General features: G+C 43.6%; 1 protein-coding gene and 1 non-coding gene across 5 annotated transcripts; both read right to left on the reverse strand.

Moving 5' to 3' along the window:
• Positions 1-1,869: 1,869 nt before the first annotated feature.
• Positions 1,870-50,842, reverse strand: Smap2 (small ArfGAP 2). 4 transcript variants are annotated; one of them, NM_133716.3, is made up of 10 exons: positions 50,302-50,800; positions 18,748-18,881; positions 16,660-16,745; positions 15,680-15,758; positions 10,504-10,590; positions 8,925-9,006; positions 7,939-8,045; positions 6,646-6,811; positions 5,443-5,759; positions 1,870-3,217 (listed from the first exon to the last, which is right to left on the reverse strand). In NM_133716.3, the coding sequence occupies exons 1-10, from the start codon at positions 50,402-50,404 to the stop codon at positions 3,092-3,094; spliced, it is 1,287 nt and encodes a 428-aa protein (NP_598477.2). In that variant the 5' UTR covers positions 50,405-50,800; the 3' UTR covers positions 1,870-3,091. The 4 variants fall into 4 exon arrangements, with proteins under 4 accessions (NP_598477.2, XP_006503442.1, XP_006503441.1 ...); XM_006503379.4 differs by lacking the exon at positions 15,680-15,758 and having other exon boundaries at positions 1,873-3,217; positions 16,208-16,745; positions 50,302-50,622; XM_006503378.3 differs by lacking the exon at positions 18,748-18,881 and having other exon boundaries at positions 1,873-3,217; positions 50,302-50,380.
• Mir7015 (microRNA 7015) lies at positions 6,812-6,875 on the reverse strand. The gene has a single exon (NR_105982.1). It is a non-coding gene; the product is annotated as a microRNA 7015 (primary transcript).
• Positions 50,843-51,690: the final 848 nt, after the last annotated feature.

Consider the following 51,690-nt stretch of genomic DNA (forward strand, 5'->3'; position numbering starts at 1 on the left):
CAAGCTTATTTTAGGATTTCTAAGGGACACCGAATAGCATCTCAAGTGACTCATCAGGCATAAAACTGCTAACTAGAATCAGCCCATTCTTCCCTAGTCCTATTCCAGGACTGTCTTTCTGGCCCTGTGGCTTTCGTCTTGCTTCCTTAGACATGTTATTTACAGTGGTACAAGAGCAAGTTATCTAGAACTCAAGTAGGAACATGAAATCTATTGTTCACACTTTAGGGTAAACTCCTTCCTGGGATCTGGGGAGCTCTCCTGTGACCTGGCCAACCCCAGCTGTCTCATTTCACACCATAGACCCACTTATACCTTAGGACTCTCCACTTGCTTTCACTTCTTCAAATGATCTGTTTACACAGTGCTATCTGGGAAATTCCTCCCCTTTCCTCTACTACAGGCTAACTGCCACCTCTCTAAGACTCAGCTCGGATGCCAGTATTCTTTGGAGGAATTCCTGACGGCACCCTGATGCCAGCTCATATCTATTGTATCAGCAATTATAAATGTGTTATTCAAAGCTTAAGGTCAGGGCCAATATCACCCCACCACCACCAAGTCCTAAAATCTAGTGGGTCCCAAGACTCAGCTCTCCTCTCTTGATGCCATCCCAGGATGAACTCATCCATACTGACACCTCCCAACCTCATGACTCCAGCCAGCTCATTTCCAGTACACAATTACAATTGCTTTACTCTATATTTTTCACATCTCTGCTACACTGGCTGCTTCTTCAGGCCTGTTAAAATATAACCGCCTCTGATATACTTCCCCCAGATCCCCATGCCCACTATCTTACCTTAATACTCTCTGAAATTCATTTGTTAATTGTCCCTCTTTCCTACCAAATTAGCCCACACCACTAAAGTAGTTACTTACTGTGCTGTCTCTGCCGCCTCAGACAGTTTCTGGGATGATGTTTACAACATTAAATATGTGCTGGATGAAATAATGTCTAACACAGTCTGGCACATAATTCTTACTGACACTTGAATGCTTGCTAATTGCCCTATATTGTGTTAAATGTGCCACAGGAATTACTTTGTCTTAAGACTACAATTGGTTCTGTTTTATACTGAGACCTCTAGGGATCATAATTTGTTGGAATCCCAGTTAACAAGGATACGGGTACCAGTGGCCTTGCTGTGAGTGGCTACTGTACTATCCTTCCATTTACACCGTATACTCAGCCTCGTGCTCTAATGAAAGGACAGTGAAGGTGGACGATGGGGAAGGGAGGAAGCATGGTACTCTGTGAGAGCAGCAAGGGAGCACAGTACCCTCTGGGAGAGCAGGAGGGGAGTCAACTGGAGGAAGGAATGCACTGCAGACCTTGTCCTTGGCATTTACCCTCCCCACCCAGCCAAGCAGAGCACCATCCCTGCTTCCTGATGGAGAAGTCCACCTCTTCCTAGGGTTCACTGCTTAGGGAGGGCTGGGCAACCCTTAATCAAAGGGAGCTACTGTGACCTTGTTAGTGAGGAGTTTAAACTATTTGCTCTGGGTACAGGGAAAGCACAAAGTGCTCTCAGATCAGTCTTGGAGTCTACTATTGTCTCTGCCAAGGAAGGGTGTATGCTTGGTAACTGTGTTCTTTCTCTGGGTCTCAGCTTTTCCATCTATAGGGAAAGCACTCCAGATCCTAATGTTCTATGACCCTTACAGTGCAGAGCTCCAGGCCCCTCAGCTCATGGCTCCCACTGTCACTGAAGAAAGGTCTTTCTGTGTTCTGGACTGGCCTGCCCTTGGTACTAAAAACAGAATTCTTTAAGATGCAAAGGTGAAGGCAGCAGCTGCTCTTGGAAAGCAGAAATCCTGTGTATGTCTCACTGTCTTCCAAGAGTAACACAGTGACAGCCGAGCAAAAAGGGTCTTTCCCTGCAATATTTATTAAGGAATTTACACATACACAGGAGAAAGGCAACCAGGCGCTGTGGTTCCCACACATGAGATCTTTGAAGCAAAGTTTTCTTGTTTGAATTTTCAAGTGGGGTGAACAATGGCTGAGAGAGAAAGCTGTCCAGGCTCTCTGCCTCTTACACCTGGAAAAGGTGGGCAAACAGCACTCAGACACGAGGGCACAGAGAGACTGGCAGATGGGAGAGGGAAAAGAGCAGGGACTACCGATGAGATGGCATGTTTTAAACTGTAAGATGACCTGGCAACAGTTTTAGGCTGTTGATAAATTAACTCCTCTCTGTTGTAAACCTAGAACTATAAAAAACAAAAATACACCCAGAGCAGATGGGGAGGCGGCAGGTGGGATCCACACATCCACACGCATACAAGCAGTGCACACGTTGAGCTCCACATTTCCTCGTAGGGGTTGGTCTTCTAGTCACAGGCCAGATCCGGCTCAAAGTAGGCAGAAGGTGCGCAAGGGGTATGTTTGTGTGGGGGACGACCTTCATGGAGTCTTTGGTGCTAATGAAGGCTGACTGAAGCAGTGAGTCTTGAAGCCCCAGATCCTGAAAGCACTCAGAGTGAAGTGGAATAATATTTTTGCTCATCTTCATAGGAAGGGCTTGCCTCACTCTAGGGCCAGGGCCAAACTGACCCAAGACACAAGGATTATCTGACTGCTGAACTTCTTTCATTCCTGAAAAGCTGGGAACTTGATGGCTCGCTCCCTCTTCAAGCAAAACTCTCAGCACTTAGAAACAGCTTATAGCCAATAAAGACCCTTTCTACTTTCCCCTCTGCCAAGCACTTGTCCTTTATAGACCTTTCTGTGGGTCTGCGAGGAAGCTCAGCCTCAAGGGAGGTACTGATCAGTGTATACACTCTCCCGCAGCTCATGTGCCCTCTTCTGCCAATAGTTTCTAAGGTGCTGGTGCTGGGAGAGGGTGGGGTGGGGTGGGAGGAAATCTGGACAGTCAGGGACATGACCAACATAAAGCAACAGAGAGGTCCATGACTCTGGGAAGGGAGACTGGGTTAGGCAGAATGCCAAACAACATATGACTTATGATCAGTTTCTAAACCGAACAGAGAGAGGTAGGAAAAAGGAAAGGGGAAGGCTGGGGGAAAAAGAGGAGGGAGGAAAGCAAGGGTCAAAAAGAGTGGCAGCCATACAGGTGCTTTGCTTTTATTTCCACATCTGAGGACTGAGAGTCTGATTGGCTGCCTGGCCATTTCCACCGCCCATTGACTGTCCATAGTTCATCATGCCGTTGGCTCCGTAGAAGTTCATCCCAGCCATTTGCTGGGTCATCTGAAAAGGACAGAGATTTTTCAGATCAGGCCATGGGCACTGCACAGAGCAGGGGAAGGGTCCTTCTGTTGTGGGAGGTAAGAAGGACTCCTGAGTCTGGTCAGCAGAAATGCCTCCAGTGAACGTCTCTTCTTTTCCAGGACTCTCCTCATATCCTCACTGAAGGGACTATTGTCAGCTGGCCACAGCTTGCCCTGCAGAGTCCAGAGACAGACTCCTGCTAGTGCTCCACCTCATCACCAGCAGAGGGCATCACTGCCAGTGTCAGTGCTTAGGCATGCTTGCTTGGGAATGTGGGGTGATGGGGCTTCCTACTGAATAAACAAAGGAAGAATGGGAAACAACCTGCAAGTCTTCCATCTCCAACCAGGAGAGTGCAGATGGGTGGGACAGAGTCTCCTTTTTGCTGTTTGGTTAAGACAGGGTCTCACTGTGTATTACTGACTAGCCAGGAACTCACCTTGTATATCAGGCTGGGCTCAGACTTGCAGTGATTATCTAGCCTCTGCCACATAAGTGGCACTAGGAGTGGCACATGAGTCCACTAGGATTAGGGACTTGTGCTACTATGCTGGCCAGTAGGGACTTCCTTGTAATTAGATTGAAACACAAACTGACAATCTGTTAGATAAATAATTATAAGTCCCCTGAGTCCAGTATGTTTGCTGTATAAATAAACTCTTCTTTTTCCATAAACTTTTCAAAAAATTTTCAGTTTTCCTTAAAATTGAAAATTAGGTAAAAACTGGAAAAATAATATAACAAAAATCCACGTTTCATCTTTAAATTTACTAGCTGTTAAAAATTTTCCGTGTGTGTGTGTGTGTGTGTGAATCATCCATACATGTATATGTATACAAAACCTTTAAAATAATTTTGAGGGAAACCACAAGCTGCAGGCATCGTACCATTCACCTCTTGGAGGTCAGGAGGCACCTCATGAGGATGAACGCGCTCCCAGAATCACTCTGTAGCACACCCAAGGAATGTCACGGTGCCACAACAGTCCACACGTCACTGTTTCAGCCCTTTCCTCTGATCTAAAGCCTATTGTCAGCCTGGGTGTTGACTCCTTGTTTAATGTATGGCTGATAGACTTGTGTAGGGAGACATGTACAGAGGTGGCCTCAGTTCATGGAATTTTCTTGTTCTTTAAGTCATAAAAGCTTCCTGATATTTGAAAGTTGACTGCTGGGCTGGACAGATGGCTCAACGGTTAAGAGCCCTGACTCCTCTTCCAGAGATCCTGAGTTCAAATCCCTGCAATCACATGGTGGCTCACAACCATCTGTAATGGGATCCGATGCCCTCTTCTGGTATGTCTGAAGACGGCTACAGTGTACTCATATACGTAAAATAAGTAAAATCTTAGACACAGAGAGAGAGAGAGAGAGAGAGAGAGAGAGAGAGAGAGAGAAACAAACAGACAAACAAACAAACAAACAAACAAACAAACAAAGTTGACTGCTGTGCATCAGTTTCTCCAAATATATAAGATGGATCTTCCTGTTGGGCGGGGATAGAGCATGTCTTGAATCCCACCACTGGGGAGGCAGAGGCAGAGGCAGACAGATCTCTGTGACTTTGAGGCCAGCCTGGACAGCTAGGGCTACACAGAGAAACCCTGTCTTGAAAAAGAAAAAAAAAAAAAAAAGAAAAGAAAGCAGTAAGACTTTCCTCCTCCTACCTCCTGCTGGCCTCCCGCTACACAATGCCTTCCCAAGTAACCAACCTAGACACCTGTGTGTCTCTTGTTAACTGCAAAGCCCAGTTAATGAGAGGTTTACTCTCCATGCCTTCAGTCTGCCCCACGTAGGCCTACACCAGGATGGGACTTTCTCTTCCTGGCTCAGTCACCTCTAGGCCTTTACTCCCTCTCTTCTTTTTGCACAGTTTCCTTTGAGGTGCTGGCTCAGTGAGATAGGATGCTCTTGTGCCAAGTATCACGTCACTGAAGCCCGCAACAGTGGTTTTATTTGTACTCCTTGCTTGTCTGTAGAGGTTTGATTTCGTTTTGGAGAAGTTGTGGAGAGACTCAGACTTAGTTCCTACAGAAACTCAGGAATCTCTAACTTCTGCCAGGCCTTCCAGGGAAATAAAAACAAGGTATATCTTTGGCATTAGCTTGTCTATATAAGGAAGATTTGGGGGATCCAGGAGTGGCACCAGGTCAGACACTGAGGAAGGCTCTGAAGTCTTGTCCCAGGCACAGTGAGGCTGCTTACCTGAGTAAGGTTCCATTGCAGTTGCTGAGCTGGCTGAACTCCATACACAGTCTGCGGCATAGCTGCCATGCTTGCCATGTAGCCGGCCTGCTGAGTGGTCATCATCCCGTTCGGCACACCCATCATGGACGCCTGCATGCCCCCCATATAGCCTGCAGGCATGGCCATAGGGGTTAGCATTCCAGAGGCTCCCGGTTGAGCTACCATGCCTACTGGCGGAGGCACCATGCCCCCCATGATGCTGTTAGGTGGTGTAACCCCGGGGAAACTGGGGTAAGCTGTGGGGTATGCCATCTGAGCAGGAGCCATGAACATTGCTGCCAAGAAAACACACATATGGGTCTGTCAGAGGAGAAGACACAGTCGGCCCACATACTCACCGGCCGTTCCTTTCCAGGAAGATGGTCTCCACAGAAAGCAGCAGGATGAATCCTGTACAAGCCTTTCTATGGTTCTCATCAGGCCACGCTCTGATCTAGTTATTCCCTTTCGGAGGCAGACCCTGACTTTGAGTCAGACTTCACAGAAGAGTGACACTAGACCCTATAGAAGTATAGCTCTGGTGACATTATATCTATCTGCAGATACTCACTCTGAAGCCTCCTCTGCAAAGCCATATTCAAGTTTGTTTTATATGTAATGTCGCTGACCTCAGAGTTAACTAGTCCTTGTCATAACAAAACAATTCCTTTTATAAATTAGTATACAATGGAACATGTTTCTTTATGGCATTTTTCATACACACTTACTTTTGGATGATTCCCGCCAACCCATACACTCCTATCCCCAGACCCCTGGATCTCCCTGGACCCCTGGATCCCTGCTTTACTCTGTGCCTCCATTACTCCTCCTTCCATATTACACGTGCTAACAGCCTTCCCATCTTTTTCTCTTAAAGCCTCTTTCCCCCTCTCCTGGGCCCCTTTCTATTTTACTGGGCTCTAGCCACAAGTACTCTTATATGTGGATTCTAACACATAATTTTTTGCACAAGCTTACTTATGTGAGAGTAAAATTATATACGTGGTATGTATATTTCTTAGCCTGGGTTATCTCATTCAACAAAATATTTTCCACTTCTATCCATTGTTTTCAAATTTCATTTTTCTGTATGGCTGAGTAAAATTCCAACACAATAAATAATTCTTGCATGTTTGTTCTCAGTCTTTCCCCGGAGCACATCTGAGACCTTATAGACTCTACCTTGGGCAGGCATTTGAGGCGTCTGGGATCCATACAGTGATAGGATGGAGTCCTTGGAGAGCTGTTTCTTGCCTGTTTCTTCTGATTTGCTCCCTGGCTCTGGAAATAGGTTCAGGTTTTCAGGGACAGAACCAGCACTCCCTGCAGTTGGCATGGAACCTACAGCCTAGTGCAGAGGACAGTGAGAAAGTCAGTCAGCATGGAACCCACAGCCTACTGCACAGAGGGCAACAGGAGAACCAGTCAGCATGGAACCTACAGCCTAGCTCACAAAGGGCAGCAGGACAATCAGACCGGTCCTCTGTGGAAGAACTTTTACACTTTCTGCTGCTTTTAATACTTCTGATAAGAATTCATGGCTCACAAGCCAGGTGTGGTAGCTCAGAACCTAGGAGGCTGAGGCAAGAGGCCAGCTGAGAGGCTGAGCTATCTGGGCTATACAAGTGAGTTCTAGGTCAGCCTGGACAAAACTGGTAAAGTGTGAAACACTGATGGATAGGGGAGTAGAGAAAGAAAGAAAAGAATTTATGGCTTATGTTAAGTCAGCATCTTCTGAAAAGTAGCTGATAAGCCTTGAGAATTAAGCTCTGGTACAAGCCTTTGTTCTCTAACAAAACAATGAAACAATGTGACTTGATAAGAAAAAAATAAAAATAACCCCAAAATGATGCAGCACAGAAAACTGAGTTTAGTCAGTGTACAGACTGGAGATAGCTCACCAGCAAAGTATTTGCCTAAGATAAATATGGTCCCGGTTATATAACTCCCAGTGTCTGTCTGTCTGTCTGCCTGCCTGTCTGTCTCATACATACAAAGATCTCAGAGTAGCTATTTATCATAGTACAGCCAGAAACAACTTCCATAGCTAAGTGTTCCTCATTTACAAAATATCCATTTGGGAGAATGCTTATGGAAATATGAAAGTATGAACAAAATATACAAAATGACACAGACACTATTTCTGGGACATCCCACAAATAAAAGCAAGTGATATTCAAGTCTTTCATACCCACAACAATTTGGTAGGGCTTCAGACCAAGCAGTTCACCTCAAGTATCAGCCTTTATAATATGTCACCCTGTGACACAGGCCTATTCAAATAGTCACTCTTTGAGGGCAAAAGACAAAATGGTATGAAGCAGTAATCTTGGGCTAGAAGAAGATAACAACACCAAAGAGAAAATCAAGAGAAATGAGAGTTCAGCCCTACCAAGGAAGCATGACCTGGTTCCATGATTAAGCTATCAATTTTTCTGGAATGCTCTTTCATCCTGAGACACGCAGAAGACTCACCTTTCTGGAAACTGAAGAAGGGGACGGAACAGAGGCCAAAAGATCTAGATCCTTTTCTAGGGCATTGCTGGTCTTACTGTTTGCAATTGAGCAGGCCACAGGAGCATCTAGGAAGAAAAACAGAATTACAGACCTGTCCTCTATGTGAGAGAAGAAGACCACAGGTTCTATCTGCTCAGGGCCCAGGGAGCCTGGACAGGGTGTTTCAAAAGAAGCCTCACTCACATTCCCACTAGGGCTCTGGAGTAGGTTACAGACTGCTGTCAGAGGGCAGCAGAAACTCAGGCTTGAGGGTCACATCAGTGCCTCAGCTGAGTGGCTGTTTCCTCCCGGCTACTGGAAGGGCAAGGTGTGCAGGACTCATTTGCAGAGAGAAATGGAAACTGGAGCTGTGGGAGTCAACAACCTGAATCAGCAGCAGAGACCAGATGGTACAACCTCACCGGTGCTGTGAGACAGAACGGCTTTCTCTTTAAAAGAGGCAAAAATTAGAACTGCCAAAATGGAACTGCATAGTAACCACCACCTCAGAAAATGGCTACACCGGAGCCTCGGCTGGCAGCTGAGCAGAGGAAAGCGGCAAAAGACTCAGAGGTGTTGTTTCATGAAATTGCCAACTTCTACTGAGGGCTTGGTGTGAAACAAGGCCAGAAACCACAGAGGTGACCTTTCCAGCAGCACCTCAAGCAGACACTGACTAAGCACAGCACGTGGTTAGGCATGGAACATTCAAAGGTTAAGTAAACTGAATGGGATCTCTGACTGCACTGTGGGGACTCTGCTCTCTCAGCCACTACACTGAGCTGTTGCTGTGAAAAAGGCCCAGCAAACACTTTGAGTAACTCTTCAGAAGTAAACAGGAAGAACAAGAGAAAGCGCCTTTTGTAAAGGAAACACAAACAGGAGCCTGACTCCCAGTCTCCCTAGAGAGGCTGCGAAGTCACTGAATCTGCAAGAATATAAGAGCTGGAAAGCCCAGTTCTTACCAAGGCCCAACAAGTCCATGACAGGGGCTGCAGATTTCGGAGAGCTTTTCCGAGGTAGCTGTGCGTCTTCTTTTTTCTGTGGCTAAGATGAAAAAAATGTTATAAAAAAGAGCAAGCAGTTGTTTTTGACACACGCGTACCCCCATCACTGTGAAGCCACAGGTATTCTTGTGGTATGGCTGTTTGTCAAAGACAGTTACCAAAGAAACAAGGCTCAGGAAGTGCCAGGAAGCATGAGTGCATGAACGGAACTGGAAGTGAGAGAGAGCCCTGGTAAACAGTGCCCTGGTTGGCCTGTTTGGAGAGGCTTAGCCTCAGTATGTGGGAACACAAAGCCTTTTAGTTTATTCTAAAGATCACTTTAAAGAGTTCAGATCTACTCTGCCATAATCAAAATGGACTGATTCCACAGATGAGATTCATAGTGATAGGAAAGGGTTTTTCCTTAAGCAATAGTATAAAACTCTTGAGGATGAAGAGATGGCTCAATGGTTAAACACAGGCTGATCTTGAAGAGGACCCACGTTTACTTTCCAACACCCACATGTTGACTCTAGACTAGACTCTAGTGTCTAGGGGGACACAATACCTTCTTCTGGTCTCTGCAGGCACTAGGCACACATGTGGTGCACATATACACACACGCAGGTAAACATTCACATACATCAGACAAAGATAAACAAGCCTTTAGAAAAAAATTGAAAATCTTTTCTCTTATGATTATAAGCCCCTAGAGAATCTACTACACAGCCATAGTGTGTGCCAGGGGAAGAAGGGAGCATGACCTGACTTCTGCACTACTCCAAGGTGCAACAGGGAGATGAGGCAAGAAGTCTGACAAGGACTAACACAGAGGGAACGAACATCTGCTTCGAAGGTATCACATTGACCCTGCACACTGGCAGGGAGCAGGCATCATGCTCAGAAGGGAAAGAGAGTCCCTAAGCGTCCATCTGGCTTCCTGTCATAGAGAAGAGCTATAAGCTAGGTGTAGTGTGGCACCTTATTAACCTCAGTATGTGGGAAGGTCTCTGCGAGCTCAAGGCTAGCATGACCTATAGAATGAGTTCCAGGGCTACATAGTGAAATCCTCTCTCATTATAAAAAAAGAGGAAGAAAGAAAGAAAGAAAGAAAGAAAGAAAGAAAGAAAGAGAGAGAGAGAGAGAGAGAGAGAGAGAGAGAGAGAGAGAGAAGGAAGGAAGGAAGGAAGGAAGGAAAGAAAGAAAGAAAGAAAGAAAGAAAGAAAGAAAGAAAGAAAGAAAGAAAGAAAGAAAGAAAGGAAGGAAGAAAATTTTTAAAAAAAGGATAGAAGGAGAAGAGAGGAGAGATGGGGTAGGGAGGGAAAGAGAAGGGAGCAGGGGGTGCTAGATAATAAGAGAGCAAGAAAAGCTATAGAGCACATTAGACAGCAACTGGCAATGGGCAAGCAGCAGGTGCTCTATGGGCCTTTAGTCCCAGTGCAACAGTGCAGTATGGTTTCAAACCCGCGCACCGCTGAGCCTCCCGCCCGCCACTCTCCTCCTGCAGGTTCGTGTGTGGACATGGGACCACCCACATGGTGAGAAGCTCCCCACTTACCATTTTTACTTTCTCAAAAACAACAGGTTCCATCTTTTTCTCCGGAGCGGGTTCATTCCCTCGTTTCCACTTATCATCCTTCTCTTTCTAAAGTGATGTAACAGGACAATGATAGCTTAGCCTTAGCACAATTAGTGTTTCAGAGCTACAATCCAAATGCAGGCAGGGCATCAAAGTTCACTAAAGATTCTGATGCAGAAATGCAACCAATTTGGTGTGGGGTGTGAGTACTGATCTTCCTCATTAGCCTCCTTACTGAATGAGGCAGACCCCACATTTTAAGGACTCAACCCTTTTTGAAATCTGTAATACAGACAGACAATCTATGGAAGTTTAAAAGTTGCCACACATTTGTGCCCTTTATCTCCTATGTGTTATACATAACTATAAACAGCCAAAAAGGTCTCAAGAAATAAATACTAAAGGCAGGCAAGGTGGTAAATGCTTGTAATCTCATCATTTAGAACATTGTGGCAGGAGAATTTTGAGTTTGAGACCAGTCTAGGATATACAACAAAGATACTCAAAACAACAATCCCCATACAAGAAAATCTCTCTCAGTTTTTGTTGCTCTTTTGAACTCTGGTCCTCTGTAAATGCATCAAGTGCTCTTAACCACTGGGCCACGTCTCCAGCCTTTTCTTAACCGCTGGGCCACGTCTCCAGCCTTTTCACCTCTATTTTTAAAATTAGGAAACAAAGCTAGAGGCTGGGCATAGTGACACAAACTTGCCTGCACTTAAAAAGTTCACAGGCAGGCTGGAGAAATGGCTCAGAGGTTAAGAACACTGGCTGCTCATCCAGAGGGCCTGAGTTCAATTTCCAGCAACCACATGGTGGCTCACAACCATCTGTAATTGGGTCTGATTCCCTCTCCTGGTATATGTGAAGACAGATCACTCATATACATAAAAATAAGAAAATATACATTTAAAAAAGAAAGAAAGAAACAAACAAACAGAGAGAAAAAGGAAGGAAGAAAAAGACAGACAGACAGACAGAGAAAGAAAGAAAGAAAGAAAGAAAGAAAGAAAGAAAGAAAGAAAGAAAGAAAGAAAGAAAGGAAGAAAGAAAGGAAGAAAGAGAGAGAGAGATGGAAACAATCTGGCAGGGCTTGGTGGTATAGAATCCCAACACTCGGATATAAAGGCAGTGGATCTCCAGTTCAAGGACAACCTGGGCTACAGAGTCAGTTCCAGACCAGTCTGGGATATTTAGCAAGACCCTATCTCAAGCCTTCCAAAAGACTCTATAGTAAAAAGTCAAATGTACCACTAAGCTGTCCATCCCAGAAATGCTAACAAAAACCTTAAGTGACAACAGTCCTGCTAATGGAGGGGAAAGAAACTGTTTCATCTGCTCAGCAGGAGATGCAACAATGACCACAGAAATATAGATGGAGCATGTACACCATGTGAGATGTTTGCGAGGAGACATCCTTTATAACTAGATTCTGGTTATGCCTCTGAGGAAGGCACACACCCAGATGAGTCATTAGGGGACAACGAGAACAAGCATGGGTTCTTCCTCTTAATTTTCATATTTCCTGTAAAAATAACTTTATCATAATACTCTGTCTTTTTGTGTAGAATTGGCACTGGAATACAGAACACTATTTCCTTTTTGTCTCTGTTTTTGGAAATAAAGACGAAAGTAGTCAAGGCTGGCCTGAAATTTACTAGTAGCCGAGGTTGACCTTAAACTCCTGATTCTTCTGCGTTTATACCCAAAGCCACTAGGATGATAGATGGGCAGGCACCATTATGCCCAGCAGACCACTACTACATACTGAAGTTAAACAAAGTTTTGTCTTTTTTTTTTTTTTTTAAAATCTGACCTTTGAAGGGAGCACTGTGCACCTGTAATCCCAGCTCTCGGAAAGCAGAGGCAGGAGGAGCTCTGTGAGCTTGGGATTAGCCTGGTCTACATAGTAACAGGCTAGCCAGGGCTATATAGTGAGACTCTGTCTCAAATCAACAACAAAGCAAACAAAACAAAACCCAAACAAATAAAAATGAAAAGCAGACATTTAGATGGGGTTGGGCGGGGGGCAATACCTCAGCAGAACGCTACCAATGTACACAACACTTTGAAGTTACATCTCTCCCACTGCACACTAACCACGTGATCTCTTTAGCAAAGCCAGTTACTTTTTGTTTAAAACTAGTTGTCTTTGGGCTGGAGAGATGGCTCAGCGGGTAAGAGCACTAACTGCTCTTCTGATAGGTCCTGAGTTCAAATCCCAGCAACCATTTGGTGGCTCACAACCATCTGTAATGAGATCTGATGCCCCCTTCTGGTGTGTCTGAAGACAGGTACAGTGTACTTACATATAATAAATAAATCTTAAAAAAAAAAAAGAAACAACTAGTTGTTTTTATTTAATGAATGTTCTTTCCTTCTTTTTTTTCTTTCTATGTGTGTAGGGGTAAGAGAGGATGAGAGAAGGTAAGAAAGAGAGAGAGAGACAGAGACAGAGAGAGAGAGACAGAGACAGACACTATGTAGATCTCAAACTTGTGGCAATTCTCCTGCTTCAGTCTCCAGAGGCTGGTATTATAGGTATGTGCTACCATCCTGACTGCTAAAAATATTCTTTTTATTTATGGTGCTGGAGACTTAAATAACTATCAATTCTTGTTATAACAAGAATGAAAGAACATCTAAGCATAGCAAAAAAACTAAAAGTCTCAGTCTTTCTTTCCCACCTGAACACTTGTGGGTGAGGCTACAGCAATGCCAAGACCATCGCTGGAGTGTCCTCCTGCCACAGCCTCCCCATATCTACCTTCTGGGTCTCTCTACATACCCTCTGACATCATTTGATCTTATACTTCATATACTTCAGCACAGTGAACATAGCTTTTACTTTTCCACAAATAAAATGAAATGCGTGTGCACTTTGGTTCTAAACTCTTTTTAAAAGATTTATTTTACTTTAGAATGATGTGTGTGTGTGTGTGTGTGTGTGTGTGTGTGTGTGTGGAGGGGTTACGTTGTGCGTGTGCACTTTGGTTCTAAACTCTTTTTAAAAGATTTATTTTACTTTAGAATGATGTGTGTGTGTGTGTGTGTGTGTGTGTGTGTGTGTGTGTGTGTGTGTGTGTGTGTGGAGGGGTTACGTTGTGCATGTGAGTGCGAAGTGCCTACAAAGGCTAAAACTTAGGTGTTGGATCCCAGGGAAGCAGAGACTGTCACAGGCAGCCGCGTGCTGTCTCGTGGATGTTAGGGACTGAGCTCTCATCCTCCTCTACAGAGCACATGCTACTGACTACTGAGCTATTTCTCCAGGCCTGCAAAATTCGTTTGGATGGTGCTCTCTGGGGTGTATAAGGGGCTAATTCTTTCTCGGAACACTTATGCTAACTGACAAGCCTTTTTCCCCCCAGACGATGGTGAGTTGTTCATATTAAGTTGGCAAGGAATTCCTTTTCCCTAATACATGTACTGCCTTGCCTATAGAGACTCACCAGGTAACGTCCTTCTCATTCCCTGCCGAATATCCATCTACAGATGGTTCCAGTTAGCTTAACTTTTCATTGTCTGGGAAGGCTTTTCTGGCTTTTTGGGACACAGTTTCCTTATGCCCAGCTGTCCTGGAACTTGCTCTGTAGACAAGGTTGGCCTTGAACTTATGAAGATCTGCCTGCCTCTACCTCCTGAGTGCTGAGATCAAAGGCCCATGCCACCTGACCTGGGAAGGCTTTTTACATGAAATAGCTTAGGGAGCCCCATGCAAATACAGTGATTTCACTGGTTGTCTCATCCATTAGAATAAACACCTAAAGGGAAGATAGCTCAGTGGTAGAGTGCTTGCCTAGCATGCATGAGCCTGGGTTCAGTCCTCACAGGGCAAACCAGAAAGTGACTAAAGTAACAGTAGAATAAAAACTAGAAGACGGATGGCAGGTGGATTCGAAGTGCATTAGGGCTAGCGCCATCTCTGCTGCTTTTCCTGTCATCATTATCTAAAATTATCTTGCATTCCCCACTGTGTGGTGTAATTGTCCCAGCTATACACTTGGCAACTGCAACTCATATACCTCTGAAACTCTTCCCAGTAAAAACGAAATGTCCCACTGTCAATTAGTCCAATGAGAGGCCATCAGTATATCAGAGTGGAAGGATATGCTGGTCAGACTGAAGGAAACAGTGATGATTTAACTAGACAGACCTGCTCCTTTTAGCATCATTTATAAACAAAAAGTATATGTGCATATATATTAAAGCATACATATACATACATATGATATCATTCTACTTGACCTATTATATTCAAAATGTCCATCTTGAGAAATAATTTGGGACCAGCTAGATAACTCAGTGGGTAAGAACCTGGCTGGTGATCTGAGCACACTTTCTGGAATCCACATGGTGGAAGGAGAGATGTGACTCCAGTAAGTTATCCTCTGACTTCCACATGTAAAGCATGACATTCATGCACACGTATGTGTGCGTTGGTGCGTGCACACACAGACACACAGATACAACTAAATAGTTTTTTTTTTAAGGAAGGAATGTGGAGTCAGATGTGGGAGAGACCTATATTCCCAGGACTTGGAAAGTAGAGGCAGGAGTTTGAGGCCAGGCATGGTTAGACCCTGTCCCAAAAACTCAAAAAAGGAGGAGGGAGGGAAGAAAGAATTTGGTACTGAGAAATAGTAGCACTTCTCAATGTAGATCAAGGCAAAGGATCCTCTGATGGTTGTTGTGCCTGTCCATGAGCAGCCTGTCCCTGAGCAAGGCTCAAAGCATGTTCCACATCATAGGCTTGACTCAACACCTGGCTTTTTCCTACTTTTACATGTATGTATGTATGTATGTATGTATGTATGTATGTATGTATGTATGTGTTTGTTTCTTTGTTTTTTTGTTGTAAACTTTAGTTTGCTTATTTATTTAAGACAGGGCCTGACTTATGTAACCTTGGCTGGCCTGAAATTGCTATATAGACCAGGCTGGTCTCAAATTCACAGAGCTTGCCTGTCTTGGATGTGATTAAAATGTGCACTGCCATGACAGGCTACTTTCACATTTATTAACTGGCCATTTGGGACCATTTTGCTACTTCCATTTGTGTTTTGTTTATTAAGTGGAAGCCTTTCAAATTCTTCTCTGGCCTGATTAAAAAGTAAATTATTAGTAATAAACAAAACTTGAAAGATTTACAACCAACCCTAAGGACATTGATGTCCAGACTTCGGTCCATATATTTCTTCTTCTCATATTTATCTCGAATAAATCCTTCAACAGCTCTACAAACACTTATTAAGGATGAATCAAAAACCGTGTCTCCATCACTAGGAATGTAAAAGATCAATTTGTCCCCCATGCCAATGCTCTCCCCTTTCCTTTCTGCCTGGTTTCCCCCCACAGGACGCCTGCTTCTTCATATACAGTTTCCCTGACCAAAACCTTGAAATCACTCCTTCAAGCTTACTGCAGGCAATCACCACTTCCTGGTTTCCCTTTAGAGTAATGACAACAGCAAGTGGGATTAACCTCTGTGGCTGATGCAGGGAAAGAAATCAATGATCTGTTTTAAGGCCCTTGATCAACAGACTTCAAAGGCACCTAAAAGTCTCTCAAAAATAAACTTAGGCTCTGCTGCCAGACTCTGACTGACACATCTCTTTCTCATAACAGGTCCCACCAACATCAAACCCTAAAAAGGTAGTCTGCAAAGTTCCTTGAGAAACACTACCTTCAAATGGGCTTGCTCTGTGTCTGTCAGCCCGGGCTGAGGGAATGGAGGAAGAGCAATATTGATAAACCAGTCAAAGTCAATACTTTTATACAAGATATTTACAAAGCAGTGCCACTTTTGCCAATTGCCAGGGTTCAATAGAGCACAGTAAGCCATTCTTCTTGTCAAACAATAGTGTCAGAGATTCAAACTATTGGAGCTGTCACTCTTTGGAAGGACTCACAGTAAAGTCACTGCAGCCCTAATTCCCTAGCTTTTCCTACTTGATGCTAGGTGCTAGTCCCAATGTCAGCACATAAGCACGTTTTTGTTTTGGTTGCAGTAGAGAGAAAAACCAAAGTCTTGGGCTAATTCATACAGAGATGGCACAGTCTTATCTCAGGCCTTGAAGGTCTCCTGGCTCTTCCCAAACATCAAAACTGCACTCAGCTATCACTCCAAAAAGATACGGGTCTATCTGAGGTCGCCGAAAGGTCTCGGGAAGGTAGGCTTCATAGAGTCGGTTTGCTTTTCCATTCCCCATCTCTTGCATGCACTGCAATGAAAGACAACGAAGAGACAGGAGGTGAGTCCAGGAGGTGCCCTCATCCAGCCCAGTCCTCCCACTGTGCAGATGAAGAGTCAGCTTCAGAGAGTGACACAAGCAAGGCTTAAACTTGTGGGTTCTGTTTCCCAACATTTGGTCCCCCCCACAGCTTTTTCCTCTCCACAGGTCTGTGCAGCCAGAAAAGGACATCTAATTCCCTGGGACTTGATAGCCTCTGATTCCCTCAGGTTTGGTTTGGTTTTGTTTCTAATTGAAAGCTGTGTCTAAAAGACACAAATAATTCAGGAATAATTCATTTGAAAACCCAAGCTACATTGCTATCCATCAGATTTCTACAAGACCAGCACTAACAGGTAGTATAAATTCTAAGTTAATACAAGTTTTTTCTTTTGGCAGTGCTGATACTAGAACTCGGGGCCTTGTACCTGGTAAACAACTGTTATACCACTGAGCTATACCCTCAGCCCTTCTAAACTTATACTTTTATCTAACTTACTTAGTTGTGTTATGAATAAGTGTATTTTCCATTTAGCATTTAAATAGTCCTCCATGCAGGTTAGTTTTAGTTGTCAGCTTGATACAATGCAGAATCACCCGGGAAAGGAGTGGCAGCTGAGGCGTTATGTAGACCTGACTGACCTGTGGGCATGACTGTGGAGAAGGGTCCTGATTGTTAATTGATGTAGGAAGACCCAGCCCGTTGTGGGCAGTACCATTCCCTAGGCAGAAGTCTCTGAACAGCACTAAGATAGGCGAAAGCCAGCAGAGAGCAGCATGGATTTGCTTCTCCCTCCTCTGCATGTTGTGTGATGGGACAAACTACTCAGATTCCTGCCTGGACTCACCCAGAATAGTAACCTATTGTAACCTAGAGCCTTCCTCATTTGTGTTGCTTTTGGTCAAGGTATTTTATCACAGCAATAGAAATGAAACTAGGAAAAAAATATGTCACTCACCATTTTAGAGCTATAATGGTCTGTAAGTACAGTCTGAGATCATTTCTAACACAATAAGACCTCTTCCAACACAAATGAAACAAAACCTCCTATTCCCACCATTAACTTTAGCAAGTGGTTTTCTTTATATCCTCCTTCCTTAATACCCCTCCCCCTCTCCCATACACACACACCAAAAAAAGGGAGGAAAAAAACCCTTCAAAAAAGGGTTTCAACATAGGAAAGAAAATAAAGAACAATTAGTTACACTAAAAGGCTCTTGGGTAGCATCAGTTTATGTATCACCACCAGGCCACCAAGCTGACAGGAAGCTAGATTTACACATGCATTTTAGCAACATAACATTATGCTAAAGCTGGAATCATAGCTCAGGGGCACAGCTTAGAGTTTCTGCCTAGTGTATGTGAGGCCCTCGCTCAATCTCTAAACAAGGAAGAAAATGAGTAGTCTATGGTTTGAAAGTTGGTTTGTTCTTTTTAATACTGGGGATCAAAACCAGCAAGCTTCCTACAGGTTAGGTGAACGCTCCCTCACTGGGCTATACCCTTAGCTCAGAAAGTGTTTTTTGTGGTTTTGTGTTTTAAATGGCTGCCTACATACATCTAAAACTACAAGTGTTGTATCGGTAACTGCCAAAGGTCCCACCATCTTAAAAGAATAATAATTTTACTAATAGAAAAACACACCTATAATCTCAGTTCTTGGGAGGCTAAGGTAAGTACAGAAAGAGTTAGAGGCTTGCTTGTCACAAAACAACAAGAAAAATAAAATTTTGCTGGGTACAGTGGCACATGCTCTTAATTCTAGCTCTCAGAGGGTAAAGCAAGGAGATCTCTATGAGTTCCAGGCCACCCAGTGAGACCCTGTCCCAAATAAGTAAATAAATACAATAAAAATTAGAATTTGACAAACGTGTTTGACAACTATTAAGTTTTCCTTCTCCTTTTTCTTCACCTTCATGATCAATTTAGCATTCAACCTGAAACTGCTCTTACATGGGTACAAGAGAAGCTGGCTAAAGGCTGTGCTGGTACCTGAATCTGTTCTTGAGTCCACTGGTCGAGGTTCACTGATTTTACCCTGGATATATGCACCCCCAAATTCCTGTGGATCCCAGCACACCGAATGCAGATGAACACCCCGATGTTCCAGGAGGCCCATCTCGGCCCTGTGGAGAGCGAGACAGGACAGATTATGAGAATGCTCGTCTGTGCTACTTAGATTATCAAGCAGCATTTTGGCTAAAACCAAATGAGATTTTACTGCAATTACCCTTTTTACTGACTTTATTCATTCCTGTAGATCAACATTTATTTGACTTTCAGCTTAAACTCTGAGTATACAGTACAGAGGTTCCCAGGGCAGTCACACCGCTGCATGGTGATCACCACTCTAAATCCAGAAGTTTTATCACTCAAATCCCAAACCTACTAGTAGGTACTCTGTATCCCTGCTCCCCACCGGCCCTTAGCGCCCAGTCCCTGGCAATCACAGGTCTACTTTCTGCCTAGGACTTGCCAGTTTCAGACATCTAATATACATGGAACTATGTAACGTGAAGGCACAAGACATGCTTTTAGTGTCTAATCAGTGCTAAAATACATGTCATAGTACTTTGTCACTTGTATGAAGAAAACTCCCAGGAGAGTGGTGGAAAGCCACATCTAAGTCTCTCTAACCTGGCACCTTACACCAACAGTGGAAGATGCTGTAAAGGTGAGGGGCCTGGATTCAGCTTTCTTCCTAGGAAAAAGGATACATGCATTGCAGGCCAGCCAGGCTCATGCTGAAACTGAAAACGCTGGTATCCTCTCCTTCCTCCAGCCTATAAAATATGCATCCACATTAACCTAACAAGATCCCTAAGCCGGGCTGATGTCCCTACTTTACCCAACTACAGAATTATCTAGATTCAGAATTGCCAGATAATGTAGTTACCTGAAAGCTTATTAGTACAAAGAGAAATCTCACACATGAGTTTAAAAAAAGGTATAGAATCTCCTATCCCCTGACAGTTCTCTTTACCCTAATAATACCTCCGCAAAATCTCCAAACTGTTTCTCATAATTTTATATGGGGGGAAAAAGACTTATATGACAGTTACCAAGACTGACTGAAAAATCTGACGTGGTTCCTTCTCCACCGTTCCTCAGAAACTAATGACATGGATTCAGCACAGTATCACAATTAGAGGTTGAAGTGATGCCAATGCTGCTGGCTTTCTACAGAGATTAGCAGGCCTGTGCTTGGAATAAGAAAGTTGCCCAGCCTGAGATATTTGACAGCAGTATTGATAAACAAATGCTAGAGTCTCGTGGGAACTCTTAGAAATCTGAATCCATAATTATTATTAGAAAGAGACTATTTTGATTCAGGTAAAGTCCATTATGGCAAAATACAGAATGACAGGAGGTGCAAGTCTTCCTCGTCACCACCAGGGGGTGCTCTCTGCTTGGAAGTTTATTGCTATTTTCACTGGTTCAGGTTTTTATCTTCTGAAAGATCTTCAATCTCTCTAGTCCCTAGCTGACTGCGCAGTCTCCCACAGACTCCGAGACACACAACGCCTCACATACTTGTTCCTGGTAGTGGGGTGTCATACAGCTGCAAAAGGAAAGAGCCAAACCAACGTGAAGGAGGTTTCTCATGGTGTGAATTTCTGGTTTTGTTTCTACCCTATGATCTTTACATTTTTTAATGGGATCAACCAAATAAATATCAATTATTTCATACTTCTTTGGCATTTTTTCTGTGTTCTAGATTCGAGAGTCTTGAAATCGAGATAGCTAAGATGAGGCCAGTGAGATAGCTCCACAGGTCATGGCACTTGCCACCGAGGCTGGTGACCTGAATACAATCCTAGAATCTACACAGAAGGACAGAATGAATTCTCACAAGCTGTCCTCTGGTCTCCACACATGCAATAGGACCCCACCACACAAACAACACAACACACACACAATGAATAAATATAAATAAGCAAGCAAACAAACTTAATAAAATTTTTGGAAAGAAGTTAGCTATGGAAGATTAGGCTATCTACATTCTGGGTCTAAGTCAAGAGAAAGCAGTCTACAGTCACCTAAGATACCAGCATCACTGTGGGATCTCCAGACACTTACAGTCTTAAAAGTCTTCCTGCCCTGAGTCTACACACTTGCAAAGACCCCAGAGTAGAAATACAGGCAACTACCTTTTCATAAGCAGCCAGGTGACAGCCTCCCTTCCTCTCCCACCCCCACAGTCTTCCCTCCCAGCATCCCTCCCACACTTCGCCAGTGAGATGGTGACACTTCTCATTTCTACCTTACTCGGTCTCTCTCCCTCACCTGACCTCCCTGAACCTGAGTCTAAACCAATGACCTCATGCATTCCAGGCTAAAGCTCAACCACAGCCCTTCAACCTGAGTTCTCTTTCAGTTTTGAGCAACTAGACTTATAACAGTCACCAACTACACAACCCATAAGAGTCCGTGAAACCAAGGAAGAAAAAAAAAGTTACTTATGGGCTAGGAGTGGAGCTCAGTAGTAAAGCCCTTGCCTAATACGCTAGACTTTGGGCCTCAAGCTTCAACACGTTCCCCTAGTTTATATGGCTGAAAATGTGGGGAAATGGTATAGTTATTAAAAGTATAGTCTGTGAAGTCAGAAAAGACTGCGGCTCCATCAGTGATTACCAATATGACCTTGAGAAACTTGTACTTCCCAGGCTTCAGTTTCTCCATCTATAAAATGTGTTTTATAACACCTACGTCAAATTGCCTAAACAGAGAGAACAACAATAAGTAGCGCCTGCACATAAGAACACGATACAGGAGGATTCCAGGACACACTTCCCATCAATCTCCACCGAAGGACCAGTAAACAGACTCACGCATGTCGCCCCAACGCTGTCCAATACTTCAGGATGTTGGGGGTGCTGTTTGTTGTGCTTTTTCCCATTTTGAGACAAGATCTCACTATGTAGCCGTCATTAACCTCTAACCTGTAGCAATTCCTCCTCCTCTGCTTCTGCAGGTGTGGGATTATAGGCCTGTACCAAGTCCTGGCTTTCTCCACTCCCTTTATTTTAAAATAAAATTTATTATATGTGTTTTATGAGATGCATGGTAAAATACACAAAAATGGTTACTACAGTAGAATGGAACCATTCAGTGATGCAAGAAACACAAAATTTTAAACAACTTTATTTCCTCCAAAATAGTCCAAAGCATATAACTTAACCGCCCTGGCTGCGATCCTCTGCACGCAATCCTTGTCCTTGTGCCAGCATGTGCTAGCACTCATACACAGATGTCCAAGCTGCCAGCTTGGATGGGGGATGCTCAGATTCCACAGTGCTTGACATCACTGCTGCAAGGCCTTGCAGCATCTGCTTACACCTGGTGATCCTGCAACTCTCCCAGAGACATCATCCTGAAACTAAGCCTGGAAAGAGGTGATGCAAAGTAATGTTCTCAACGGTTCTGGACGCAAAAGGAGTCTGCGGAGCACACGCCACAGGAGCTACAGCACAGGTTCTGGAGGTACTGCCTACTTCACACTGACAGGAGTCGTTCTGCGATGAAGAACTCATGAAAACAAAGAAAGCAGGTAGATTTGGTTGATCAATTTTAAAAAATCAAGTGTAAAATATATCCACCTAGTAAGGAAAAATCTGGGCTTATACACACTGCACACACACACTCTGATGCCTGAGAGCTGGTGGAAAGCATGCAAGCAATGTCCAGCTTGTACTCCACTCTGGACAGCACTAAACCCTGAATACCTGCTGCAGCCACTGCAGCTTGTCACTGACCCCATGCCCACCAGAGCTACCAGGGTTAACAGGGACGTGCGAAGCAAGAATCTCTTCATTTTCTGTCTAGCCCTATTCGGTGTACCCAGAAACTTCCTGAATCTATCCATTTCCTTTCTTTAAAAAAAGATTTATTTAGCCGGGCGGTGGTGGCGCACGCCTTTAATCCCAGCACTTGGGAGGCAGAGGCAGGTGGATTTCTGAGTTTGAGGCCAGCCTAGTCTACAGAGTGAGTTCCAGGACAGCCAGGGCTACACAGAGAAACCCTGTCTTCAAACAAACAAGCAAACAAACAAACAAACAAAAAGATTTATTTATTTTCATTTTATGTGTATGAGCGTTTTGCCTACATGTATTTAGGGATACTGTATGTGTGCCTGGTACCTGTGAAGGCCAGAAGAGGGTGCCCTTTTCCCTGGGACCCATCTTAGGGATGGTTGTAATCTACCATGTGGGTGCTGGGAACTAAACCTCAGTCCTCTACAAAAGCAGTAAGTGCTCCTAACCACTAAGTCATCTCTCCAGTCCCCCTCTGTTTTTTAAAGACAGGGTGTCTTTGTCACCCCAAACAGCTTTAAATTCACTGTGTAGTTAACGATGCTTCCCAAGTGCTGGTATCACATGTGTATACTACCACCCTAGGTTTTATGTGGTGGTATGCACCACACCCAGGCCTCTGTGACTGCTAGGCAAGCACTCCATCAAATGAACTACCCTCTGCTCCAGAAGCTACGTCTACCTAGACCGTCTCATCTCTCACCTGCAAGCACTCATTCTCCTAGCAATATTATGCACTACCTAGGTAGGCCTAGGTACTAAGGATACAAAGGCAGAGCTTCTATCAGTCCTGGGCATTGAACCTAGCACCCCAGACAGACTGGACAAGTATTCTATCTCTAAGCTACACTACCAGACCAATAACAAATCGGCCCCCAGAATAATCTCTAAAATCCAAGTCTGTACAGGTCAGACTTCTGACTATCGTCTTCCATGGAGTTTCCTACATTGAGGTAAAAATGTAAACTGGTGTGAATGTCACGCATATGTGTTGTACATGTCTCCAAGGGCCTTTTAATTTATTATTACTCTTTTATTGTTTTGTTATTTTTGAGACAGATCTTGTTATATAGCCCTTGGTGGACTGGTACTTGCTGTGTAACACAAGCCTCTTGCCTTGGCTTCTTGAGTCCTGAGATTAGAGGTGTGTACCAACTACCTATCCTCCAAGGTCCTGTGTATCTTCCCATGGCTAGACTCAACCCAGCTTTCTCTCATGCCCTCAAGGCACCAGTCTGTCCTGTCTGAAGGCTTTGTACCTGCTGTTGCCAAAGCCCAAAGGCTTTCCCTGACCACCAGTCACCACTGTTCACATATCACACTGTTTCACATAACATGTTTTCTGCCTGTTGTGCTGGGTACAGCTCAGCAGCAGTGTCTGCCTCAGAGCTGGGAGGCCCGGGTTCCTTGGTTATAAATCTGCACTAGTTCATAGTCCTCCTGTCTCTTCCTTTTCATCTTACATCTTATTTTAGGAAATGTCAACTACACAAAAGCAGAGCATTATTAACCACCAGCTTCAGCGATTCCAGCCCACATCTCCATCCACAAACCTCATATCAAATAGATCAACTGAAAGAAGTATATAAACCCCAACACCTTTCTACCTGAGCATATCTCAGCCTACATCTTTAAAACAGTAGTGTTTTGGGCTTTTTTTTTTTAAGTGCTATGAGCTTGATCCTTTGTGTTTTCTAACTTATACTGTGCTTGTTGTTATGTACTTATGATTGTGATTGTTCCACATTTCTTCCTGCCAAACTATAAGTGTCACAAGAGTTGAAGTCACTCACTGTCATCCTTAGGGCATAGCATAGCTCCCTGCACATAGTATAGAAGCAGAATTTTTTTTAAAGCACATTTAAAGGTAAATAAATCCAGGGCTGAAGAGATAGCTCAGTGGTTAAGGTCACTGGCTGCTCTTCCAGAGGTCCTGAGTTCAATTCCCAGCATCCACATGGTGGCTCACAACCATGTGTAATGTAATGTGACCTGATGTCCTCTTCTGGTATGCTGGTATACATGCAGATAGAATACTCATATTCTAAAATATTCTAAAATAAATAAATGTATCAAGGGAAAAGCAGGTAGGATACAATTGTTAAACTGTTCATTACTGTTAGGCGTGCTGGCACATACCTGTATCCCAGTACCTGAATTCAGGGCCAGCCTGGGTTACATAGTGAGACCAGGCTCCCTCCCCCACTCCTCAAAAAAGTTTATTATTACATTTTCTATTTCTTTATTTAGGATTAAGAAACAAAACAAAACAAAACAAAAAACTAGGGTCTCAAACTTTAGCCCAACTGGCCGAGACCTCACAGGGCACTGCTGTGTCGGCCCCTCAGGTACTGACACTATGAGTCACTTTACCTGACTTAGTGTTGCTTTCTAAAAACTACAAACTATATTGGTAGACTACATAAAGGAATTATCAAATGTTTAGCTCTCTGCTTGATACAGAAATAGTTCTGTTCTGTTGAGTGTGGTAGTGCACACTTCTAATCCCAGTGTTGAGGCAGTGGATTTCTGGAAGTTCAAGGCCAGCCTGGTCTACTTAGTTCAAGATCAGAGCTACATTTGACCTTACTCAAAAAACAAAAAGGAAAGAAAAAAAATAAAGATGAGAACTACTTCTATGATACATTGAATTTTAAAATTCAGTATTAAAACCGTGTAAGAATCTATTCTAATATTGCTATCCAGGAAAAGTATCCAAAGTACACACTAAATAGCTCTGAGAAGTGGGATCAAATGTTTTCTTTTAACTCAGCCTATCAGTAAAAGGACACAGTAGTTTCAACATGCAGAGCAGTCACAGGAGAGGGATGGGCTAACTCTGATGAGGCGCCAGAGAACTGCACCCGTGAGGAGATGGTGGTTGTAGCACGCTCTGGAAAGAACTTTCTAACAATCAAGTTGTATGAAAACAAATGCAGCGTATTCAGAAACGGTTAAGTCCCACCAGGGGCAGAGGCTAGGATCAGCTCTCGGGAATGGCAGAGAATGAGCCTGTGTGGTAAAGTCAGTGACCAGGCGAACAGTGAAGCTTCCATCCTGTCCACTGTTAAAACTCTAGCAGATAATTTGGAGGTGATCTCTTTTCCTGTGATGAGAACTGCAGCTTGAGCCTCACACATGCTAGGCCAGGGCTCTACCACTGAGCTACCCTCCCCGCACTGTAGGTGAATTTGGGGAGGGGTGGAGGTGAGGGGCTCCTTTCCTATGTTAGTCCCTTTCTTGTCACTATGACATTGTCATTGTTTGTCAAGAACGTAACAATTTAGGGAGGAATGATTTATTCTGACTCACAGGTTCAGATTTTAGCCACCATGGTGAAAAGAAAACAGCACACTTCACCACAATGGTTAGGAAGGATAGAGGGAATGCTTGCACTAGACAGCCTCCATTCTATCTGGGCCCACAGCCTCTGGGACAGTGCTACACACATGCAGCGTCTCCCTTCTTTAGTTAATCTTCTCTAAGCTTTACTAATACCCTAGCTACTCCATTCAGACTGAGAAGATTAACTTCATGCTTCTTGACTATCATTCAATGGCTTTTAAAAATGCCAGATGTGGCTGTAAAATGGCTCAGCAGGTAAAGGCACTTGTTGCTAAGTCTGATGAGAAACCCACATAGTGGAAGGAGAGCTAACTTCTTCTAGTTGTCTTCTATCTTGATATGTGTGCCATGGCTTGTATGCACATGCATGTACATTGTGAATGTGTGTGTGAACAAGATTATAAATGCCAAGCAAAATTATCAAATTATAGACATATTAATTATTAATGGAACTAAAACAGTCAAATTCAGTTCATGAGCCTGGAACTAGCACTGAAAACTAATTTAAATGTGATAATGACCTGGTTGGGTTTCGTCACCTTGACACAAATCTAGACATATCTGGGAAGAGAGCATCTTAATTGAGAAAATGCCCCAATAAGACTGACCTGTAAGTAAGTTTATGAGACATTTTCCTGATTAATCGTTGATGTGGGAAATTAAATACAAGAGGCATATTTCCCAGCCTGCTTTTATTTATTCAAAAAAGTATCCATCCAATTCCCTATTCCAAAATAAACAGTAAGCAGTAACTTCTGTAAATGTCAGTTTAAGGAACCATGAGACTGAAATAGGGCTTGCTCAATCAAGCTCTGCTCTCAGAATGTTCTACAAGAGAAGCCCTGTTCCCTCTGCTTGCAAGAATGTTTCTGTCTGTCAGAGAGGCACATGATCCACATGCACAAAGTCAAGAAAAGAGTAGAAGTGAAACTTCTTAAATGTCTAAGACAAAGAAAACGGAAACATTTCTCAGGTCACTTTAGGGATGAGGGAGATTCTACTCTAAGAAGTTAAAAAGTCAGAGGTACAGGGCTGCAGAGATGGCTCAGCAGTTAAGAGCACTGGTTGTTCTTCCAGAGGACACAGGATAAAGTCCCAATGCCTACATGGCAGCTCACAATTGTCTCTTAACTCCAGCTCCGGGGGAATTGACACCCTCATACATGTATACATGAAAGCATGCATGATACCCTCATACATGCATACATGCATATGTATAGTAAAAAATAATAAATCATTAAAAGAAAAAAAGGTTCAGAATTACAAAGAATCTTGGATTTCACTAAGCCCAGCCATTCCACTGGATATAGGGGACCCTTCAGGTCAGTAGTTTTCAACTTGTCAGTCCCCCTTTGTGTCCCTCTTTCACAGAGGTTTCATGACCCTTTCATAGCATATATCCTGCATACCATCAGTATTTACATTACAATATATAACAGTAGCAAAATTACAGTAGCAATGTAATTTGGGGTGGGGTGGGGGGGTCGCTACAGCATGAGGACCTGTATTAAAGGGCCTCAGCTTTAGGAAGATTGTGAACCACTGCTTCAGGTGATCACCTGGCTCTGAAGTGACAAGTAAATTAGGGACCATCTCAAAAGATAGCTGGTTCTATTGTTAGACGGCACAGACTCTTACAGAGAGAGGGCTTGCTCTGGGTGGGTTCCATTCATCTACCTGGACCACTTCCATCTCCCAGAGCTTGCTCTTCACTCCTCTTAGTTTTACATGAAATATGCAAGACAATGGTAGAGGCTAGCGATTCTAGCAGAGGAGAGCTCCATTTCTTATATTTGACCAAAATACAAGCCAGCTGAGTCAACTTAATCAAGGTGATCAGTCATTGGGAACAGATGCAGCAGTTGAGTGCTGTGACTTCAGTGGAGGTGCAAAGCAACCTCACATCTCCCAGGTAACTAGGAAAAGCAGGTTAATGAAACAGAACACCACTGAGCACTCACTGACGAAATGATAGCCAATGTAGACCTATATCTATTTCAGCAGCCGACAGGGCTTTTCTCAAAACACCCGAAACCTCTTAACATCAAGCAATCAACTGAGGTCTTGGAGAAGAAAAGAAGGATTCTTAGTCTTTCTCAAAAGTGGTAGCCTTGCTTACAAACTGTGACGCTCCCTTGGCTTTCCTCAGCTCTAGGCCAGGGAGGGCCACAAAAGAAAATACCACTGAAAAACATACAAGGATTTCAGAAAGGAATACAAGTCCAAAGCAATCTAATAGCCAACGTTCCAGGAAGTATCAGCAAGAATTTTCTGCTAACCCTAGGAAACCTCATACTTGCTCTAAACTAGCCAGTAACATGTTTGTACATATCTGGGTTCATCTGCCCGATTCTTGCAATCCACAGAGCTAAAGATAAGTGTTATCTGAACTATGCTACCTGACTTTAAGTCAGTTCAATTCTTTGAGAGTCAATTTCCTTGCCTAGATTAGATTATCTCTAAAATCTAGCTCTTGTGAAAGATAGTTATAATGCCTCTAATTCATTAAGCTGCTAGGTCTGGTGGTGTGGTCCTAAAATACCAGCTACTTGCAATCCTGTAATCCCAGTCACTGAGATGGAAAGATTACAAAGTCAAGGCCTATCTGAGTAGGTTAGTTTGACAGTGTCTTAAAGTAAAAAAAATATAATAGTAATAATAAATTTTAAGGGAGAGGAAACACTGGTTGAGTGCTTGCCTAGAATGTTTGATGTCCTGAGATGAATCTCTAGCATATACACCCAATAAAATCCCAAAATGCAACACCAAGAAACATTAAAGTTCTAACCCAGGCAGTGGTGGTGCACACCTTTAATCCCCAGCATTTGAAAGGCAGGGCAGGAGAAGCTTTGTGAGTTTGAAGCTAGCTTAGTCTACAGAAAGAATTCCAGGGCAGGCAGGGCTACACAGTGAAAGCCTATCTCAAAAATAAATAAATAAATAAATAAATAAAGTGCTTATTTTTCAATAAGTTAGCTCCAAATCACCCTTATTTCCCTGGCTTATTATTGCTAGGAAAGTAGGATTAGGTAAGTAGGTTAGGTTGTATGGAATAGTAATTAGTATATATACCTACTGATGCTTCTGGTGATAACTAACTGTGGAACTAACCAGTCAGTACCATTTTTACTGAAATGTAGTCTTCAGACTTCACGAAGGAAAGGGCAAGGTCCTAGTTCATATTTTTGTTGGTCTGAAAAAGATATCCTACAAGGAATGTTCTGGTGGTCATTCTATCCAGAGACCATATACCTGGAACCCCACTGTCAACTAAGTATGGCATAAATTCTTCCATGGTCTAGGTCTTTCTAGAACCAATGCTCATTACCCTCTCTTCTTGTTTCTATATTCCAACAGTGGCATCACTTTCTCCTAAGATTGTGACAGCAGTCATGCTCCTGTGACCCAGAGGAGCCTGAGAGTGTAATTCCTACTCACAGACACCTAAGGTGTCTTCTGACTCTGTGACAGAACGCATCAGACAGAAGTGCCTGGATGTGGTGAGTTACTGATTCCACAAGAGCTTTTTATCTGCCACAAAAATCTATAGCTATTCACATGGAAACACCATGTTTTAACTCATATATGTGTATGCAATTTTCATGTCAGTAATGCCTTAATTAAAAAAAAAAAATGCAAGAGGCCTTGGGCTTAACCCCCAGCAACAAAGGAAAAAACAGTCTTTCTAGCTGGGTAGCTGTGCATGGCTATGGTGGTGATATCTAAAACCTTGGGATGGGGCCAAGTCTCTTGGCATTTCCTAGGGAAATTCTGGTATGTGCTGCTATGATTTTCTTTTTTAAATAAAGAGAAGACATATTTTAAGGAAAGAACAAAAAGTTGGCCAAAAGATTCCCTGCCTGTGTTGAAAAATCGTGTGAACTCAATGATACTGGATGGGTTGTCTAACCAAGGAGACCCTGAAGATGCTTCCAGTAGACACACAGCCCTCTAAGCTTAGAAACCACTGAGTGCGGTCAAATTGGATTTTTGCTTTTGTTGTTTTGAGACAGGTTCTGTGTAGTACTGGCTGTCCTGGAGCTCACAGAGATCTTTCTGCTTTTGCCTCTCCAGTGCTGTGATCAAAGGTGGGCACCACAAGTCCAGCCATCATAGTAAAATTGAATGAAAAGGCTAGACATGTATTTCCATTTTTGAAATCTCACTTCTGAAGGGGCTGAGGCAGAAGGACTGTGAGCTTTGGGTCAGGTTGGACACCAAACAACAAGACCTTGTCTAAAAAAAGGCAAAAGAGGGAAAACAAAAATCAGTATACTTTAAACAGGCCAACCTCTTTCACTTAAGCACACTTTCTTTTAAAAGAGGCACACAGCAAAAAGGATCATAACATGTTCAAGGCCAGGCTCGGTCCAAGCCAGATAGAATAGATCTTGTCTAAAAAACAGACAAACAGAAGTGAACCCCTAGCCTTTCCCCTTAGGCAGTGGCAGGAGAGTGGCTCATTTTGAAGGGACCCAGTCACTTAAAAATTCCTCAAAAGCCCTTCAATCCCCAGAGTCTAACAGCCAGAACACCGACAGACAAGTGGACAGACAAGTGGCACAGGAATGAAGACCTTTCAAGGGAACTAATGGATGGTGAGCTTGAAACCGGAGAAGCCTCAAGAAAGAAGCACAGAGCATGGGAACTAAACAACAACTGCTAAGCAAGTGGAAAGAATCCCAGCACAGGATCAACTAGGCTGTAAATAAAAAAGGAAACAGGCCTTGACCGAATGTGTTCTGGGAGGTAAAGTATACCTACTGTTCTTGGAGTTGACTAAGTGAATGCTGGAAATTTGTGACTAGAAAAAGGGTGAATCAGGAGGAAAAGCACCTGGACTGAAGTCAATCCAGACACACTCTGATGCGGACACGGAAAGGCTTTCAGAACTTCTTGCCCTTTCTGGATTGGCTGAAAATTTTCTCCCAGAAGCCTTTAGGAAGCCATTCTCTCTAATGGGAAAGCCATGTGTGAAGCCCATGCTCTAGGTTGCTTTCCACAGAAGCCTTCTTTCTGATGTTACTCTCTCAGCCTCTCCTGGGCACTCATCTACAGCTGTTCCAACGTTGTTTTTTTGTTTTTGTCTTTGTTTTTAAATCTATCTGTCTGTCTATCAGTCTGGCTGTCTGGTCCTTTAGGTTACAAAACTGTCTATTTAGATAACTCTTAAAAACCTAAGCCGTCAGCTGGGTGGGGTGGCAGACGCCTTTAATTTCAGTACTTAGGAAGCAGAGACAGGTGGATCTCTGTGAGTTAGAGACCAGTCTGATCCACAGAGCTGAGTTCCAGGACAGCCAAGGCTACACAGAGAAACCCTGTCTCAAAAAACCAACAAAACAAAAACTTAAGCTGGGGCTAGGAAAATAGCTAGACTGAGAGTTAAATATTTGCTGTGTGGGCGTGATGATGACATGAGTTCGAATCTCCAGAACCTATGTAAAGTGGGACGTAGTAGCACATCGGTAATCCCACTATTCCTACAGCAAGATGGGAGGTGGAGACAGGAGAATTCCTGAAAGCTCACATCCTGGTTAGTTTGGTGTATGCAAGGTAAACAAAGATGCACTTCCTCAAACAAGGTGAAAGGCAAGGACCAACTGCTGAGGTCGACCTCTGACTTACAGAAGTATGCCATGGCTTGTACACATCGATATGTGTGTGCCTTCTCAATCTCTCCCTCCCCCTCCCACAATCTTACACAGAAAATAAATAAATAAAACATAAGCCAGATAAGGCAGCAGATGACTGTAATTCTAGCATTTGTGGGGTAGAAACAGGAGGATCAAGAATTTGAGGTCAGATTGGGCTACATGAAACCTTGAAGAAGGGAGGAAAAAAAAAAGCTCACAGAACAGGGCTGGAGAGATGGCTAAGTGTTAAGAACACTTGCAGAAGACCTGGGCTCAGATCTGAGGGATTCAGCACTTTCTTCTGGTCTCTGTGGGTACCAGGTATGCATGCAGTACACTTAGAAACATGCAGGCAAAATACTCATAGACATTTAAAAATGTATTTTTTAAATAATATTTTTTTATTATTTTGGGATTTCACATCATGAATGCAGAACATACTCATTTCCAAGTCCTCTCAAATCTGCTCCTCAACTTTTGTGACTCCTGTCCCCAAAAAAGAACAATAATAAGAAAAAAAATTCCAACTTGTGTTACCCATATACTCACTGGAACATGGTCAAACTCCCATGCCAGCCCCTTAGAGAAAACTGAGTCCTTCCCCACCTGCACCCCACCAAAGCCATCAACTGTGGAGAGCTACACTTCAGCATCCTTATAACAATTTTTTTTTTTTTTTTTTTTTTTTTTAAAGATTTATTTATTGATTATATGTAAGTACACTGTAGCTGTCTTCAGACACTCCAGAAGAGGGCATCAGATTTCATTAGGGATGGTTGTGAGCCACCATGTGGTTGCTGGGATTTGAACTCTGGACCTTCGGAAGAGCAGTCGGGTGCTCTTACCCACTGAGCCATCTCACCAGCCCAACAATTTTTAAGAGTTCTTTTGAGAATTCTGTCTATAGGCTGTCACCTTAAAAATATTTTTTAAAAATGATATAAAATAGTAAAAAATATCTAAATAAATGAAAACTAGTAGGAATATTTTTGCGAAAATGACTTTTATAGAGGAATGGTACAATTAAACAAGCCCCATAGAATGTCAGAGTAGTAGATGTCTATAATGTTTTGTGTCCCCTGGCTAGCCCTTGATAGTTTGACTTTAGCTAATTCCCTCTGTACAAAGATCCTGATTAAAGCATTTATGAATAAGCTAGAAGAGTGGTGGCTGAGACGTGCTTCTCTGCAAAGGGGAAGGGGAAAATAAAAAATAGCTGCTTTCACTGGGAGCAGGAAGGAGGTTATTTCATGAAGTGCCAAACAGCAAGACTACCTCAGTACTACCTCAATACAAACGATTGTTTGGCTTGAAGACAACATGTGGGCAATTACTCCAGCAAAGGCTCAGCTGGACTAGAAGCAAAGCCTGCTAGAAGCCCAGGGCAGGGACTAACACATAACACAGGCTCGTGTCAGAGTCATGGTGCCGGGATCCCAGCACATCCCTGCAAGGATGCCCAAAAACACAGCCTACTTTACTATGCACCATTCTGTATCTGACCCAGTGAAAAGTAAATTTAAAGAGAGTCAGTGGGAGAAAATTCAAAGTTATTCCAAAACTTCTATTTTATAGCAAAAGTGCACAGGTAGAAAAGTTTAACCTAGCCAGTGGTGAAGGTGCATGCTTTCAATCCCAGTACTTGGGAGGCAGAGGCAGGTGAACCTCTGAGTTCAAGGCTAGCTTGGTCTACGGGGTAAGTTTCAGGACAGCCAGGTTACAGAGAAACCCTGTCTCAGATAGAGAGAGAGATAGATAGATAGATAGATAGATAGATAGATAGATAGATAGACAGACCAGTCCTGAAAATATACATATAAGCAACATTATATAAACTAAGCAAGTTGTATTTAGGAGAGAGGGAGGATGAGAACACATACACATATATGTAATGACAATGAAAAAAAGAGGCCATGAATTTGAAAGGGAGCAGGGAGGGTTATAGGGGAAGTTTGAAGGGAAGGAAGAAATGTCATTATAATCTTGAAAAGTAAGGGGAAAAAACCCTGAAAAATCCAGAGAGAGAATGCCCACTGGGAGGGGGACACTAGAAAAAGATGACATGGAAACCAATGAGGGGCTTTTTATTCTCTATCCGTAGGATCGATTCCTCTCCCTCTACACAAGGACGAGAAGTTAAACTTCTTCATGGGCAGCTGAAGGGCTAACTGCCATACATAGCACTGAATTTTCACACAAGACCCAGTCCTGACCCATGATTCACATTGCTGACTTGATAGTCTCTGCACAGAACTGCTTTCCTACATGTCAGTCAGTACCTCAGCCAGTCACTAACAGCAGCCTGAGGTAAGATGAGTAGGCACGGACAGCTGAGCTAATAGCTATATAGCCACTTCAAAGCCAGCCAGCTGCACCTGATATTTCAAAACTTGGTATTATCATCTAAGTCCCTCATAATCAAGTGCTAGCATTTCCTGCACAGAGAAGCACTGAATATAAACCTGCTGATAAAACAAGTGAAAAGCCATAGAAGAACAACATAAAAACTGACAGTAAAGCCCACCCACATCCAAAGGAAAGGGTCCAACCCTTGTCCCTCTGGACCTAGAGTTCCCAACCAAAGTGCTTTCTCCTTTAAGGGAGAACCCTGATGTCTCTGGAAATTATTGGCCGTCACAACTGACAGGAAGGAGGTGGAAATGTGCTAGGCATCTAGAGGCCAAGGAGTGCTGATAAATGCCCAAAATACACAGGGCAATCCCCACAAGGAATTACCAAAATGTCAATAGTGCTGGGGTCAAGAAATACTGCTCTAGAGCAATCAATCTTAAGCCTTTAGATCGAAACAGGCAAGATAGCAAAATATGCCAATTCTGCAGAAAATTTTCTCTTGTCCTGTGATAGATAGGCACTTAGAGTCAAGTTATAGCTTGATGGCCTATGTGTCAAAAGCTTGGTCCCCGAGTAGCACTTCATCGGGAGATGGGGTAGCATATGAGAAGTGGGGCTTCATGAGAAGTCTTCAAATCTCTGGTGTCTGCCATCAGAGGATGTTGTGAGACACTAGTCTCATCCTCTTCATTGTTTCCTGGTTTTGCCAAACCACATGCTGCAGTCATGATGTACACTGTCTTTGTCACGGATGGACCCTCCAGAACTATGAACCAAAACAAACCTTTCTTCTTAAAAAAAAAAATTAGATTAATTTATGTATGTGTATGTGGGTTTTGCCTGCAGGCATGCATGTGCAACATATGCACAGCCTGGTGCCCGTGAAGGCCAGAAGAGGGCATCAGACCCCCTGGAACTGGAGTTAGGGTTGTTGGGTGTAAGCTATCATTTGGATTCTAAGAACTGAACCTGGGACCTTTGCAAAAACAGACAGTCCTGTTAATAGCAACTGCTCCCCCCAAACCTTTTCTCTTTGTAAGATAACTGCCAGAATTTCTTGATATAGTGACAGAGGGCTGACTAATACAAATGTACAACTCTAAAATTGGAAAGAACCTTACAGACTCTCTAGTTCAAGCACAGATAGAGAAACTGAGCCTCCGAGAGTTCAAGTTCATTAAAGAAATAATCATCAGTTGAACTGGAATTAGATTGTTTTTACTTATCCCTAAAATGGGAGGTGCTCAATAATAGTTACTAAAGCAATACCTCATTCTTTGTGCAGCTAGGAAATGTAGCATCTGAGACTAAGAGTGAAGACATAATCATATCTTTCCATCCACTCTCCTCCACTTCCTCAAAAGGAAATCTAGAAGGACAAGTGCCCTGGATCTCAGGACCACGCAGCCAGGCAAGAGGTTTCTCACTTGGTCCCAGCAAAGCACAGGCTTTCCCCCAGGCAGCAGCTCTATACCAAACCTTCTGAGCCAACAGATGAACTTTGTGGTCCAAAAGGAGCAGCTTTCCCCACACAGCAGAGTAGATCCAACCAATGGCAAACACAAAGAAAAAACAATGTCATTTGTCCAAATCACATCCATATCTAAACAAGTTAGACAGCTTTAATTTCTAAACAAACAGCAGCATAGAAATTAATTCTGAGATGAAAGCACAAATGGCTAGCCCAGTGGCATGCTGAATGTTAGTCACTAAAACAGCCCTGCCTAAAAGGGAAGGGATCAAAAGGTTTGCCCTTTCACACAGAAGACCCATCATGGCATTTCAAAGCTGGGAACATCAGAAGCAAGTATAAGATTTACATATGGAAAGATTTGGCATGGGGTAGGGCAAAGATGCCAGCCCAACAGAGACAGATCTGTATCCAGAGACGAGGATAGGACTCTTAAGAAACTAATCACAGCTTCCAAGGAGTCAAGGCAAGGTTCTTCAATTAAGCAAACCTGTTTCAGTGGGCACAAAGAGAGCTTCTAGGACTGCTGAAGGATACTATTAATTCCACCAGAACAGTGTCTAAATATTTACTCCCATCCACAAAAGGGCTAAAGCACTGCTATTTCAGCCTCCAGTTTCACCCCCTGGCTACACTTTCCCCCAGATGATGTGTCACACTGAAACCTCCTACAGAGGGCAAGGGATCAGCTTCGTGACAGCCTCCAGCTTTCATGTGGTGCAGATGCCAGAAGCACACAAATGAAATGCTGCAAAGAAGCAATTACCACAAAGCAGCCACGAGATTCACCTCTCAGCTTCCTAGAATGTCACAGGTCTCCAAGCAGCCGAGTGAATAGTGTGAAGGGGACTGTTACAAATCAGAATAAGATCTGAACACACAGCAGCAGAAAAGCACCATCTGTGGTAGGCACAGAGACACTGCCAGCCAGTGTGCATCAGCTGTGCACACAAGAGACATAGTCCATTGTCTTTGTTTACAATCTAAGAAAAGCCTTGCTTAAAAACCAAAAAAATTGTAGCAATCATTACTCCTTTTTTAGCACAGTAGGGACTCTAACCCGCCTTGCCAGTGGATGGCTGGGTTTGAGTGAAGGAAGTGTGTGTGAATACCTAAGGGGCTAATCATGGTGTGACAACACTTTCTCAATAGGCAGGGTATGGTGTGCTGACCCATCCCGCTGTGATGTGACACATAAAGCTGCCCTGTGCCGCCAGGACTTCCCAGATCTCTACGCCTTGCCTCAACAGATGTCTAACGGCAGTGAAGCTTTCAGAATGGCAGCCCCTACAGCAAAATCATCTCCAAGTGGTTCCAACCCAGGAGATGCCACCCAACTTCTTTAAATTAGAGGGACCCATAATTACTTAGACTAAAGCATAAATAACTTATCAGTCCAGTAGTAGCACAGAAATTTACATTGCAGTATTACTGATAATGATGAAAACTGAAAACACAAATGCCCAACATTTACTGTTACATAAATGACGGCATGCTCCCGTGATGGAGGAAGCTTTTATAAATAGATAAATAAAGAAATGAGCAAATAAATAAATATTTTTACATGTTTTTAATGTCATCAGAATACCTATGATAAATGTTAAATGAAATAATAATGTCATAAAAATTGATGAAGTACAAACTCAAATAAATAATCAAGAGTGAGAATTTTAGGAGCTTTCATTTGCATGATTCTGGTTTTTCATACTTTCCAATTATTTTATTATGAATATGAGTAAGTGCTATAGTCAGAAAAAATGGCGGCTCTTAGCTCTGCTTTTAAAGGCGACAGCTTCTAATGCTCGGAAAATAAGCCACCTCCCCACTCCATAAATCTCATAAGACTAAAAAAAAGCAAAAACCCTGCTCTAGGAGTCTGTTCCTATGGCAACAAGTCTTCCCCTCCCCCTTAAATACATGAGCAGTCTAATGAAATGAGGATCTATTTTCACTCTGCCATAATGCAGACCCTCAATTCGAGTTCCTTGTGCTGAGCTGCTTCTGCTCAGACAAGGCTCCAACCCAAGGATGATACTCAGGGCAACTAAACTGCACCCCCTGGTTCCAAAGCTTCATTTAAAGATGGCCCTTGCTTTCTTGTATGAGCTGGAAACACACAGCAGCCCCACTACAAGGAAAGTCTTTTCTTAGATTTCCCCTGTCTGCAGTAATTCCTCTTGCCAAATTCCCCATGCCCACTTTCAGAGTGACAAAGCCAAGCTCTGTGCCAAACAGCTATTCTGAGTAAATACACTTTCAACCCGGTGTGAGAGAGCCTGACTGAATCTTTTTAATTCTTGATCTTCTTAATCAAGCAGACTTGATAAAAAGAATTAAAAAGATTCAGTCAGGCTCTCACGATGGGTTGAAAGTTTATTTGCTCAAGTCTGCTCTGACACTATAATTCCTTTCCAACAGCTCTGCAGTTTGTAACCTGACAAGGACAAGGGTCCTTGCTAGCTCGTCTTTAAAGGCTGTGTCAGTTAGCACATGAACTAAAATATCAACAGCAATAGAAAGACCCGGAGGCTGTAGACTGCAGACTAAGACCTCACACTCTACATAGAAAGTTCTATAAGAAATGAGTTTTCAAAACTTAAGATGTGCCAGGCATGGTGACACATATCTTTATTCCTAGCTCTTGGAGGAGGCAAAGGCAGGCAAATCTCTTTGTCTGAAGCTAACCTGGTCTACAAAGTGAATTCCAGAATAGCCAAGACTACATAGAGAAACCCTATCTCAAAACAAACAAACAAACAACCAAGCAAGCAAAAAACAAAACAACAACAACAACAACAATAACAACAACAAAGCAAAACAGAAACAGCATAAGAACTGAAACAACCGTCAAAGGGATATTAAAGCAAATTCTTTCAAGTCAAAACCAAAAATACAAGAGAACTAATTTCTAAATCTACACATTCGGGGACTTCCAGTCAGATAAGAAAAGAGGAAGAAGTTAAAAACAACATCAAGTTGTGTGCGCTTGGGGCAAACAAGGTGAAGCACATGAATCCCCAGCTATAGACTTTGGAGAGAGGCTGGGGATTTACAGTCAAGCCTTCCATAACAACTGCTGCAAAAGATAGCGTGCTAGCTGGGTTTTGTCAACTTGACACAAACTAGAATTGTGGCAGGAAGGAACTCAACTGAGGAAATGCCTCAGCAGACTGGTCTGTGGGCCTGTCTATTGAGGTATTTTCTTGATTGTGGATTGATGTTCCAAGGTCTAGCCCACGGTGGGCAGTGCCACCTCTGGGCAGGTGCTCCAGGGCCATATAAGAAAGGTAATTGACTGACTGTGAGCCTGGAAGCAAGTCAGTAAGCAGCCTTCCTCATGCCCTGCCACTGCTCCTGCCAACTTCCTCAGGGATGGGCCGTGCAACATGTAAGCCAGATTCACCTTTTCCGTTCAAGTTGCTTTTGATTTGTTGTTTATCACGGCAATAGAAAGCACACTAAGAGAAACAGGTCTCTGAAGAAAGAAAGGAAAAGAAAGATACTTTACTCACTACAGTCACTATGCTGGGACACAATTATACTCAGGCAGAGCAGTATTCCTCCCTCCTGAGTCCTTTACTATCCTCTATACACCACAAAATGGGACCATACCCATTCATTTAGGTGGGGGAGAGAAAAACAATGACAGGAAGCCACAAAGATCCAGTTTAGGACTAATACATTTCCTGTAAAAGCTGAGTGGATGTAAAAGAAAGAAAGAGAGAGACAAAGGAAGAAAGGGAGAGACAGAGAGAGGAAGGAAGGAAGGAAGGAAGGAAGGAAGGAAGGAAGGAAGGAAGGACAGAACAAAATCTTTATGCATGGACTTGTAAAACCTAGTATGTTTCAAAACTGTATTCTCTATGCACCTAAAACTAACCTGAGATGCAAAAACTGCCCAACGTCTATGTTCACTGTCAATGAAAAGAAGGAACAAAAGAAAATCCTATTCCTCCACAAGCCACACGTTGGGGAAGTGGGATTCCAGGGCAGGTTACAGCCACACAAGCAGGAGTGTGGGGAAGGTGGAGAGTTGACAACTGAATACAACCCCCACAGCAACCTTACATTGCTGGATGGCCACACGTGAATTTGGCTCATCTCTAGGGCTTTCCACTGGGAAAGGACCTGCCGTTCAGCCATCAGTGGACCAGCATCCATAAAGCCTGTGGGGAAATACAGGATTCAGAAAAAGTGGGGTAGGGAAGGAGAAAGTTGAGAAAGAGAAGAGTCAAACAGTAAGAAATAATTATCACTATAAAACATGAAGCTTTACAACGGCACAGATGTGCCTTTTAGATGTACCTTTAAAGACTAGTAGTCTGGCTAAAAAGAACTGGTATTCTGGGGAAACACTTCACAGCTAGCTGCAGCAGTGCATGCCTGTAGCACCGGTGCTCCAGAGGTGGTTACAGCACGGTCAGGAGGTCAAGGTATCCTCAGCTCTGTAGGGAATCTGAGACCAGCCTGACCTATGTGAGGCTCCGTCTCAGCCTCATCAAAATTATTTACTTACTTATTATTTAAAATATAAAACCTAAGCCAGGCATAGGATCACTCAGGTGATCCTAGCACTTAGGTGTCTTTGGGAAGAGGACTCCCCTAGTTAAAGGCCAGCCTGGGTTACTCAGTGAGTTCAGGACGGTCAGAGTTAGCATCACAAGACCAAGGTCTCAAAAGTAAATAAATAGAACCCAAATGGCATTTAATTGTGTCTGTGAACTACAAGAACGCCTGTCAAAAAGAAATCAATAAAAGTAAAACAGAAATGAAACTTGGGTGATTCTCATAGTTGACAATGACATTCCCTTAATCTGTGGAAAGTAACAGCCCCAAACCAAACATACTCACACTGCACCGAAACCTTTTGCTGGCCTAGTTCCACCAAAGCCATTAACGTGATCAAAGCCCAAATGCAGGTGACCTGATTCACAGAAAAAGCACTTGTAGAAAGTGCTGAACCAGGATTGCCTACGCAAATGCTCTTATAGTCAGGAAGAGAATTAGCAGCCATAACTTGGCAAGCTTTGCCTTTATATGGAGCAGTGACGTGCCTTGCAAGACTATATACTTTTCAGGTTTAATACAGAAGGAAATAGATTTAGCTTAGTGATGTCACTTTTTTTTTTTCCTAGACAGGGTTTCCCTGTGTAGCCTTGGCTGTCCTGGAACTTGCTCTGTAGATCAGGCTGGCCTCAAACTCACAAAGAGCCTTTTTCACCTAGTACTGACTAACCTAACCCAAGTTCTTGGGATCTTTGTATTACTGACTAGTCACCCAGGTGAGAATTGGGGCAATAAATATGCCTAGACCCTAGGCTTCTGAGAACTGGAAAAATGGAAACTTATTTTCTGAGTAACAAAATGATAAACAAACCCACAGCTCCTGGTGGGTTCCTATCTCTTACCCACATTTACCTGGGTAGCCCTTATCCCTAAAAGCTGTGGGGGAATGATCACAACTTGAAGATGTTTTCAGTGCCCTTGTGTCTGTCAGTGCTTGGATCCCACCCTTATTCTACTCTATCACAGGGAACCAACTACATTTCCCAGCCTTTCCTGTCTAAGGGTTTCTGCATAATTTCCCTCAATGAGAAGTCCTAGTAAGGACAAAAGGAAAAAGAGGGGAAGAAGTTGAGTTCTCTTATTTGGCCTAGGTTCCAACTGCCACCAACAATTCCTCTTTCCATGCTCAGGATCATGCCACATGGTACGATCGCTTCTGGCACTTTCTCGTTTCCTTAGCCACACAGTAGCTCCTGGATACCACAAATGCCTGGGATCTCAGCAGCCACTTAGCTGAACCCAGTTCCCTGACTACAGGTTTGTTTCCCTAACTGGTCCTTGACTGAGAAGACTCTCTAGTAGGTATGTCAAATATATTTTTAAAATTATTTTTTAGAAAATAATTTTCTTTTATCCAAATGTCCTATAAAATTTTTCTTCTAGTAAAGAAGAAAATATGTACAGATGAAAAAATTCACACATTTATTCATTTAATGATATACTTAGTCTGACCTTACCAAGCCCTATCATTGCTTGGAAGATAAGTGAACATGGTCCCAAGTCCTTCTCCTTGTGGGCTTACATCCTAGTGGATACTTGAAGTGTGGCAAATCACAATTTAAGAAGTTAACTATGGGGGCTGGCGAGATGGCTCAGAGGGTAAGAGCACTGACTGCTCTTCTGAAGGTCCTGAGTTCAAATCCCAGCAACCACATGGTGGCTCACAACCATCTATAATGAATGGAATCTGATGCCCTCTTCTGGAGTGTCTGAAGACAGCTACAGTGTACTTACATATAACAATAAATAAATCTTAAAAAAAAAAAGTTGTTAACTACGTACTAGAGATATTTTAGTGCAGTTACTAACTTCTTGCCTAAAATGAATGAAACTTTGAGTTCGACTTCTAGCATCATGTGAGTCAGGTGTGGTGACTGCCTGCCTATAATCCTAGCACTGGGGAAGTGGAGATAAGAAGATCAGAAGTTAAAGGTCACCCTCAGCTACATATTAAATTTAAGAACACCCTAGAAAATACCAGATCCTGGGAAAGAGAGAAAGAGAGAAAGAGAGAGGGAGGGAGGGAGAAAAGAAAAGAAAAGAGGAAAAGAAAGAAAAGAAATAAAGAACAGAAGGAAAAGAAAAAGTGATCTGAGCTGGGTGTGAGTCTAGGGGCACAGGGCTATAATCCCAGTAATTTAAGAGACTGAGACAGGAAGTTCAAAAGTTCAAACCAACCTGGACAACTTGGTGAGGCTCTGTCTCAGAACGTGGGCTGGCTATAATGGCATACTCTTGTATCCTAGCACTCAGGAGACAGAGAAGAAGAATCTTCACAAGTTTGAGGCTTCAACTTTATAGTGAATTCCAAGCTAGCCAGGAGTACATAGAAAAACCCTATCTACAAAATGGGCAGTTGGGGTGGCTGAGGATATAGCTTAGTGACAGGGTGTTTGCCTGGCATGTGACAAGCCAAACCCCTAACACCACAAAACTAATTAGTTGGCCAATGCAGGATCACTGTCTTAACAATAGAGGGATGTGGTAAGTAAATGAGTTTTAAAGTGTTTTACTCTACAGAGATTCTCCCTTACCTTCTAAGTGTGGTATACTAAGCTGCCTCCCTCCAGGAGCCATACAGAACTTCCTTAAAGTTCTACTATTCTATCTATTTAAACTAGCTACTTGCTCAAACAGGAGACCCCACGTGCTTTTGAATGTCCAGCGTGCTAATGTAACACTCTTGCTGCGCATCTTTTTAATGGGGATATAACTGAAGAGTCAACTGCTTAATATGTCACTAACCCTTTCTCCATGGCACTATCACAGAGTCAGCAAAACAGATGCAGTGTACAAAATGAACACTGTGTCACAGCCACAATGGAGATTATTTTCAGGTTGGAATTCGCAGGCAGAAAGAAGAACAGAAACAGACAATGACTCATGGGATGAACAGTTATATAGACAACTGTACCCAAGAAAGCTGCCACCTACATCCCATAATGACATCAGATGACAATGGCAGGAAGGGGGTAGTTTTCTAATTTATCTGGAAGTGAGATTTGCTACCAAGGAAGCACCTTACACAATCAAGAGGACATTGCAAATATTCCACACGTGGCCTGCTTGAGTACGGGCACGTCCAGCTTCATAAACAGCAGCACTGGCTGTGGAGGTGACAGCACGACTGCTGGCATTTCATTGGGCTCTCCTAAGAGAAATTTGTGTATCCATGAACGTACACTGCCATACAGATGATACAGGCTCAATGCTCAAGTCTCTTGGACTACTTGGCAACCACCAAGCATTTCATGCCTGTAAGACTTAAAATCCCACTAGAGAAGCAGATGGACCTACAGTGCTAGATGCAAACAAAAGGGTCTAAAGCATAATGCATATTCATAATCTCAAAGCCATAAAAAAGTCACCTGGAGAGGTGGAATTTTATTGGCCCCTGACTAGCTACCAAATTCTAACCCTTACACTACACAATATGTAGTTAAATCACCCTAAATAATACACACACACACACACACACAAATGCACACCCTGCAGAGGCTCTGTACATAACTGCCTCCCCTTCCTACAGTACAGCTCCCTAAGTTCACGTGGCAACAGCCTGTGTACCCTTTCAGACACAGCTTAATTGCCTCTTTAAAGCTGTGACTTCCTGAGGAAGCCATTTTTGCCTTATTCAGTGCTTTTGCTGTTCCTGGACATAATGCCATGGTTATCTGATTTATACATCTATTTCCCCATTAGAATATAAAACCTTTGAGGTCAAAGACTTCATCTTTGAATCCTATCATATGTCCCTTGCACAGTGTTGGGCACAGAGTGATTAATTTTTTTTTCGAGACAGGGTTTCTCTGTGTAGCCCTGGCTGTCCTGGAACTCACTCTGTAGACCAGGCTGGCCTTGAACTCAGAAATCCACCTGCCTCTGCCTCCCGAGTGTTGGGATTAAAGGTGTGTGCCACCACGCCCGGCAAAACTTTTGTTTTATTGGGGTGTTTTCTTGTTGTTTATTTTGGTCTCTTAAGACAGGGCTTCATGTAAACTAGGCTGGCTCAGGATGATCTTGAATTCGTGATCATTTCACTTCAGGATACATTACTGAATATGTACACACACACACACACACACACACACACACACACGCGCGCGCGCAGAACGTTGAATCTCCAGTCGACAGTGAGCTCTTTTCCACTTTGCCACAGGGTGCAATTTACAAGGAAAGCAGAATAAACAAGGAAGTGCCCCCTTCCCCCCAGGGAACAGCTTTCATATTGATACTCTGAAATGATTTAATGGTAGCTTTGATAAATCACTTCCAGTAAACCTTGTCAATATAATCATGGCTGTGAGAATTAAGATACATCAACTATAAAAGCTCATAAAGATATCTGACCTTAGGTAGAGGAGGATATGACAGCAAGAGAGCTGGAAATGGGAAGCAGAAATTCTGTCTACATCTGGTGGATTTTAACCTCAAGAAGGTTAAAAAAAAAGTGTCTGCATTATCATATGCCACAGACATATAGCTGAAATACTTAAATTGACAGGAAAGTTTATATTCTAAGGAATGACATTAAGAAACAATGGTATAGCCATTGATATAAAGCAAATAGAAGGAAAGCTAAAGATTAATGTTCAAACGTTAACACTGGGCTGGTGAGATAACTCAACAGCTAAAGCTCCTTCCTGCCATAGCTGCCCATCTGAGTTCCGTCTCAGGATCCACAGCAGAAACAGAGAACTGATTCCTACAAGGTGTCCTCTGACCTTCACACACGTGCTGTAGCATGTGCAGGTGAACACACGCGCGCGTGCGCGCACACACACACACACACACACACACACAATTAAAATGTTTCGCATTTCTAATTTTAAAAGGTAAAACTTAAAGCTATTTGAAAACCTTCACACAAAGAAATTCCCTGGTCTAATCTTCCATACATGTTTGAAGAAGCAGGAAACACCCAGACTATCCTCAAGGGTCCTGTAGAGCACATTTGCAAAACTGCCAGAACTCCCATATATAGGAAATGGTTTTGGCTTAAGGACCAGGGGATTACTGTGAGTCATTCTAACCAGGGCTTCCAGTAACCAGAGTATTTTAAGGATATAAAATTAAAAATGCAACGAATAAAATTAAGATAAAATAAATAAAATCAAGAATGGTAAAAATAGCCAGACACTGGTGGTGCACACCTTTAATCCTAGCACTTGGGATCTCTTTGAATTTGAGGCCAGCCTGGTCTACAGAGGAGTTTCAGAACAGCCAGGGCTACACAAAGAAACCCTATCTCACAAAAAAAAAAAAAAAAATGTATTTATTCTTATTTTATGTGTAAGAATGTTTTACTTCCATAGATGTCTATGTCCAATATGCACATGTCTGGTGCCCATGGAAGCCATGGAAGCCAGAGGAGGATATTAGATCCCTGGAACTGGAGTTCCAAATGGTTGTGAGCCACCATGTAGGTCCTGGCAATCAATCTTAGTCCCTCTATAAAAGTGCTCTTAACACTGAGCCATCTCTCCAGCCCTTGTGCACACTTTTCAAAGATAACTTCCACGAGAGAAGCTAGCTGTCTTCTAAATCACTCAAGAATATCCACCAACTTAATAGAAAAACAGCCTGTGTATAGCCTTGAAACACTGTGGAAGCTCTTTCTTACAGAGCTTCCATTCTGTGCACATGGACAGAGAATCATTATGGTGTCTATATTATACTGTTGATTGAAAAATCCAAGGCACAAAAGTGCTGAAAACCTATACGTTTAATGTCATTGTTTAATATCCACTTACACACATATACAAAATAAAGAAAATGATGGTGTTTGTCCTTGCATATTATCACCTCTCAAAGATCAGGTGAGGGAGGCTGAGGAGAAGGCTCAGCAGGTAAAGCACTCAGCCTGCAAGTGTGAGCACTGGGGTTCAGATCCCCATAACTCACCTGAAGGCCTGGTGGGCATGGTAGCCTGCCTAAAACCCCAGTGTACAGGAGGCAGACACAGGGCATCATCAGAACAAGGTGGCTAGGTTAGCCAGAATCAGTAACAGATTTTCCCCAATAAAAACTGGAGACTGACTGAGGAAAACACCCAATGTCGACATCAAGCTTCTACACAAAGTGCACATGCATAGGTACATATGTGAGACATGTACATCCTCACACACATACATTTAAAATGAAAGGCAGGTGAGGCAAAACACTTGGGAGGAAGAGACAGGAGGATCACAGCAAGTTTGCATCCAGTCTGGTCTACACAGCAAGTCCCAGGCAAGCCAAAACTATGTAAACTCGTCTCAGATATACAGGTTAAGAAATTGGGGACAAGGCTGCATGCCGGCAGTGCAAGCTTTGGGGAGGTAGAACAGGAGGAATTTAAGAAGGAAGATCAGGAGTTCATTTAATCAGCTACAGGTCAAGGCCAGCCTGTTTCAAACATAGGACAAGGGCAGGTAAGAAATGGCCAACAGTGGTTATACTCAGGAAGAGAACAAAGGTGGCTATGGGTCACCTTAGGACAATGATTTTTCATTCTGTTGTCTTTTCGATTTTTTTTGAATTTCAAACCACATGAAATCTACTTAAGTGAAAATATATAGAGAAGATGAAACAGAGGCAGTGGTTAGGTAATTAGAGGGGAAACATTTCATAGACAAGATGTAATGGAAGGGGACCGGGAAAAACTAACAAAGCTCTCAAGACAGCAGAGCTGCACGAGGCACTTCAGTGTCACTCATATGTTCCCTGACACTGTCATGTCTCCCATGTCTACTCTCTGCTCATTAAACGGCTCTCTGCTTCTCCCAAACCTTGACGCTGGTAATGTCTCAATGGTGCACAGGAGTACGCAGGTCATCAGAAAGGTGGACCCTCTGACACCAGTCTCTGAATGGGTTAATGCCAACACATTCATAAACATCTGGAGCTGCAGAGCTAAAGGCCCAGCCTTGGGCTACTGTGACCCCAAGTACAATGGAAGTATGATGGAGCCAGGTCTCAAGCAGCCAGTTACCAGAGACATACCTGGCTCTTACACTAGTTTTTCCTCATTTATCAATCATTTATCAACATTGGTACACCCTCTAACTTTATCATTGCTGAGATCAGTCCATGTAGGTATTACTTTGCAAGCTGTCATGACAAGGAAACTGCACTTTGTGCTAAGAATAAGTCATAGCATTTGGGAACGGGAACTGTTTGAGGCAGGGTCTCACATAGCCCAGACTAGCCTCAAACTTGAACTTCTTATCTTCCTTCCTTGCCTCCAGCTCCTGAGTGCTGGGATTACAGGGGTAGCCACCTCAGATGGTTTAAATTGTGACTTCTTTGTTTTTTGTTTGTCTTTGACACAGGATTTCTCTATGTAACAGCCTTAGCTGTCCTGGAACTCACTGTAGAGACCAACTGGCCTCTAATTCACAGAGATCCCCCTGCCTTCCCCTCTCAAGTTGGGACTAATGACACGCACCACAACCACTAAGCATTGGCATTTTTTTTTTTTAATACAAAGCAGTGTCAAAGCAGTCCAGGACATTCGGAAACCTGACTCAACAGGCCTTCTACTGAATAAAGGGAAAGGTGCCTGCTTAGTCTCTATCCCAGTGCTGAATGACATTATTTTAAGGATCAACTAACAAGTATCACTCCTAAACATGATTTTAAAAAGAAGAGTCAGGGGACTAGAAAAGTTACTCTGTGGATCAGAGTTCATAGTGTTCTTTAAAAGGCCTGAGTTCAGTTCCCAGCACCCACCTCAGATGAATCCTAATCACCTGTGAGTCCAGTTCCAAGGGATCAACACCCTCTCCTGGCATCCATGGACACTGCACTCACATATACATATGATTTAAAATAAAAATAAAACGTTTAGGAAACATAATTTTTCCTGAAAATAAATAAATAGAAACATCAGGTGACAAGATGGCTCGGTGGGTAAGGAAAGATGCTTGCCAGCAGGCCTGACCATTTGAGTTCATTCCCCACATGGTGGAAGTTGTTCTCTGACACACACACACACACACATACACACACACACAAATAAATAAATTAAAACATAATATTAAATTTTAAAAAAGAGAATTCATTGCCAAAGAGCTATTTTGGAACATTACAAAAGTATCCACTTAGAGGTCTGTAGTCCAGGCAACATCAATACACTAAATACTAATAGATGAACTCTCCAGACCTTGTCTGGTGAGCTCTCAATTTTCTGAAAAGGACAAGAGGAAAACAGAAAAGTAAACTCAAACTCAAATCTTATTTCAGTGAACAGTCTTCTAACTCTTCCACCAACTGCTGGTCCTTTTTATCAGGGCTGAGCAGGTCATGATCTACTAATGCAAATATCTCTCTTTCCTACCCTCTGAGAACTGCCTACGAGTTCATCACAAAACCTGAAAGTGGAAAAGAGGAAGAGAATGAAGGAGGGGTTAACCGGCAGACAGGGCTGAACATTCGGCAGCTAGATAAACAGGCCTCTGCAAAAGCCTGTTTGACAGAACTGAAAGATAATGGACACGTGGGCATCTCTTTTTTTAATAGTGGCAAACGCGTTGAAGAGAATTTCTAACTTCAGAACATTCAGGATCCAAGGTTTTAGTATCAGTGGCAGACAGCTACTAGGCTTTGTTGTTGGTGTCGTCTGTTTTTACATCTTAATTATTAACTTTGTGGAGATTGTACATGTATGTACTAGAGTCCACGTGGAGGTCAGGAGACAATTTATGGGAGCTGGTTCTCTCCTCTTACCCTGTGAGTCCTGGGGATCAAACTCAGGTTGTCAGTCTTAGTGGCAAGCACCTTTATTCACTGAGCCCTATCGCAGGCCCCAGTTACTAGTTCTCATCAGGAATTAACGAAGTTCTATGTCTGATTATATCTAGTAAGGCTATTAATAAAGGGCAATGGGAGATTTGGAGGAAGACCTGGTAAATTAACGTGTCTCTTCCCCATGGTATATGTTATTGGGATGAGTAAGCATACAAACAACATGAGTACAGGGGAGGGGGCGGTTCTAAAAATCATCAACAATGGTTTCTGCTCAGTGGATGCCTCGCTGCGACTTAAAATTGTCAATGAGGACATCAGAGGATTTGAGTAGACCAAAGGTGCTCCTACACTGTAAACCAAACCTTCCAGTAGATCTAACAAGAATCAAGCTACAAGAAATTTCGACTCCTCAACATAAATTGAACTCCTGTTAACGCAAAAATTCTCGAGAGAAGTCTGGGGACCTGCTTTGCTGACAGTTCACTGCATTTGCCTACTGATAGAGGTCACTAAAATTTATTACTAGGAGTCTAAATCAATGCATCATCATTCTTGCGCCCTCCTTACATAACCTTACTCTAAAATAAACCATAATCACATGAAGTATGGGCTAAGTATCTATTGCTTTTCTCAACATTAATACACACACACATCTGAATGCTTTATACTACTTTATACCCATATGCTACATGGCAAATTCAGGAAATGAACTAAAGTAAATACCCCCTCCCAATTATAGCTGCTCCTACCTACAAAGCTGTACAGAATTCACTAGTAAATTTTCTACCATATTGACCTTTAATTGTAACACAGCATGAACCTTTACAGACACAGAAAACAAAGGCTAAGTGGTTGTGGCCAATTTCTATTTCCTCTCTAAAGGTGTAATCACCAGGGAAATAACGAATTGGGGGAATTCCTTGCTTCCTTTTCTCCCTGCTTGAACGGGTCCTGCACTACAGTCCAGGTCTGCTAGTTTCGCTCACCACACACGCATGAGGCCTCCACAACCCAGGCTAGACTACCTAGAAATCCGCACTGTGTCACTGCATAAGGTAGCTGTTTCTCAGTGCACACGACCTGGGTGAAGAAAGCCACCTAAGCACTCGGTCTGAGCTCAACAAGGTGGTAAAATGACAGGAGCTGCTAACGACATAGCAGACAGCAAGGAATGCCACCTTTAAATATCATTTCGACAGTTTTTCTCTTAGTCATCTCACCTTCCTCCTCGTCACCCCCACCGCCACCCCCACCACACTGCAGCTCACCCACAGCTTTGCCAAGTAAAAGGCTGCCAGCTCTGCATGACAGCGAGCCCAGAAGCCATTCAGAGTCTGCAACATAGACAGTCTCACCTGAACACACCGGGCAACCCCACCCCCCACTATATCATCCCCACTTCGCTGACACACACACACACACACACACACACACACACACACACACTCGCCCACACCAAACCCCAAGTCCCAAGCCCGAGGAAACCCAGCAAGCTCATGAGCGAGGGTGGCTCGCGTGGTCATACGAAGAGGACTCGCCCTGAGCTCCAGAACCCCCTCCCCACTCAGGCCATCGCAGCTCATCGCCACGCCGCCGCCCCGCAGCTGGCCCCCCGCCGGCGCCCCGGATGCGTTACCTTTGGACTGGCAGTCAGCACAGAACTTGTTATCTTCCTCCAGCAGCAGGTTGGCCAGGACCGCCTGGTACCGATCCACGTCCTTCACCGACTTGCCTGTCATGGCCAGGGTGCCGGCGGGGGCAGAGGGCGACGCGCCCCCTGCACCCCCCAAGAACCCCTGCCTCTGTCCGGGGCTGAGGCCTTGGGGTCCCCGCCCAGGCGGTCCTCTCGCCCGGCCCGGAGCAGCCCCGGGGTCAGAGCCGTCAGCGCCCCCGCCCCGCAGCCCCTCAGCCCCTCAGCGCGGCGCCCCCTGGCGGGCTTCGGGCAAGGCAGGGACTCGCGGAGGCTGCGGGACCCCAGAAGTGGCCTAGGTGGAGCGAGCTCCCGGCTTCAGGCGTGCGGGACGCACACTTGACCCCGAGTGTTGAGGGTCTGCCCGCTGTGCTTCCCGCCTCGGTTTCCCTGGCAGCTGCGACCAGCTCAGCCGCCACCTCCACCGCCTACTTCCGGCAGCTCTTCCTCTCCTCCTCCACCCAGCCCAACCCGCGCATGCGCCCCGCCCACCGCGCTGCACTGGGCTCTCCCCTTGGCTCCGCCTCCTAGGAACCAATCCGGGAAGAGCCGGGGGCGGGGCTTAGGTGGAAGCGGCGGGAGGGAGGACACGCCCCCTGCGTGCCCTTGGAAAAGAATGAATGAAGCCGGGTGGAGAGGGAGGAGAGTGAAGAGAATAAAGTGAAGGGAACGACCAACATTTACAGAGCTCATACTGTGTGCCATGTACTGCTCTAAGCGCTTTCTATCAATTATCACAGTATGCTCTTCACAGCAACCTTTATAAGATGTGTGTTTATTATCCTTATATAATACAAGGGTTGTGGCTATCCCAGACTCCTTTAGGTTAGTCTTTCCTTCAAGAGACAAAAGGACTCACCCTCTGACCCGAGTTAAAGAGACATTACACCCTCCCTCGTGATCACTTCTAACTTGGAATGCCTCCTGCCGCTGATATACATTAGTCTTCTCTGTGACTACTGCCCTTTTTGAGCATCGCTCTGACTAGTGTCTAGGCAGAACTTTTCTTTCCTTTAAAAAAAATTTTTTTTTGAACAGGTTCTTCCTAAGTAGCCCTTGGTGGCCTGGAACTTTATATTGTAGATTAGGATAGCCTCGAACTAACAGAGAACTGCCTCCAAAGTGCTGGGATTAAAGGTATGTGCCACCATACCTAGCCTCCTTTACTTGCGTGTGTGTGCATGCGTGCGTGTGTGAGTGCGTACGTGTGCGTGTGCGTGTGCGTGCGTGCGTGCGTGCGTGCGTGCGTGCGTGTGTGTGTGTGTGTGTGTGTGTGTGTGTGTGTGTGTAGGTGTCCAAGGAGGCCAGAAGAGGGCATTGCAGTACCTGAAGCTG

The sequence above is a fragment of the Mus musculus genome, chromosome 4 (assembly GCF_000001635.26).
Source record: "Mus musculus strain C57BL/6J chromosome 4, GRCm38.p6 C57BL/6J".
Taxonomy (NCBI): Eukaryota; Metazoa; Chordata; class Mammalia; order Rodentia; family Muridae; genus Mus; species Mus musculus.

Bases quoted from the DNA above. Each gene is read 5' to 3' on its own strand.
- Smap2 (NM_133716.3), bottom strand. From the start codon at position 50,404: ATGACAGGCAAGTCGGTGAAGGACGTGGATCGGTACCAGGCGGTCCTG. The intron at 10,591-15,679 runs GTTGGTTGTAAA...ACATCACTTTAG, and splicing joins TGGACATCAATGTCCTTAGG to AAAGAGAAGGATGATAAGTG. The intron at 8,046-8,924 runs GTAAGAACTGGG...TTTTCTTCCTAG, and splicing joins CATGGACTTGTTGGGCCTTG to ATGCTCCTGTGGCCTGCTCA.